The sequence below is a fragment of the Glycine soja genome, chromosome 17 (genome assembly GCF_004193775.1).
Source record: "Glycine soja cultivar W05 chromosome 17, ASM419377v2, whole genome shotgun sequence".
Taxonomy (NCBI): domain Eukaryota; kingdom Viridiplantae; phylum Streptophyta; class Magnoliopsida; order Fabales; family Fabaceae; genus Glycine; species Glycine soja.
The window spans coordinates 11,230,797-11,302,885 of NC_041018.1; the positions used below are offsets into that span (position 1 = coordinate 11,230,797).

General features: G+C 30.2%; 4 protein-coding genes and 1 pseudogene across 6 annotated transcripts in view; 2 read left to right on the plus strand and 3 right to left on the minus strand.

Moving 5' to 3' along the window:
- The window catches only part of LOC114394267 (transaldolase-like), a 4,568-nt gene extending 1,096 nt beyond the window's left edge, over positions 1-3,472 (minus strand). The window contains exons 1-10 of the mRNA XM_028355948.1: positions 3,263-3,472; positions 3,063-3,141; positions 2,894-2,969; positions 2,731-2,814; positions 2,496-2,600; positions 1,912-1,992; positions 1,743-1,807; positions 567-636; positions 407-484; positions 44-141 (exon numbers count right to left, since the gene is read on the minus strand). Coding sequence (XP_028211749.1) covers positions 44-141; positions 407-484; positions 567-636; positions 1,743-1,807; positions 1,912-1,992; positions 2,496-2,600; positions 2,731-2,814; positions 2,894-2,969; positions 3,063-3,141; positions 3,263-3,437 — 911 coding nt within the window. The 5' untranslated portion in view covers positions 3,438-3,472. The remainder of the gene's footprint in view (positions 1-43; positions 142-406; positions 485-566; positions 637-1,742; positions 1,808-1,911; positions 1,993-2,495; positions 2,601-2,730; positions 2,815-2,893; positions 2,970-3,062; positions 3,142-3,262) is intronic.
- An 8,884-nt stretch (positions 3,473-12,356) lies between these two features.
- LOC114393568 lies at positions 12,357-17,527 on the minus strand (annotated as a pseudogene).
- Positions 17,528-33,116: 15,589 nt separating this feature from the next.
- Positions 33,117-39,271, plus strand: LOC114392090 (adenine phosphoribosyltransferase 4-like). Of its 3 annotated transcripts, XM_028353127.1 has the most exons (6): positions 33,138-33,356; positions 33,725-33,835; positions 36,933-37,025; positions 37,119-37,268; positions 38,143-38,201; positions 38,847-39,271. In XM_028353127.1, exons 1-6 carry the CDS (start codon positions 33,275-33,277, stop codon positions 38,910-38,912), a joined length of 561 nt encoding a protein of 186 aa, XP_028208928.1. In that variant the 5' UTR covers positions 33,138-33,274; the 3' UTR covers positions 38,913-39,271. The 3 variants fall into 3 exon arrangements, with proteins under 3 accessions (XP_028208927.1, XP_028208929.1, XP_028208928.1); XM_028353126.1 differs by having other exon boundaries at positions 33,117-33,356; positions 36,933-37,268; XM_028353128.1 differs by lacking the exon at positions 33,725-33,835 and having other exon boundaries at positions 33,133-33,356.
- Positions 39,272-43,705: 4,434 nt separating this feature from the next.
- Positions 43,706-45,100, minus strand: LOC114392778. Its single transcript, XM_028354005.1, has one exon. The coding sequence runs from the start codon at positions 44,926-44,928 to the stop codon at positions 44,053-44,055; it is 876 nt and encodes a 291-aa protein (XP_028209806.1). The 5' UTR covers positions 44,929-45,100; the 3' UTR covers positions 43,706-44,052.
- An 8,455-nt stretch (positions 45,101-53,555) lies between these two features.
- On the plus strand, positions 53,556-57,153 carry LOC114392527 (probable lipid phosphate phosphatase beta). Its single transcript, XM_028353695.1, has 2 exons — positions 53,556-54,363; positions 56,785-57,153. The coding sequence occupies exon 1, from the start codon at positions 53,697-53,699 to the stop codon at positions 54,360-54,362; it is 666 nt and encodes a 221-aa protein (XP_028209496.1). The 5' UTR covers positions 53,556-53,696; the 3' UTR covers position 54,363; positions 56,785-57,153.
- Positions 57,154-72,089: the final 14,936 nt, after the last annotated feature.

The window sequence follows — 72,089 nt, forward strand, 5'->3', positions numbered from 1 at the left end:
CAGGTATTAAATTGGATATGACTGAAGGTAAGTCTTTGAATACCCCAGAAGACTAAATAGATCCTGTTTGTTGCGAACTGCTGCTGCCATCAACTTTGACTTATGTCCATATTTGTGAATATAATTGTAAGCTTTTGTCACCTGAAATAATAATAAAGATTTCAAGCATAGGCTTTGTTGGTGATCATCTTAACTATTTTTAGCAAAGATCTGATTCTTGTAAGAACCAAGCTGTTTTCCTCAAGTCATACCATTGTTGACTTAAACTGGGATCAGAGAAATGTATATCTCTATTTCTACATTTCCACCACAAGAGCTGTATAAGTTAATTTTCACAAAAATAAAAATAAAAAATTCTAATAATAGAGAAAAAGCATCAACAGTAGAGCAATATTCAAGAACGGACCAATGCCAGCCCTGGATCCTCTCCTCTTAGCTGGGCAGATTCTATCTCTGTGTCACCAGAATGATTACGTGCCCAATCCTGAAAAATTACAAAGTTTAAATAGGATACCCTAAAACTTGTTGTTCAACATTCTTATGACACAAATAAAGATAGAAATTACCCTTATGCGACCAACAAAAATTTGAATGACAGAAGCACCAGCTTGAGCTGCAGCAGCAGCTTGAGCAAAACTGAACAAATAGAACCAATCCATAGAAAGATTAAGAATAAATAAAACAAAATTGCTCAGATAAAATGGAATAACACAGCCACTAGATCCAAGGATACAAACTTACTTAGATGTTTGAATTTTGAAAAGGAAATGGAAAAAATTTAACATCAGCATTCAGTATCCAAAGTTACAAACATGTAATTTTCATCAAAGCATATAATTCCTTTTTCTTTTGTTGCAACAAAAAGCAGAACATTTCACAAAAACTTCTATTAAAAAGGCATGATGTCATGCTTCATAGCATGAGCCATCAGACATTCAAATTGGTGGTCCAAAGTCCAAAAAAAATTAAAGATTGTACTTCTATCAAACAATGACTTAAATGCAGCATTTTTTTTGGAACAGTTTTCCCCCACCCTAAGAAGATATTAAAAGATGAAGACAATGGTCATGATAAAATCATAACCAGACTTGCAATTCAAATTTAACAACAAAAAATTGTAGTAATGAAACTTTGGCATTTTTTTCCCAATACATAAAATTTCTGTCTTCAGAGAAAAGATGCCTTTTTATTTTTCCATTTATGGGAATATGATTAGAACTTTGTATTAATTATTTTTGTTGTAGAAGTTCTGTTATGGAGATTGCTTTTCATTTGTTGTTTGAAGATTAGGATTTACATATACTTCAAAGTCCAAGCTAATACGTAAAGCCTCAAACAATTGCAAACTAATTGAGAATTATCATTGCTATGGAATAAGATATCAGATAGAAGATTCTGCTGAACAAAAGAAACATCAGATCATTCAAGCTCAGATGACACCCTTTTGGGATTAATAAAAACAACAGTAAAACAGTCCTTGAGAATAGTGAACATATATGTCAGGTGAATAAAATTTGTTATGAACATAGCTACTAAAAAGTAATATCTGTGTGATTTTCTTTTTCTTATAATGGAACAATACAGAATATACCATCATATGATTCATGTGGTTTAGAGATAACATTTGCAATGTATTAAAAGCATTCAAGAATGAAAATTTTATGTACTACATATAATGAAATGACATCCTTCATGTATTAAGCTCAAGAGCTTGCTGCAAAATATTTTAAAAAAAAAACAACCTGTAGACAAAGGTCAAATGTGTCTGTATGCCTTCAGATTCCAGCAACCTTGCAGCCTCTATTCCCTAAATAAAATGCAAGCAACCCATAAGTACATAAAGTAAATCATCACTCATCAGTATTTCTGAATTCAGCTGGCACTACAATTCTATTTTTCAATATTACTCACTTGCCAAGTTGAAGGAATTTTAAACAACAGACGTTTCGGAGGTACATTGCTATCATTGTACAACTTCAACAGGTCATGTACCTATAAAATTTGATAACAATATTAGCATCAGATTTCAAAACGGCTAGGCACAATACATGTGTATTATGTAAGGGTAGGTGGATTTTATAACTGCACTGAGCACTAAGGATTCACAAAATTTGAAGCTTGTTTCTAAACAGATTAACAGCCATTCACAGTTTAGAATTTACAGAGAGAGGGGGAGAATGGGAAAGAGAAAGACAGACAGAAACACCTATCTCCTAAGTTTGGGCATTGCTCACTTGAGAATGATGTACAATCTGTTGTCAAAATCTTAACTGTTTCTTTAATAATAGGAGGTACTATGGCTTAGTCAAGACCAGAATAGACAACTTAATAAGAACTTTATAAATCTGAACAATTACATGGCTCAAGTTTTGGCATTCCCGAGAATAAAAGGCATTGAAACTACAAATGTATTCAACATCACAATCTCGCTTTCTAGATGCATAGCAATGAAATCTTAACATTATCAGTGGTCAATGAAGCATATAACCAAATACCTTCCTGATAATGGCAGGTGTGTCATAAGCAAACCGCGCATCCACTTCCGTCGAAACACGGCCAGGGACAAGCTTTGCCATGTCACTACCGACATTTGCAAAAGCCTACAAAATTCCAGGATCAAATCCACAAAACAACCACAGTTAGACTCAAATGAGCTTCATAAGTTATCATTAAATATTTAAATAAAAAATTAAACTTAAAAAGGAGCAAGATAGATAAATAAATAAATACCTTGTTGACAAAACAAGACAATCGCGCGTTAGGATTTTCAAGTCCATAACACTCAGAATCAGCTAAAGCCATTTCCACGGCATTCTACAGCAAAAATAAAAAATGTAACTCGGACTCAGACCAAAGTGCAGATGTTAGGTATATCAAAGACTGAAAATCTGACCCTAAAAATGGTGTCTGGAAGGCCACATATTCCCAAGAGGAGCGAGGAACTGACAGTAGCAGCAGTTGGAGGAAACCTGCAGCAGCGTAGGTGCGTTAAATCATTAACTAATCAATTAGATCAAAATTAATTCAAATTCCACAGTAGAACGAAGCAAAAACGACGTTACTTTTCGAAATCATCGAAAACGACGGTGTCGGGAACGATCTCGCTGAAGGAGGACACAGCGTCCAGCTCAGTGGTCGAAGCTGCAGGCGAATAACGGAAATTGGAAATTGCGAAATGAGAGGGGAAAAAAAGAAAGTAAAAGCGAGAAATGAAGGAATTAAGAGAGTAATAGAAATGGTTGATAATACAAATATTAATTACCGGTAGTGATAGAGGAAGCGGAAGCGCGAGTAAGAGAGAGGGAGCTGTGGGAATTGAAGCGAAGAGTTGGTGGGGAACAAAGCGAGAAGGAGAAGGTGGTGGATCTTGTTCTGTGAATGGAAGATGCAGCAGAAGAGAGAGTTGTAGAAGGCGGAGTTCGCAAGGTGATTGACATTTTTATAGAGAGATTAAGACGCCAAACTCAGTCACACTCTCTTATATTATAGTATCTTTTGAATTAAATAACAGTACTAGGCCACATCTAATCACCTTTCTAAATTTAGACACATAATTTTGTTTTCCATTTACAACACTGATTTCAAGAGAGAAAACAAATCCAATTACATTAATAATATGTGGATTTAATTTGTGCTTAATTTTATATTTTATTATTCAACTTTTATTATTTTTACAAATTTTAGCATTTAAATTTTTATTTCTTTTTGAAAGATTAATGATTTTAACTTTTGTAATTATAACCATATAAAAAGTGGTTTTTTAATTTGATTATAATCACAACTATTGTAAAAAGTGAATTTTTACACCATTATAACCACACAAAATTTTGGTAAAATTTGTGAAATTTTAAAAATTAAATGGTAAAATTTATGAAAAAAGAAAAAATTTAATAATAAAATTTGTAAAATTATGAAAATTAGGTGATAAAATTTGCAATTAAGTTTTTAATTTACTTAACTTATTTTAATACAATGATAACTTCATTTTATTGATTTTATGAGTGTGGGTTGAAATTCCTTTGATGCCACTTTTTTTGTTTGGTGGACAACCCTCCTTAAGAAAATTCCTGGACGTCCAGGGACTAATTGAGTAGCTGTAATTGAGTGGAAATATTTGTGTTCAGATTTGTACATTAGTCCTCTAGGTGAACCTATGTTGATAATCCTAACATGTCATTGACATTTTATTAGGTAGTATTGAGAGTGTCTTTTAAACTATTTTTATAAAAAATAAAATAAAATAACTCAGAGTTTTCAAAATAAATTATCATTATTTTTATATTAAAGTTAAGTTAAACATGTGGTTAATCTTATTTTTTTATTTATTTTCTGTTTTTATTGTTTCATTGTTAATTATAAAATTAAAATGAATCAAAGAATTGTACAATAATTTTTCTCACAATTTTTTTTCTGTTCTTCGAAAACTTAAATTATAACATGTATAAATGCGCAGAAATAATTTATTAAGATTTTTTTATATTTAATATATATATATATATATATATATATATATATATATATATATATATATTGCATCCATTACTAAAAATAGATTAAAAAAATGATGAATATGACAAATAAAAAAATATAAAAAAGATGTAAACGACTGAAAAAAATAATGAGAGAGAAAATTCTACTTAAATTATTATAAGAATACTATTTTTTGTATTACATAATGTATTTTATTTTATTAAATACAAATGTAAGTATCATTTCTCATTAGTGTCAAATTAATGTTTACATATAAAAAAAATGATAACTATAGGATTACAAGTCTAAGAGATTCTTTCACCTAATAGATTATTTTTGATGGGATGGACTCTCCCTTTGAGTTTATGCTCATAACATTAGTTCTATAATTGAAAGGATCGACTTCATAAATAAGATTCCTCAGAGAGAATTTTGAGTAATAAAAAAAGTTTAGTAAAGTATTATTGTGGAATGCAACGGAGTACATCAATTCTCAAATAAAAATATATTGGATAAGTTTGTTTAAACTTAAAATAAGTATTTTAATAAATAAATATGATTTACTTCTTTAAACAAATAAAAAAATATTTTTTAAGTAAAAATAACTTAGACAAACATAATAAATAAATAAAAGATTATTTATTTTCTTAAAATAAGCAACTGACCAATTGTTATGAGTTACAATTAAAAGTCTCACCTAATAACAAGCTCATAAGCTTAAGGGATTTTTCCACGTAAGAAAATAATCTTCGGAGATTGACTCTCCCTTTGAGCTTGAAGAAAAAGTTTTCTTCCTATAAGGCTATATCAGTCATTTGTGGTTGAAAATTAAAAATAAGAATTAATGATAGAATTATATATATATATATATATATATATATATATATATATATATATATATATATATATTCTATTTTAATTTGTATATACCACGACAAAACAATTGAGTATTAAAATAAAAATAAATTAGTTTATGCTTGATTAAATAGTATGCAAATAGAAATAGAAAGTTTTTCATTAATAACAAAATTGAAATTGTTAAACTATCATACAAAGTAGAATCCAATATAATATTTTGGGGAAACTATGAGTTATTTATCTTTACTATTAATTTAAAATCATGTTTCTGTTTTTTTTTATAAACAATTATTGTTTATCTACCTACAATATCTCCTTTGCTTTTCTTTTTTTTGGTGAATGTTAATGATCATCTTCACATCATCAAAGAGATGATTCGTTTGATAAATTAAATCCTAAGCTGTGATATCTAGAGTCATTTCCAACCTCCACTTCGTGATAGCCGCATAGCAACACTGCATTTGTCATACATAGTTACATTATTGAAGTCCTTAAAAGTGTTCTTCGAGACTCAATAAGTAGTGTAAAATAGGAGGAAAATTTGTTGAACTTATTTTTCACCGTCAAAACAACTTCATTATTATTCATGGTGCAACCAACACTTACATTCTCTTCTACATTATGGTAATGCACAGAAACACAAAACTTGTGATTTTGAACTTTTGCCCTTGTATATCTTTAGTAATCTCTACGAGGATTCTAAAAATCTGCATGGAATTGTGCCATCATTAGTTTCTTTTTAATTCTTGAAAAAAAAGTTGAATGTTTCTGGCTTAATATGAGACACAGAGAGAAATAGAGAGAGAATTTGCACCTCATCAATCATAGGCAGGAATTCTCTTGCAGGTTGAAAATCACAAGTCTTTAATTTGCAATTAAATTTTTAATTTACTTAACTTATTTTAATACAATGATAACTTCATATTATTGATTTTATGGGTGTGGGTTCAAATTCCTTTGATCACACTTTTTTGTTTGGTGGACAATCCTCCTTAAGAAAATCCTTTGGCATCTAAAGACTAATTGTCGGCATCTAGAGACTAATTGAGTAACTGTAATTGAGAGTGAAAATATTTGTGCAATCTATAGGCAAATGTATGTTGGTAATCCTAACATGTCATTGACATCCTATTAGGTAGTATTGGGAGTGTCTTTCCGTTCAACTATTTTCATAAAAAAAAACTGTCAGTTTTCAAAATAAATTATCATTATTTTTATATTAAAGCTAAGCTAAACATGTGGTTAATCTTATTTTGTATTTATTTTCTGTTTTTCTTATTTCATTGTTAATTGTAAAATTAAATTGGATAAAATAATTGTACAAATAAATTATCTCACAATTTTTTTTCTGTTCTTCGAAGACTTAAAATTATAACATGTATAAATACAAAGAAATAATTTATTAAGAATTTTTTTACATTTAATATATATATATATATTTTGCATGCACTACTGAAAATAGATAAAAAAAAATGATGAAAATGATAAAGAATATGACAAATAAAAAAATATGAAAAAGATGTGAACAACTGAAAAAAATAATGATGGGAGAAAATTCTACTTAAATTATTATAAAAGTATTTTTTTATTACATAATGTATTTTATATTATTAAATATAAATGTAAGTATCATTACTCATTAGTGTCAAATTAACAGTTACATATAAAAAAAATTATGATAACTAAAGGCTTACAAGTCTAAGATATTCTTTCTCCTAATTGATTGACTCTCCCTTTGAGTTTATGCTCATAATATTAGTGTTGTAATTGAAAGGATCGACTTCATGAATAAGATTAGTCAGAAAATTTTGACCAGTAAAAACAAATTAGTAAAATGTCATTGATGAAGTGTTTTGGAATGCAGCAATCGAGTACATCAATTCTCAAATAAGAATATATTAGGTGAGTTTGTTTAAATTTAAAATAATAATTTTAAAATAAGTACTTTTATAAGTAAATATGATTTAATTCTTAAAACAAATAAAAAAATTAATTTTTTTAAATAAAAATAATTTAGACAAACATAATAAAAAAATAAAGTTATTTATTTTCTTAAAACTAACCAATTGTTATGAGTTAAACAACAAAAAGTCTCACCTAATAACTAAAGCTCATAAGCTTAACAATGAGTTTGGATGGAGAAATTAAAACAGGTAAAAGTATTTCAACAAGAATATTAAAATGTTTTCCCATAATGTAATATGTTTGGATGAGATATTTAAAAGTAATTAAAATGTTGTCATTTTTTAACAGCATTTTAATGTACTACCCTAGCAGCATTTCAAATTTTCACCAAAAACAAAGGAATTAAAATTCCTCAGAGCATACCAGCTCTCTCCCTCTCTCAGCCACACTCTGTAACTCTCTTTCAGCGGCGTCACGAGCTACCATTTCTGACGTCGGAGTCCTCCTCCTCCACTGACACGCTTACGCCATTAGCCTCTGACGGCACCTTGCGAAACTCACCGTTTCTCCACTCGAAAACTCCTTGCCCAGGGAGGGCATGCAGCAAGCGCTCACGCGAGGTGTCGGGGGACTGGTCCACTCGCCTGCTCCACTTGGTCATGTCGGAGTAGGTGAAGCCGCCGCAAGCGAAGAAGAGAGAGGGAACGAATGTGGAGTGTTCTGGATGCAAATGCCTTCATTGTGGTGCGGAGAAGACGCCACAGTGGTGAACGGGACCGATGAGACCGAAAACTCTATGCAACGCGTGTGGCATGAGGTTCAAGTCCGGGAGGCTGATACCGGAATACCAGTCGGCGGCGAGTTCAACGTTCATGTCAACGAAGCATTCAAATTTGCATCGGAAGGTTTTGGAGCTCAGGCGACAAAAGGAGATGTAGCGATAACAGCATCATCAGTCGTTGATGAGTCAAAGTTCAATTTTCGGCATATCCAACAGTGGCGATGAATTCTCGATCCATCATCATCATCACCTCCATTTAAATTAAAAATTTGAGTTACATGTCATCATCATTATCTCTAAAAATTTGAATTATAACATTAAGAAATTATTTTGATTATTTAATTATTAAATATAAGTAATTTTAATAAATATTTAAAATTTTGAATTTCATTCAAATTGAATTACTTTATCCAAACAAGAAAATTAAAAGACAAAAGCAATTGAATTGTCTCATCCAAACAAAATATTTACAAAATGAAAAAAATTTAAATCAAGGCAATTAAAATGTTGTGTATTTGAATTTCTTAAAAATTTCTAAATCTCTCATCCAAACACATGGTAAGGGATTTTTCCACCTAAGAAAATAATCTTTAGAGATTGACTCTCCCTTTGAGCTTGAAGACAATGTTTTCTTCCTATGAGGCTATGTCAGTCATTTGTGGTTGAAAATTAAAAATAAGAATTAATGATAGAATTATATATATATATATATATATATATATATATTCTATTTTAATTTGTAGATGCAAGGACTAAACAATTGATTATTAAAATATAAATAGATTAGTTTACGCTTTATTAAATAGTATGCAAATAGAAATAGAAAGTTTTTCATTAATAATAAAATTGAAATTGTTAAGCTATCATACAAAGTACGAACTCAATATAATATTTTGGCAAAACTGTGAGCTATTTATCATTACTACTTAAAATCATGTTTCTATTTTTAATAAACAATTATTGTTTATCTTCCCTACAATCTCTCTTTTTCTTTCTTTTTTTCGTGAATGTTAATGGTCGTCTTCACATCATCAAAGAAATGATTCGTTTGATAAATTAAATCCTAAGTTGTGATATCCAGAGTCCTTTTCAACTTCCACTTCGTGATATCCACATAGCCATGCTGCATTTTCCATACATAGTTACATTATTGAGGTCCTTAAATGTGTTCTTCGAGACTCAATAAGTAGTGTAAGATTGAATAAATCAGGAAATAATTTTCAGTAGGACGTGAATTTTCAAAGCTATAAATATTATCTTCCACCTCAATATGAGATTTCTGACATACGCAATTCTAGCTACTTGATTTAATTGCATGTGTTTGTAAAATAGGAGGAAAATTTGTTGAACTTACTTTTCACTGTCAAAACAACTTCATTATTATTCCATTGCATGTACTGTCTGGGACTTCTTATTTTTATACATTTTTTTAATTTTCTATATATTTTTAATTATTTTAATTTTATGCAAATTAACTTTAGGACGAGTTGAGTTTTTCTTGACTTGTCAAAAAATGATCAGTCTAGTTGAGGTGATTCGTTTATTGTCAAACCTGTGGTAAACCAATTTACATTAATCAAGTTGGCACACTTTGACAACTCTATTTATAAAAATTAAAAAATTGACGGTAAAAAAAATCATTCAATAACATAAAGTAAGAGAATGCATTTATTGTCTTCTACAACAATTTGGTATCTGGTGTGGATAGCTTAAAGTTGTATATTTGAGAGTTGGAGTGGTGATTGGTGAACATACAAGACCTGAATCGAAAGTAAATTATACCTAAAATTATGAACAATGTAAAACTTTTATCAAATTCTAACAAGTCACTAATTTGATCATATCTAAAGTTGTAAACATTTGTTTCGAGTGATACCAAAGTTATTAGTTAACTAACATCTAAGATTACAACTTTCATGTAAATCATTTTTTTGAATTATTCCCATACTAAAATTGATTGTTGATTGATTTAATCAACTATATAGAAAAAATAATTTTTAATCGATTAAAACTAGCATAAATGAACTATGGTCATTCTCTGCTAAATTTAACTGATTAAATATTGTTTTAATCCATTAAAACATAACCAAAATCAATTAAACAACTCTAGTAACTCGAATAAATTGATTAAAATACTATTTAATCGATTAATACATAAGTTATAACAAGGAATCAATATCTGAGACTCACTTTAATCAACTATAGAGCATTTTAATAAATTAAATGATTCAATAGGAGCAGAAACATTGATTTTCGCTCAAAAACTCAACTTTTCTTATATCCAACACCATTCCACTTAACACAAATGTTACAACATTGAATGCGTTCATCATCAAATCAAAAGCTACCACAAAAAGCTCACTACACTGAATCAACATGTTCACATCAAGATTTTTGTATTTCCACATCAAACCATCAACATAATCCCTTCAACACATCACAAATCATTAAAAAAAACAAGAAAAATGTGAATTACCCTTACCTTATAGTTTCATGTTTTTGGGCAGATGAAAAAGGAAGATACTTTGACCCAAAGGAAGGAACTTCCTCCCAAACCGACATAAGCACAAATATTTACCCCAAAACAAAACAAGTCAAATTTTAGGAATTTAAAACTCAAGTTTGGTTGAACTCATCTATGAAAGTAAGAAATAGGAAGAGCTCACCAATCTTCAAGGAAGCTACCAACTTAAAAAGGAGAGGCAAGGAAATCTTATCTTGATGAGGGACTAGACTTCTTTAATCTTAGGAGATTGATGTGTCTTGATAGGAAGAGAGAAAGCAAGAGCATTTTAAGTGAGTGGGAAATGAGAAAAATGAGGGTGGATGTCTCTTAGGTTTAGGATTTGTTCACAAGGAGATGGACTAATCTCACTAAAATTAATTCCATAGTCCAAACAAAAGGCCCATAACAACTCAGCTCTCAACACTTAAACAATACAATATTATATGTATAAGGACATAGAAATTTAATATAATTTCTCTTCTAATTTAATTAAAATTACTTAATCACAAACTAAAAAAATTAGGGTGTCACAAGTGTGACCCTAATAATTTATTTTAACTAAATTTTAATATAATAAGGATGAAATTACATATTTATCCTTAGTTAACATAGTCTCCAATTAAGGCTTCAAAACTAGTCTTAAGCTCATTAATTCATTATTAATGACTTTTAATCTCTTTTATTAATTTAATTTTACTGTAATAAGACTTAATAATGAATTTTAGCTAATATGTCTTTTTGTTAAAGATCACATTTAAAAATAATTTTTTTCAAAAAAATTAACCTAACTTTCCATGAAACTTGATTAGATCCTTAATCCCGTTTTAAGGCTCAAATAACAAATTTTATGAACATTATATGGGTTGTGCAGGGGCACTAGTTGAGTCTCTTTTCGGATTGATCTTGACATTTTATAAACTTAAGGTGAAAAATCGATAAGAGCCTTTTATATATAAGTATTATAAAATATAAACATATGTTTCATAAAAGAATAGACATGTAATTTAATTAAAATGATATATTTTAATATACAAAAAATATTTTCAACTTCTTTCATTAAACATGCATGTATAATTTAGTTTATAATTTATGTCCTATAATATCTTGTTTCACTGGTGTTGTCCTTATTGTAAATTATATATGTACCTTTTTTCATTGAATTTTTTCTTTGAAAACAATAAATAGACAATTTCCTAATGACTTCCGTCGTGTCTTGTTTCCTGTTTTTTTTTTCTTCTAACGCCCTAATCATCCGACATTTACTTTTTTATCACAACTTAAAATTATAAAGCAGTTGCAAGTTTTTTTTTTACAAAAATAAGTATATATTGTCAAATACTGTATTTTTTCTGTATAAAAAATAGTATTTTTTTTATAAATCTCTCAATGATATTGATTCCTTAATGCACATACGATAGAAAGTATATTTTTATATAAAAAAAAAAGATAGAAAAAAACAGTAAATTGTGTGATAAAATAAATGGTGATAAAAAATATTGAATAAATTATTATTAAAACTAATTAATGTATAAATAATATTACTTTTTTTTCATAACTTTTGCTCATTAAGCAGTTAATAATACATGAATTGATACTAATTAATCTAGCTTTAGCTAGCTAACTGATATCTCAAACATTACAACTTGAGAAGAATAAAAAAAAAAAAAATACTATAATGGTATATAGAATAATAACCACTAATGCACATAATCCACTAGCTTCCATTCATAAAAACTTACTAGACATCAAACCGGAGGAAGAAATCAGTCCTAAAAAATCTATGTGATTGATATAATGAAACAAAATGCTATCAATATATATTATAATATCTTGCGTTTACTTCTTCCCATGCTATCTTTCTTGATTCTTCCAATTTACCAATAGTTGAAGAAATTTCATGACCTACACGTATTATAGAAATAATATTAATTCTAACCAAGAAGAATCAAACAAAATAATTGCATAGCCAAGAATGCATATATAACTATGTTGAGATTTGAACCTCATTGGGGTCTCGAAGAGAGTAGAAGGCATTGCTTTCTTTCCTAACTGATGAAACCAAAATTCCATAACCTCGATTGCTCTCTCGCAACATCTATATATAGTTAACATAGTTCAATGTATAATATATTTCTCTTGGATTCTAAAAAAAGTTCAATGCAATCGTCAAAGTTTGTAGCATAATAATTAACCTATCCGATTAAAGAAAAAACCGAAAATTCTATTTTACGCAGCTTAAATTGAATACCTTGAATGCATCTTCATCAGTTTTGTCATCTCCGATGTAAATGGGAAGTACATCATTCCTATCAGCTAACCCTGCACAAAACCATTTTGCATGTTCAGCAATATCATGATTAAACACCTTTGTCATACTTGGTATGTAATAAGAGACAGAAGAGAGGTTCTTACCTAGAGATTCAAGTAAAAATTCAACAGCTTTTCCTTTATTCCAATCAATCACAGGACGAACTTCTAAAACCTACCACACCAAAACATAGGGAAGAGATATTTATGATGTAGCTAATTGAATTACACAATGGAGTGCTTGAACAAACTTGAATATCGAGTTACTAAAGTTATAAATTAGTAACTATCATAAAATGTTTAAAAATTATGCTAAGAACAAAGTGTCTATTTTCCAATTAAGAATGCTCGTCATACATACCTTTCGTCCATGAGTTGAACGTAAAAGAGGGTAATCTTTCAAGACATCATGGACACGTTGTCCAATCGTTGTCCAATTCTGCAGTTCATTAAGTAAAAAAAAAAAAGATTATGAAATGATTGAGGTGAAAAAAAGATATCAACTCTTCATGGTTGATGCAACCAACACTTACATTCTCTTCTACATTACGGTAATGCACAGAAACACAAAACTTGTGATTTTCAACTTTTGCTCCTTGTATATCTTTAGTAATCTCTACGAGGATTCTAAAAATCTGCATGAAATCGTCCCATCATTAGTTTCTTTTTAATTATAGAGAAAAAGGTGAATGTTTCTCGCTTAATATGAGACAGAGATAGAGAGAGAATTTGCACCTCATCAATCATAGATAGAAATTCTCTTGCAGGTTGAAAGAGAGTTGTTTCCTTTCCCTAGACACATTTAAATTGAGTCATAGTGAACTTCTGAATTAGTTCTTTGATATTTATCGGTATGTAAAACAGTGACAAGAAATATAAAATTGATCTAAGGATGAAAAAAAAATGAAAGAGAGAGAGGTTGCTGATTTAAATCTCCTCGCTAATTAACAAAACTAACAACGAAACATTTGCTGATTAAAAAAGGTGGCAACTTGCTTCATTATTATTACACACCGGATGGTCATTAGACTTGACACAATTTGGGTGATTTTTGGACAAAGTCTCACTAACAGGGCCAATAATGTCCATCCCATGACTACCAGCGTAGTAGAGTTCTGTTAGTTTAACTAAATCAAAAACCTGAAAAATGAAGTAACCATGGCTTTATGACTTAGTAAATCTGATAAAAAAAAAATAATTAATATTTACTATTTAACTCAATAAATGATGTAAAACTAATGATCATCCTAGATACCTTGTCACGGCTTCTTCCACTGATGATTGCTGTGGGGAAATGTTTTGCCACACTTCTCACAGTTGAACGCATCTAAACATGTTTTGAGAAAGAACAAAAATAAAAATGGAAGATAGTATTTACACTATGAACTAAAGAAGAATTGACTAAATTTAACTAATATAAGATATATAATATGACAATCCAGTATGTATTACTTACAGATTCAGACATAAAGGCACAATTCGGATCATCTACTATTGGTGAAAGTGTGCCATCATAATCTAGAAACATTGCAATCTTCTTATCCATTGCAAGGTCAATGATTTCCTCAAAAGAGTCTAGTGCTGACGGATATTCAAGCTGGTAAAAAGAAACAAATAAATGACATTCTAGAAAGAAAAAAACTTTTAAGATGAGATGTGTCAATGCAAAGTTTTAAAAAATGATTTGGAACCATGATTTCGGTCACAACACCAAACTTTTTCCTTGTTTTTGACCGTACTGTAATAGTAACTGGATCAACCATATTTATCCACACTTTTCCATAATATCAAGTAATGCAACAAAACTACAACTACAATCACAAATAAATTAAGCAACCAACAAATATTGAATGATGAAATGAAATTAAATAGCAACTTTACCATCCATGAACAATAGTCTTCAAAGTCATCGTCAATTGAAGCAACCTGATTACTGAACCCTTTAATTAGCTTCTTCCTAGGAGGCGAAGAAGCCTTCATGGCATCTAACCAACCATTGGACCTTACATCATCCACATTCCCAGTACTTTTCCTTGAATTGCTTCTTGAGCCCTTCCCAGGTGAGGGTGGTGAATCTTGTTCAGAATAAGCTTGCAAACTTGAATGCATTCGAAGTCTTGATTTGTTGATAGGAATCAGATAAGTAAGAATAGTATAAATATGTGAGTTATTTGAGCTTATCTTCAAATGATAAAGAACTTTTTTTTCTCACTAATGAAAATATATATATATCAAATTTTTTATTGTTTATAAAAATATTCGGTAACAAAAGAAAATAAAATACTCCCTCCATTCTTATTTATAAGACATAATTTTAAATAAAAAAATATTTTTTTAATAAAACTGCATTGATTATTTTGTATTAATTTTTTTTCTAATTATTCTGAATTGACTTTTTCTCTCTCCTATAAAGATTTGAAAAGATGAATATGTTTAAGTTAAAGATAAATTTTAAAGATTATATAATTATAAATAAATTTAATTTTATATAATTAAAGACAAAAATAATATTATATTAACAATTGGCATAAAGGTCTGTAGCATAGTGCATTTTATGAGTAATATGTTTATATGTTTATGTGCAGTGTGTGGCATGTAATTCTAACTTAAAACTTAAACGATGGACCTACCCGAGCTTAGAATGGAGATAAAATAGTAATTTTCAGCCAATTTTGTAATTGCAGATCCAATGCAGACCTTTACATTCCAATATATATAAAACGATAAATTAATATTCATGATCATACAAAAAGAATCCTTCAATGACTAGATACTTCAATGGCCAACGTGAAAAAAATTAAGGACATAACCAAACTCCAATACCTCTCCTATAAAAAAAAATAAAACAAAGGAGAGTATAAAAAAGAGAAAGAAAGAGATAAATAGAAAATTTGTTAGGCCACCATCAAATTTGCCTGTTTTTTAGGGTACATATCAAATTTGCTTTACAGATGCTATTGTTACTACACAGTTGGCAGCCATCCGGCCTAGATTAAAGGTCAATTTTGACATAGTTTTGGGGTTGCAATAATTATTATCGTGTGAAAAACTTTGACCTAAATCTGGCATGAAAACCATCCATTAATAGCCTTGTGCTTTTCCTTTCCCACATTTATTTTAATAAACTAAATGCTTGTTTTCGAAAATTCAACATCTTTTATAATTATTAAAAAAAAACTAAACTGCAACATCTTTTTCTAACTTTTCTTAATAGACAGGCTAATATGGTAGATGAGAAATATTTCGCTATTAACACATGGGTCGTCAAATCATTGCCTAATTACTATGCAATATGAATTTTCAATCAAATGTAAAATTTTGATTCGTATATGTAAGGTTTGAATGTCATAAATGACCAAAATAATAATAAAAAAATGAAAAATGAATGGCCGGTAGCAAAAGAGAAAACAAATCAAAACAAGGCAAAATGCAAGAATTCTTGGCTGAATTTTTTCATGTCCTTTTGGCCCAAAATGCCCCACTATTTTATTTCATCCTGGCATTTTGCACATATAAGACAAAATGCAAATCAAAACAGTTTCAGATAGAGAAAAAAATGATAAAAGCTGATTGGAAACAGAAGAGGAAAAAAAATCATGGTTTGATCAATGATTCATCGGCATATAAGGCCATTATCAGAATACGCATCAGGTGAATTGAATTCATAATTGATTTCGGAACACGTTTCACACAATGACATCATGAATTTGGATCATTTCACGATAAGCGGGGAGAGAAGATCGAGAACATACCAGATTTTTCAGTTACAACTTTTTTTCAGCGGTGCATAAATCGCATATGGAGCTTGAAACACAACGAACATGAAGGGGATGAAATTTGAGAGACCCAGAAGGCTAGAATGAAATTACAAAATGTAAAAAAATCACCTTGAATGAAATTAGAAAACAAAGAAAACGAGAAATGGGAGGAGCTAATTAAGGACAAGAAACAAGGGGAGGCTTTAGCTATTTATAAGTTTGAGAATATAAGGAGGCTTTCCTATCAAGTTGGTTTCATTTACGTTATGATGTTACCATTATTCACGGCTTGCATAATATTTAATTCCTGATTTACTTTCGATCACACCTATTTTAAATTGAATATTTTTTTCTTCTAATTAATTGTAATTAAGTGTATAAATAAAATAAAAAGTTAATATAGTTTTTATTTAATTTAAATTATTATTTTAATCCATATATTATACAAGATAAATATTTTTTAGATAATTAAATTTATAATAAATTATTTTAAATATATATAGTATTAAAATTGAAATTTATAATTAATAAATATCTTTATATCTTTAATTTATATTAAACTTTAATAACTTTTTGAAAAGATTGTCAATAATTTAAAAATAAATTCATTTGATCATAAACTGTTTAAAAAGAATATATATTACTTTATTTTAAAAAACTATTACTTTAACATTAATTATTATATAACACGTGGAATTGTGTGCGAGTTATTTTAAATTTTTTGACATTCTATCATACATTTGAATATAAAAAGATGTGATATAAATAATGGGAGAAGTAGAATATTATAGTATCATAGTAATCAATTATAATTATATATAAAAAAGGAAATTAAGATTATTTTAGAATTTTTTAAAATTGTGATAACTATATATTATTTTGAATTTATTAGAATAATTATAATTAATATTTTTCCCTTTGACCATTATTTACATGCCTCATTGTTGATTGTTCTATAAATGTTCACAAATATTAATGACAAAAATAAATTATGAGTAAGTTTATACCTTAATTTTATTTTTCTTTTTTAATTACTTTTTCATCTCATTGATTATTTTCTTACCAGATACTTCTACTTTTCTTTTAAATTTCTTCTTCGACCACATATCGCAATATGCTTCATTGTTATACTATTTTCTAATCTCATGATTTTTCAGAGTTTGATAAAGATAAAACATCAATGGCAGAAACAAAGAAAAAGTGTGGATAAATCTATATTATTTACTAAATTTTGTAAACCTTTTGTTTTTTAAATGGTGTTATATTAGTTCAGTCTTTCATATGTAACTTAATTAGGATCTTTTAATTTTTTTACTTTTATTTTATAGAGAGTATTGATTTATTTCTTTTAAAACATTTGAAAAAGATACGATCTTATCATTTTTTTTTATTAGTTTGATTTGCTTTATATGTTTTTTGATTTGTTTCTTTTAATTATGAGTTAGTATAAAAGTGTTGATCATCATGTATTGATCGATGTTGTAGCTAAAAAATCTAATATATAAAGAAACTCGGTAATCATAATTAAATAATTAATCCCTAAATTTCAACATGTATAATACTAAAATTTTAGAATTACCTTAATAAGCATATGACATTTGATTCATTTAGTGTTTATGATTGAGGAGAGAAACTATTTATATTCCATGATACCTTAATTTCTGTGAGGTCTCAATGAGAAAACTATACATGCAAAAAAGAATAGAAATAAAGGTATGTCATAAGCTCACTTACAAATCATAGTAATTAGTCCACACAAGGTCTGGCACATCAACATTACAAAAAATTCTCTATTATAATAAAAAATATTAATGATCAAATTAAATAATTGAGACTAATAACGACACTATGTTCTAACTTTTTGACATCTAATTAATTTGAGTTTTTAGAGAAAACTAATAACATTAATTATGATTGTCCAATTGATAAAATAATCCAACAATTGTTTAATGTGAATGACAATGTGATGAAAGGTAAAGGTGAAACCTTTTTTTATATGTATCAAATGAAAAATAATGAAATATATAATGAGACTGAGTTTCAAATAAAAGTGATAATTTGAAAATTTATAAATTATAATAGATTGTTGAAATGATTTAATTAATTAGAGAAATTTGCTTGATGTCGTAATTTTTAAAATAACAAAGAATATTTATGTAAAGAGTAGCTAACAATACTTTCATTAAACTATGTAGATAAAATTATACTAAGTAATTTATTAAAGATTAAAAAAATGTTGATATAATGCGCTATTTGATATTTTGATATTACTAACAATAAAGGAACAATAATTTGAGAACAATTTTAGGCATTCAAGAGGTAAAGAAACTAAAATAAACAAATAACAAAATTGAAAAATAAATCAAAGAGAGAAAATTACATCACATAATTAAAGGAGTTTAATGAAGGTCATATTCTCATCAAATTGCCAACAAACTTTCCAAAATTAAGAAACCACAATTTAATATCAAATCATTATATCATGCTAATAGGGATAATCAAAATTGAAAATCACTTTAACCATGTCGCCAAATTTAATACACCAACTTTTGGAAGGAAAGGACAAGGATGAAAATAGAACAGAACCCATAAGGAAAAGAAAACAAATGAAAGAGAAGAGAAGAGAAAATGAATTGTGCAAATTATACACTAGAAGAAAACTGTCATATCCAAAAGAAATTTACTCAATATTTGAGAAAAGTTGAAACCCAAGTCTTTAATTGCAAAAGCTTAATCAAAACAGACGTGAAAGAGAAGAGAAAATGAATTGTGCAAATTATACCTTAAGTCGTTGACACTGAGGAGGAAAAGAAGAATAGAGGTCGCCGATGTTGCAATTAGGGCTTTGAACTTTCGAACCAGAGAAAAACAAACTTGCAATTAGGGTTTCGTAAAGAAATTGTGAGTAATCGAGTAAAAAGGAACATTTTATGCATACCAAAGAGAAGAAACGACAAAGTGTTTTAAGTTTTAAGCATTATTATCTGTTATCAAATATTTCTTTTATCATAACCGGTTATCAAATATACATCCAGGCATATCCAAAAATTAAATAACCAAACTTTAACTTAACCAATAAATTAGTTAACACTTATAAATATTTTTAATTAACCAATTATTATGAAATTGGTTATATACATCTATGGTTAATTTTTTTTATAACAAGTTAATTTGAACGCCCCTACTCTTGGACAACATGTGAGATGTGGGGGCTTGTCTTTTAGTAATACAGCATCGAGCATACACCATAGTAAAGTTGTCCCAATTATGGGTCAACCTTTGGGGGAGAGACTAAAAGCTTCCACCTTAAAGTCTTAGGGAAAATTCTGTAGACTATAACATCTAGAGCTCGAATAATATCTTAATTAGGAAAAAAGCATTCAAGTGCTATCTAGAATCTTTCCCTCCTGTACGTATGGCTCTACGGAAACAATGTGCTTAACAAAAGGATGTTGGAAGGGGATCCAGATTCAACGAGGCAGGTGTGGTATAAAGAACCACCTTTAGATTGGTAATGCAAGAAGAGGCTTAGACGTGTGTTACTGGGGAACTACAACATTGTATTAAGGTTCCTCGTAATGAGAAAATCTTGATAATAAGCACCTGATTTGAAGACAATGTATGTTCTAACTACCTTATACATTGCTCCAAATTGTTTATTTATGTGGGAGGAAATGGCTTACGATGTTGGCTCAACCTTGTTATATATGTTCCAAAAGCTAATAAATGAGTTCACCTTTAGCACCAGTTGTGACAACATCATTATTTACAATGTCCTCGAAAGACAGTTGCAGTACTAGTGATGAGAAGGGGATAGGAGAACATGAAGGTAGTGGGGGTGAGTACACTTCCTCCATCTGACCATTTGGAGTAGCCTTATCTCGGGTAGTTTGATGTCACATACTATCCATGTTGAAGGAGAGAAATGGATTAACCAAATTTCAACAAATGATGCCAATGTAGAATTTGATATAAGAATACTTTCTCAAAGTTCCTAAGTCACTGGAGTAGGAAAATCAAGACCAAGTTAAACCCTTCGTTGGCTTGTATTTATGAATATGTAACCATCCTTAAGTGTGAGTCGGCCTCTCTAAGGAGAGTATTTTCCACGTTATTATGGAATGCATTAGAGCTCTTAAAAAACTAACAGCTAACATTTTACTGATAAAAAAATACTCTAAGGAAGATTGATGTAAAATATTAAATAAGGAGAGATATCGTGTATAATTCAAAAAAAATATTAAAGAATATTAATATTTTTTTTTTGCAATCATGTTATCGGTATTAAATATTTATTAATTTTATTGATAATTAATTTTTATAAAAAAATCTAATTAATTATCTTTAATGAAATTTTTTTTCTTTCAATTATTATTTTTTTCATCCATAAAATTTAAATCTGACATCTAACTTAAAGAACTAAATCTACTACCACTTAACATCTTAATAGAAAATATCAATACAATTTGCTCTTATAAATATTACGTGACTCCAAAATTAGTTCTACTCACTATTTTTCTCAAATATCCCCTTGCGGGCCCTATATATCCAAACGTGGTTTATTCTCATCATTACCAAAATCATGCAAATCATAGGAATAAATTAGGGTCAAAAGCACTAAACTCATTCAATTACTTACCCTTAATAATTATGCATATCAGCCTTTAACATCACTTGATACTACATATCACACCTTTAAAAACTTGTAAATTGTAATCGTCATCATACTCTCGTTCTTCATGTTCGAAATCCTCATATCCTTATAACTACTGTCAGCATATATATGTGCAGCATTAGTCTCATGTAACTGTGAGGTGGGTCTTGATACTTTATGGCCCATCACAAAACAGGGCCTTTTTTACAAGCATGAGAAAATATATTCCATAAAAATATAGACACCCCAAATCACTTAAATTAAGTAATATATTTTATGAAAAAATAAGGTATCCACTTTAAAACAGTTTTATATTATTATTTAATTATAACTTATCATGTAGGGTAAGTTTGTTAATTTTTATGCATGATAATTATCATGTTATATCAAAGGTGATTCGTAATTAAATAATAGTGTAAAATTACAATATCAGTGAATAATCATTAAATTTCATATTTTATAACATACAAATATTTTCTCTACTCATAAGTACATACAAATATATAATAATACACGCGAATAAACATTTAATTTTTTTTGTAAAAATTGAAATTTTGTTTGCATTAATGCTTGAAAAAAAATTAAAATTTAAGAATTAAATGATTTTTAGAAAGCCAACAAAATAAAGTTGTTGTTAAAAAAATGAATTTGTTATACTCCTAACACTATAGTTATCTTTTTTTTTTTTACCCCTTTAATCATGGACACAGGACGGTCACACCAAAAGGGCCGGCCCGACTAATTATTGTTCAAGGGCAAGTTGTATAGCTTCAACAAAGAGATGTATGCTATCATCATCTTCAATCCATTTTTTTTTTAACTATTTGAATAGATCGATTGGTTTCATCTTCCATTAGCACAGTAACACCCTCTCGTTACCAAGTTACCTCCACTTCCATCTTCAACTTAATTAGACTCACAGTCTAGCCTCAACCTAACATGCACTTCTCTATCCATGTCCGTAATAAAAACATAAGTAATCAGTGTCAATTCTATCCATTTAAAATCCTCCCAGTGTTCCATGATATAGAATCTTTTGTTGAAATTTCCTCTGTCTATTATTTTGAAAAAGAAAAAAAAAATCACGGTGAATGTGTATGCCTAACAACCGCAAAAAGAAGAATCGCTTGTGAGCACAAAAAAATTCCCAACAAATCTGTTGACTTCTTCAATGATGCTCGATATAGAAAAGATAAATGCTTATGGTAGCTGTTTTCAAACAGCAAAAAGAAGACTAGCCATGGTCCTTACTGTCCCTATTTCATAACACTTAAATTGCAGAGATGCATGCTATCATTATTCCCTACGGTCCCAACTATATTACACCCGTGATAAAAAAAATCATCGTAAACTATAAAAAAATTATAAATTACAGAAAAATACTTTTTTTTATCTTTGAAAAACAAAAAAAAAATATTTTTTTTATAGAAACAAAGTTCAAACTTTTCTTATTTTATTATGATGAAAAACATATTTTTATCTTTTTTATAATTTTTGGAAATAAAATTCAGATACTAAGGATTTATAATAAGTTAATGCTCAACTAAGTATTAACTGAGCTAGAGTCTGGTAGAAATTAATTACATATTCTAAATGAGCAATTGATGCTCCTTTAAATTGTTTTGGAATCCAGAACTGCAATCTTGCATTGAATTTTTGGGAAGATCTTGCCTATGATTATTATATCCTGCATTAATTACATCATTAGGGTCCTTTGGGAAATAAGCAGGATAAGCTCTTTTATAATATGGTCCAACACTTGTCGAATGATGAGTTGAGATCAATGGATAGCATAGCCACGAGTGGGTGAGTAGTAGTAGAAGGTTTTGAGTAAGTAAAGCGTTTTAGCTGGGCACCAATATCATTTGCTATGTTATATTTTGTCAACAACCAGTGATGCTTTGCTTTGGTGGTAGGCCTAAACATCTCTTTCAAAATCTTGTGTCTGTGTTTGTACATGGACATTTATGCAGGCAAACATGGAATCAAAGTCTTGGGGCCAGCCACACCCACATTGAAATCTATCAAATTGTTGTAGATGAAGAAAATTCCCAAGCTAGGACAAGTTGCACAATTTTTTTTTCATTCATAATTATTCTCTGAAAGCTACATTTATATCCCCATCTTTTTTTTTCTTTTTTCTTTTAAAGGAGAATGCAATTAACTTACCTTGAATATTATAAGTTACACTTTTTATATATTTCTTTTTTTGATTTGGTTTTCGCATATTTCTTTCGATTTCACTTTTCACTCATCATCACATAACATATATTTCACCCAGACAATCATGTGAGATGCAAGTCACGATTTGTTGATTTTGGCTTCTTCAAGAGAAGACATTACAACTAACCTCATATAGTTGGATAATAATTGACGACAGAAAAATAGTTGGATAATAATTAAAACCTAACTTTAACTAATAAAAAGCTAGTGGAAGTCAAGAAAGAGAGTCGTTTTTTTTTTTGTGTTTTAATTTTTAAAATATGAAGAGAAGGGAAGAGAAATGGGGTCAGTACAAATCTTCGGTAGTTTGGTTGCAGTCAAATAGAAAAATTATAATAAAAAATGTGAGACTCATGTAAAAAAAAGTTTTTCATTGTTTTGTGAAGAAAGAAAGATGAAGAACTTTTGTTTTTTACTTCACTAATCAATTGTCTCGCACATAATCAATTTTGAAACATGATTTTGAATATTTTTCATTGATTTAATATATAAAATTTATCTCATTAGATTCACTTACATAAAAATTAATAAAATCTTACTTTCAAATAAAAAAGTGTAAAAAGTAAATTTCACATGCAAGTAAAAAATAATACAATATTATATATTTTTCAGTCTTTCAGTTATTTGTTAGACGTACTTTTGGCGTAATTTTTGTCATATTTATTACCCATTTTTTGTTTGAATATTATTTGGATTATATAGTTTCTGTACAGTTGAGTTTAATAAGAAAAGTTTCATATTTAAAAAAAAATAACACTGTTTTGAATTTAAAAGTTAGAGCACCTCAATAAAAAAATTTAAAGATGAAAGAACCAAAATAAGTTTTAGCAAAAAATGAAAGAAAAAAAAAACATATATTTTAGCCAAAATTTAGCGAGATAAAAAAATAAATTTTAAAAAAAAATCGTTGCTTTCAGAATCTGCCACTACATACTCCGCAGAGGCCAACACTGCCTTTGAATATTTGTTTGTTGGCTTATTTGTAGTGCAGGAAGGCCTCAATGGGGACTCACATATCAATCAACATTTAGTGTGTATTTGGATTTAAATTAGAAATGTGATATGCGTGATTTTATATAAATCTAACCGATAAAAATAAGTTGAAACTAATAAGAGTGATAATATTTGTATAAATATATGTTTGTCTTAAACATACAGTTTGTAACTTTCTTTTCAATCACACAATTTTATCACTTGAGCGCGCGGTTTTGAAATTTGAACCACTCCCAAATTGTGCCATCAGCTAATTCACCAAGTACTGGCTAGGTCACGTTCACTTTTAAGTTTTTGTTTGTTTTAAACTTGAAATTAATTTTTATATTATGACCTATTACTCTTAACAAAATTCGCAATTTAATTTATTTATTAGTAGAAATTAAATATAATATTTTTACGATTCAACGAACAAGTTAAGAATTGCAGCTTTAGTAAGAGCATCTCCAATGGAAGTGTTTTTATAATTTTTTAGACTAAGCAACGATTTCTTATGAATTCTTCTGCATTGGAGCACAGTGATGTAGCAAAGTGGGTTCTTTCATTTGCTAAGAATAGTTTCTTTTATAAAAAACTCTAATATTTGAATTTTTTGTGGTTTCTTACGATTTCTTGCATTAAAATAAAATTTTACATGAGTTTCTTAATATGACGTTACGAAAACCATAAAAACCATAAAAAATGATGCAGGAAAAAAAATGATTAAGAAACTCATATGCATGAGATACTCTAAGGTTTTTGACGTTATCAAACCATATTACTAACCTAAAACTTCAAACCAAACTAAAAAGCTGCGGAGTCGGCATGATGGGAATCTGAAAGTCTGATATTGACGTTGCGTGGAAGTAAATAGATGGGAAGAGAAAGGACCACAAACTATGTGGAAGGTCTTCCAAGAATATTCCCCAAATTTACTTACCATGAGAACTATTAGTTCCACAGTTCACACACACACAAAAAAAACCTAGATTTGTTTCTGCTCTGCCCTCTATTTTTTTCTATCAGCCAAATTTGATTTGGGGAGGTCGTCCCATGTCTTAGGTTGAACAAGATTTTAAATTCGTGATTTGATTAAATTATATATTTTTTATATTTATATTTTGTATTATAAAAAATATGTACATTGGTAAAATTATTTTTTAAAATATTTAGTAGCATATTCAATATAATTGTATTAAGAAAGATAATTAATTATATTCTTAATTGAAGAGATATTGTCTTAAAAAATATTAAGGCTAATGAAATTTATTTTGATTTGTTTTCTTTTATCAATAATAGTTATGTGATATATATATATATATATATATATATATATATATATATATATATATATGTGTGTGTGTGTAAAATGTATAAACTAATAAATATATCATACATATAATTATTTATTGTAATTGAATTTTGTTATTATGAATATTATGTTTATATGTAATTGAATTTTGGGTTTATAATTAATAATTTTAAATATTTTTATTGTAAAAACTAAAATTTAATTTTTAAATAATATTTTAATTATTTTAAAGATATTGATTTTAATTAAGTAATATTGTTAAAGTTTTGAATTCGTTAACCATTGCATTAGGAGCTGTGACAGTTGTCCAGGATTGAAGTGATGAGTGACGAGAAGATCTGAATCCTACAAAAAATGGATGCAAACCAAGTAATCAGCTTGCCGCCACTCTGCCCCGAAACTACTCTAACCGTGCCACGTGAGAACCTGACACTGAGTGAAGGACGACAGTTGAATCAAAATTTCAAGAAATTCTTATGTATTTCAATTGTCAATATTTTGGTCTTTGAATTTGTAATAATCTATGTAATTAGAGAGTTAATTTCTGTCATTTGTTATCAATTAACTCTCACGACCTCAATAAGATCATGAGGAATCAGAGTGAAGAACAAATAGAAGTATATATTTGAGCAAGCTATATATAATCTCACCATTTTAGATGATCTCATACAAATTATGTAACTTTCATATTCTTTGTATTAATAGAATTTTGTATCTGTGCTTGAATTCTACTGTTGCTCAGCCACTTCATCTTAGACACCTCTATTTTGAATTCTACTGCAATATCCATGTTTAGTTCTACTATTTTCCCTCTGGCTCCTCCTCATCTCCCTTCCTTAATTTCTCTTTTGATATGTTCATCCTCCCAAACTTAGGGTATGTTGAAATGTAGCTTCACAGTTCCTATATAGATTATTAGATTTGATCCAGTTGTTTTTCCAACGTTGCTGGATTATGCACCCCTCCGAACTTTACAAACCTATACCTCTGTCTCCATTTGTTTTCCGTTTATGGTGCTATAAAAACCTCTCATACTCTCAATACTTTCCATAAGTCTAGCAAACCATAACTCTCCAAGAAGTTTGTGAAGAAGAAGCTAGTTATGTCTTCCCAAAATCATTGAGAAAAATTAGTTAAAATTAATTTATATTTTTAGTTCTTTATACACAGAATTTTTTCTCTCTCTCTTATATTCCAGTCCAGAGATAATACCTAATTCATGAAGATTAAGAAAATTAATTAATTTAATTAATACCATCATAAATTTAAAATATTATTTTTTTTATTAATATACAAAATAGATATTTATTTTGTACCACTCAAATTTATAATTTCATAATAAATAAATATTTTAAATATATAAATAATTTCATAATTAAAATTCGTAATACATAAATATTTTTAAACAAAAATTATGTTTTAGATTTATGATAAATAACTTATATTGTAATATATTGTTATTATTAATTATTGATATTTTTTTAAAAAAATATTCAAATTAAAGTAAGAAATAAAGATTTTGAAAATGATAGATTAAAACAAATAAGAAGTTAGGTTAAATCGTTTAGTTGATATTAAAATCATAAGATCATAATTGAAATGTTTGTATAGGCGGAAAAAAATTATTTAATACTTTATTAAGTAAATTAAATTTAATATATAATTAAATAAAATATATTTAATATATATTTTAAAAATATAAGTTAATACTGACTATAAAATTACTTAATTACAAAATGTCTAATTTATCTAAAATATGGTGCACGTACTCATTCAATAATACTTAAATATTCAATAGCTATAATAATTTGTTTCAAGAATGAATATAGAATCAACCAACATAAAAAGTGTGCTCCTTAAAAAAACATAAAAGTGTGTATCTAAATCGGTTGTGAGTAGAACTGATGAATGCAGAAAGAATCAATATAAAAACTAGGTTGATTTTAGTTACAAACTTACAATTGATCTAGGAAATAATTTTTTAAGTCACTCATAGTCACAATCAATCTATAAAATATGTTTTTTCTTTCTTTTAAATACTGAAACATACACCTTCCTTGATATGTACTACACTCTAGTCAATTCGGGAAAAAAAAAAAATTTGAACCAACAAAGACATTGCAATCAATATATACAAACATTAAAATAAACCTTTATAATACCCACGAGACATAGAGTATATAACAATAGTTAGTACATGTAATAATAATTTATGTCCCTTAATTAAAGGTTCATGGTTCAAATTTTGATATTAAGTATAAAATAGATCATGTTAAAAGAAAAATATATAACTTTATATTCACACGATCATTGATAAAAATTAATCATTATTTTCAAGAAGATTACTTAATAAGTACTAATATCATAATAAAAAATAATATATTATATGAGAATAACTTTCTTATATAAAAATAAAAATGATTAATCTCAACTCAATTCAACTCTTAAATTAAAATAAAAACAATTCATTAAAACCCACCACCACCCTTCATTAACACCATCACTATCAATCCTACTACCATTATAACTATTACAATCATAATCAATAATGTTCATACCTCCATTATGATCATTATTATTATTGGTCTCATCGTTATAATTGTTGTCATTATTATTGTAATCATCACATCTATGATCGTCACCACTACCATTTCCATCATCTTCATCACATTATTATAATTACAATCAATATCATTGTCATTATCATCATCATTATCATAGTGTCCATAGTGATTTTGATTAAGTGCATCTTTTAATCTCAACTTGAGGCACATAATTTAGTTATATGTACATGCAGCATGCAGCTATAAGTATATATATTGCTGACCACCAAATATTTACCATAAATTTCAGAAAACGACACTTATGTACTAGAAATACAGTTCCTTTTTTTTCTAGCTTTTCTTATCAAATTCACAAATTAGGTACTGGCATTCAATTGTTGCTACAGATATGTACACTAAAAAAAAGGTTATGTACCAAAAGAAAATGTTGCTACAAATAATAACTCCTATTAATCATATTTGCATTGATATTTGATTTTAATAATTAATTTCATTTCAGATTTTCAGGTTATTAATTAATTATTTCTTCATAATAAATATCTGTCAATATCTATATATTTTCTCCCCAACATGCATTTTACGTATTATTTACCTATAATACTTCGAAAACGTGCAATTTAGGACTAATACAAGAACATACCAAAGTCCTGTCAATGTTGTACACACGTATGAAATATTAAAACACTAATAAGAAAACTCAAATACATATGTGTCTAACATGCACCTTCCCTTGTTACATCTGGATGAGCTGATAGATGAGAGGGATATTTAAATTTCTAATTAAGCATACATGGTTCGTAATCAATGACGGTAAAAGCTGGCGCATCCATATGTTTTACATCTAGAACTATGTACGGTAGAAGTCACCCTTAAATCCTCACACATGTACAATCTAAACATATTTATAGACAAGTTAACCAATTGTGTTGAGTGAGTGAAATGTTAGATAAATGTCCAAAAATCTCCAAGGTGTCTCTCCCCATTCTGCACAAACCCTTGGATTTAAGGATATTTTTGCCCTGCTTTCAATGACATGCCATATCCGGTAAAGGATATTTTTGCCCTGTTTTATTTTCTACTATTGCTACTTAATGTCAAAGAGGTTTAAATTATTTTTATGTAAGCATTTTACTGCTGAACTTCTTGAAATAAATATTAGGTCTTTGATATTGTACTCGTATTTAAGTCCCCATGTGTTTGGAGAAAATTGTCGGAAACTTAAATTGTGCATGACGTGTAACTACTTCACCGCATGAAGCATACAATTTAAAAGTTGGATGAATAGAAAAAGAGAGAGAAAACAAAGAATGAATGTTTTTCAATACGGATTTCTAGCATGGAATATTTGAATGAAATATTCATAGATTCTTGTAAGCCAAAATTTGGTGATGGATTTCTAAGAATTTTGATGACTAAGTCAGTGTATGCAAGATATAAATTGGAATGAAAGTTAGAAAAAAGTACTCCAATCCGTCTTCGGTCATTTTATAATATTTTTTAGACTTAATATCACTTTTAATTTATCATATTTGATAGTTATTTCATTTTGTTATATTAAATTTTAAAAAATTTATTTTAATTTTTTATAATTTTTAAATATATTATTTTGATATTTTTTAATTTTTTTAGAAATTGTAATGTTTGGTTAATTTTTAAATTTTAAAATAATTAATTTAAGATAAGATGAAAAAATCGTCACTGTTTTTTAATATAGTAAAAATTAGATTGTGCATAAAATTCGATTTAAATTTAGAATAAAACCAAACCAGCAAGTTCTTAGGGGTGGGAATAAGTCAGGTCAGGCTTTAAAAGGTTTGAGTCTAACCTATGATGAATTTTTTAGGTCTAAGTCTGGCCTATAGCCTATCATAGACTTTTATTTTGACTCAGTCTGAACTTTTTAAAAGCCTAGTGTGACCTGATAACCTTTTTAAAAGTATTCTTCACATTAAATCTTTAATATTCCTTTGTGGAAAAGGAGGAGAAGAGCTAGTAGGCTTTTACCAGGAAGAAAGAATATATGTATGGAAAAGAGAAGGTAAAAAGAAGATGAAATAAAAAATGTTAAAGGAATAAGAAGATGCAAGAAAAAATGGCAGGGTTTTGAAGTTTTACCTCTATCAAAGCTTGAAATGAAAAGGATATGATTTTTGTTTACTCTGGAATAATAGGAACGTAATAAGAAAGTTAAAAGGAAAAGAAAACATTAACTGGAATAGGAAAACCAATAAAAATAATGAGGAATATAAAAGGGCACATGACTCACACCTAAATTGTAATTAAAGTCTTATTTGACTATATGAATGGAAGTTATGGAGCAGTAATGTGTAATCAAAGTCTGCTAGTTTAAAAAAAAAGTATTAATTGTACCCAAAAAATAATATAAGTATATATAAATATATATATATATATATATATATATATATTTGCCGGCATATCAAGCTTACAAGACTTTTTAATAAGCCTAAGCTTATTTATTTAATTTAATAGGCTTTTAAAAAAGTTTGAGTCTAACCTTTTAATTAAATAGGTCAGTTCAGGTCAGGTTTTATGTAGGCTAGGTCGTAAGTCCGCCGACCTGGCCTATTCTCACCCCTACAAGTCCCTCTCCCCTTCCCAGCCCTCAGCAAAGAGAAGATTTGAGAAAAAAAAAGAAAAAGACATCACACTGTGCCTATAGATTTGTCGTCATCATTTTGTTTACTGTTAGAGCATGAAGATTCAACGCATTGAAGGAAGATCCAACGTTGTAGATCTAAAGCTTGATGTCATGCATAACTTTTCGAGGCGGTTGGTTCGCACTGTGTCTTGTTGTTGGATCAACCACTGTAGCCAATCGACTTTGGAGTTGACAACGACAATTTTGTAGTAGAGGGCCCGAATAGGGAATTGGTGTGATCATTGTGGTGGGTGTAGGTGATGGTGGTGAAAGTTGAATTGGAAGAGGGTTTCATGGGAAAAAAAATTTGTTGCTAGGTTGCATTGAGTGAGAAAAGAATGACCATGAATGGTGTTGACATGTACATGTTGTGAAATGTGATGTACATGTTGTGTTCATGGTTTGATAATCACACATTGCACATAATTTGTGTATTGTGTGATTGTAATTTGAACTTGTAATTGGTTTTTGAAATTGGATTTCAATATTAGGGATTTTTTAGAATGAGTTGGATATTTTATAAATTAAAATTATTATAGCCACAATGTTTTAATTATTTTTTAGTGAGATTGTTATTTGTGAATTTTATTACATAGATGGATGATTTTTATTCGTCATAATATTAAATTAATTATTTTAAAATTTAAAAGTTAATAGAAAACTAATATTTCTAACGAAAAATTAAAAAAAAATAATGCATTTAAAAAACATAAAAGAAAATTTATATTAAACTTATTTTTTAAAGACAAAATGAAATTTTATCAATAAAAATTGGCAGAATTGAAGCATAAGATCTGCCCCTCAGCTGGTCCTCCAATTACAAAAACCATTCTTAATTTGGCTTTGTTCACACAATCATCAAAAACTCATGAGTTAGTGAGTGAGAGGAATCTCTCCCATGTTGTTGCCTTAATGTGACTTGAGGGAAAGAGTCATACTCTTCCCTCTATTTATAATGGGCGTTCCTTGAGGCCAAGGGTGGTTTCCCCTTTCCTTAAGGTGTTAGGTGATCATAATTTATCGATGAAGTATCTATCACTGTGTAATAGGATTGACCTGTCACTCTGAGATGTTAGGATGCAATGCCCCATGTCTTATCACCACATTTTCACGCTGCAACGTCATTTTGCCTACAAACTTTGTGTATCCTAATATAAATTTTTTACTTTAAATTCCTTAATCAGGTTAGCATTTGGTTACAAACTATTTGTACAACAAACATTCTCAATATTTTTATGATAACTAAATAAGAAGTCAATCCAAAATGGTTATCATTAATAACTCAATTTTGAGAAAATATTTAATTTTAATAAAATAATAATTAAATTTTTTTACAAAAATTAAATTTAAGAATATTTAAGTTTCTATATATTTTATTTTCATTTCTTATGTCAATTATTTAAATTTCAATATTACTTAAATGACTCACATAGACAATATATAAAAACAAATGTTTAAATAAAAATATTTGTAAATAATTTATTATAACATTTTCTTGTTTGTAAAATAAGAAATTTTTAACAATTAATTCAATCAAATTATACATTTGGATACGTTTTTCCTATAATTCTTTTATAAATTTTAAAATTATAAAATAAGTTAGATATAATTTTTAATATTTTCATCTAAAAATATTAATATTTTTGTTCTTAGTTTTCAACATTACAAAATTTTCTACTTTCTCTATTTTGATTTTATTTTTATATTGTTTTTGAAGTGAAATTGAGTGAAAGGAACATAGAATTGAAATAGAAAATAAATAGAGAGATAAAATAATAAATGAGAAAATGATGTAAGAGGAAAATAATTGAAAGACTATAGTAGATATTATCAATAAATAAATAAATAAAGTGTTACATATGAAATGAGACTATGAGAGGTAGAAAAGTAGGGGAATGATAATGATTTTCCTACTCTTTCCTAAAACTTCCTATAAAAGAAGAAAAAAAAATATTTTGACAATGTTAAGTGATACCTTTAAGGAGAAAAAGGGGGAAGAGATAAAAATATATGTACAATATGATTTGATAAAAATAAATTGATTAAAAGAAAATAAGATTATATATAGGTATTTGAAATTTGTGGGCGTAAAAAAAACACTCATTAAAGAATTTCATCTCTTTGACGTTTGAACCCCTCCCTTGGCTAGTTTTCTCTCACACACTCTATAAATACCCCTTTGGATAAACGTCCCTTGTTTTTATTTGTTTCTACTACCACTTTGCCTTCATACTCAACTCAATTCTAGTTTTGTAGAAAGAAGAAAGGAACCAACCACTCTTTTCTTTCACCGATCATACATACAATGTCGACTTACAGAGACGAGGATCCCCGTCTTCATGACATCAAAACTAAGATTCGTGTTGTCCCTAATTTCCCCAAACCTGGTTTGTTACTGTGCTTTCTTCCCTTCTTATTTTTCTCATCCACTTTGTCCTCTTTTTTGGTCTGAACATATACTGGTTGGAACTTATAACACCAGAAAAGTAATGTTTTTTTTTTTGTGTGTGTGTGTGTGGCAATTCTATGGTTTCTTTTTTTCTTCTTTTTTTTTCTTTGTTGTTGGAGTAAGAAGCTCTGTTGAGCACATGGGGCTTTGAATTCTTTTTTTTTTTTTTTGTAAATTTCTTAACTTTCATATCTTCTAGGAAAAAGGGCATATCGGTTAGATTTCTTGGTTGTGTGATTTTTTTTCTTTTTCTCTTTTTTTTTTTTGAGTTTGTTTGATATGGTAATTGTTTTGTTGCAATTGAAGGTATTATGTTCCAAGACATTACTACTCTGTTGCTCGACCCCAAAGCCTTTAAAGACACGATAGATTTGTTCGTTGAGCGATACAAAGGCAAAAACATTTCTGTTGTTGCAGGTAAAAGGGAGAAAAACGTTGTTACTTTGAGTGGTGAAACCTAAATATATATATGAACACATGATGTGAAGCTTTTTTTTTTAAAAAAAAAAACTGAAAATAATAGGCCCCCCAGGACTGGAGTTATGAATTGTCTTATCACCGAGGTTAGTTTCTAAGTGGCGGGGTCCACACTTATGAGAAAGATGGCCAGTATATGCAGATGCCCTATGTAGCACTAGTTTCTGGCTGTCTTTTTTGAATGCATATATAAGAGACATTGTAGAATGGAAGTCACTGAGGGTTTTGGGAGTGATTTTTAGTTTGACTATGAGTTTTGGTTAGTGGGAGTGTCATTGATTGCTTTCTGAAATCTCAATGAATAAATGAACCTTTCTTTTTTCTATTTTTATTTTCTCAAGTTTTATTGGGTTACCTTCTTTCCTCGTGAACATGTGCTTGGATCCAATTTGCATGGATGACCATTGGTGAAATTTTTCCAACTTGAGGAAAGTGGGCCCACATGATGCGAGTTTTGATTGGGTCATTTTTGTTCGGCTCCAATGTATTTGTGGGTGGGTTTTCCATGTCACTGTTGGGTGACTTGGAGCTCTAATTCTTCATTCGTTCTTTCCCTTGTCTTTTTCTTTTGTTCCAAATTCTTTTGGTTTTGGATCAACTTGGGTGCCAAATTCTTAAATCTTGATCAAATCTTGATCAAATTCGGATATCACTAGCACCTGAAAATGACGAACTATCAGTACCAGTTCTATAGCAGTTTACCTTTTTTTAAAAGAAAACAAAATTGTCTACATATAAAATTTTGTTTCGGCTTTTACTTTTTTTATTATTTATTTTGGGTCCAACATGGGGGGATGATGTGCTCGAAATTGGTATTTTATTTGCAGATTTCATGTGTAGTGATTAGTGAAATACTTTAAATGTTTAGGAAAAAATAAAATAAAATACTTTTGATGTTGATGCTCTTCGTGCCCCGGAAAACATGAGTACTTCATTTTGTGAACTGTACTCGAATTGCGCTTTAACCAGGTATAAGGTACATGTTGTGTATTTTTTATTTTCTTTTTCTATAGGACTGGAACTCATAGGTACCAAGACCTTCGTCAATCATGTTGTGTAAAAAAAAAAAAAAAGATACATGCAGAGCTTAAGATTGGCTTGGGTGTACGATTAGGTCGTCTCGTGTATCATTTTTCTCTAAAAAAAACTGAAGACAGTTATTTCGTTAATATTAGGAAGCTTTCCCTTTTTCTTTCAATTTTATATTTTTGTTTTTATTTTCCTATTCAATCAAATTCATTTATCTTTACTTGTGAGATATGAGTTTATTATTTTACAAAAACCTACGGGTATTTTATTTTATATATGTTATGTTACAAAATTGATGTTTTAAAAATTATATTAGTATATTCGTAGTTGGTACCTTTAATTTTTTAGGTAAAATTGTATTTTTGATCTTTCATTTTGTTTTCAATTTCGAATTTTGTCCTCCGCTCAAATTATTAACGAATTTTATCTTTGTATTTCATCAAATCACGCAATGTTGGTCCTTCAACCCACAATTGGACTTGTTACAAATGAATGTGTCACGTTTTTATTAGATGATGATTGTCACGTGTTATGTTCTGATTAGTTGGATGTCACAACATGACACGTGACCGTCAACATTATTTTGTAACAGTCCACATGGACAACATTGCGTGATTTGATTAAATACGAGAACAAAATTCGTAAATAATTTTATCGGAGGAACAAAATCTGAAATTGAAAATAAAATGAGGGACCAAATTTACAATTTTACCAATTTTTTAAGATTGTCATGCTTCGTACTCGTATCCATGTCTATGCAACACAGCTGCCTGCTTGCAGTTTTAAAGATGAGCTTTCACCTATATTGTTGGTAGGGCCTTGGTTCCCATCACTGATTTATATTCCAGATTAGAAAACGAAGCAGATCACCGAATTGGTAGGAATTTTTTTTTTTTTTTGTTTTTGATTTTATGTGTGTCTATTTTGGTCTCTTTGTTTATGTTAGTTTTTGCCGTCATATTGCTTTTGTGAGACCATAAGGAAGCTTTTGTTCAATTAGTCTATGCAGGATTCCTCTTTTATGTAGAATAATTTGTAGTATATATTACCAATTGACATTTTAGCCACACACTGATTCTGTGGCTCGTTCGTTGGAATTGCTTGTTAATAAAACACAATCCATTAACCATTAAACACATGGATCAACTAGCTTGAGGTTGTTGGAACTTAACCAATGATCTTGGATTTGAGTCCTATCCTATTTGCAATTGCTTTAAATACTTGAAAAAAGAATTTTTTTTTTCGTCCATAATGATCTTATCCGATTTGAAATTGATTATCTCCACTGAAACTTTAAGAAAAAAAACAAAAAACACAATCCATTAGTTGTAATAGGAACCTAATGTTTCTCTCGCCATTGAATAATTGATTCGTCTTTCTTTTTTTTGGCAACTTGAGGTTTGCTATGCATTAGTGTTACTTTTTGAGTTGTTAATGAGTCACACTACTTGACACCGACAGTATTCAATGCCAACATAGTTTGGTGTCATGGTCGATCATTGCTAGTTTTCTTTCCTTTACCGGATCCTCCATTCTTCTCATTTCCACATCTACTTAATGCATCTTAATGGCAATGTAGGTTTTGCATTGACTATTTTTGGTGAGTGCCTTATTTTCCTGTTGATGACAAATTGGAAGACTTGCTTGCAATCTGATGGCATCATGCCACTGATATTTGAACTTTCCTTTTACCAAAACTTGTTACATGTTGTGTCATTCTACAATGACATGGGACGGCCAATGGTCAACATAACTTTCTATAATGCATTTATTGAAACAAAAAAGAAAAGAAAAGACAAGAAAAGAATAATCATCGAATACTATTGGTCATATCTCATATGTTTTGTTGATTGAAAAGATTGGTAGTAGCTCCGAATCTGATAGTAATTGACAGTTTCTTGATGGAATGATGGTGTTGAACTAGAGTCACCTGCAATAACACATAATATTAATATTTGTCCACATTCTTGTATTCTGAAAAAATGCATTCCTTCTTTTTGTTTTGTAGGAATTGAAGCTCGGGGTTTCATTTTTGGTTCTCCCATTGCTCTGGCAATAGGAGCAAAGTTTGTACCATTGAGGAAACCAAAAAAATTGCCTGGTGTGTTTTTTATTCTTAATTTTTCCTCTAGTAACTATGTTGTCTACTTTCTCTCATTTTCTGTTAACAAAAGATTGTTTTGGTACGTGGCAGGCAAAGTTATTTCTCAAGAGTATATTCTGGAATATGGAAGAGACTGTCTTGAGATTCATGTTGGAGCCGTTGAACCTGGTGAGCGTGCTTTAGTGGTTGATGATTTGATTGCCACTGGTGGAACTCTCTGTGCAGCCATGGACTTACTAGGCAAGTACTTGTACAAATTCTAATATAAATTCAGAATGGTTTATGTTAAGATCAGCTAGGGATATGCAAAGTACTCCCCTTGAGCTAGTTTATATTTTATAGGTTAATTTAGGCTCAATCCATTTCTAATAAGTTACTATATTACAATATGCCATTGTTCTGGTTCTCTGTTAGGGTTACTGAATAGTTCTATTCAAGGGTAGCTTAGCCAGAGATCTTTTCCTCTCTAATTCCAGATTTTGACGTGAAAAATACTAAACACATTGGCCTAAGTGCTTACATATTAGGATTATCAGGCCAATTTCCGAGGTCCTTTGACATGCATTTTGAGTCCGTTTGAATAAACTTTTCTATAAACAGAGAAATTTATACGAGGAGAAAATAAAAAATATATATTTTATATGCTAAAATTAACTTTGCAAAGTTAATAAGTTTTTGGAAAAATTAATATTAGATAACTTCTACAAATTATACATTTAAATGTGCATAAGAATAAGACTCATGCTTTAGTCCAGATATTAGTGAATAAGATCAAATGTGGTTTCTCATTTCCTTCTTTGGGATTGTTAAGGTAAACTGCATTTTGCCAATTCTACCCAACCATAAACAAATATAATTTTCGTAAATTAGTAGTAATCAATAGCAATGTTTTATTTATTGAATATGATTTATGAATTAACATGCTTAAGGGGTCCTCCTTCCCCCATAATAAAGTGTCTCTTTTAATTAAGCTAATAAACGCATTTTCCACTTTATATGCCATTTTAGTTTTTTGCAAGTCAACTAATATTTTTTGTTTTGATATCTTGTTGTTTTTCTCTGCTAATGTCATATTGGGATTTGATTACGTTGATAATTTTTTGTTGCCTTTCAGAGCGAGTGGGAGCAGAGGTAGTGGAGTGCGGATGTGTAATTGAATTGCCAGAATTAAAAGTATGTTTATTCCGGATTTCTTTCAATATTATTTTATTTTATTTTTCAATTTTTCATTTAGAACTATTCCTATTAGCTCCAAGCCTACTTTCAATTTTGGAATGAAATAAACAGTGTAGCAGCTTTGAATATTTGTTTTGTCCTTTATAAAAGTTCTTAATGGATGTGCATGGCCATTGGCAGAGGAAGGTTCAATTTTTTTTCCCTTGCATTTCTTGTCTGGGCCTTTTTTTTTGTTATAGGACCTGTTAATAATTATGCTATTTTTATATCACTAAAGGTGTCTAGCTTAGTATGGTGTATGAGTTGTTTGTAAAATTCTGATATTTTTTTTTATTTCTATGGATAATATAGGTGTTCTAGATTTTAAGTGGGAAAGAAATACTTTATTGTCTAAACAGCAGAACATTGATGTGTTTTATTTTTTATTTTTTTTAATCTGACTTTTCTTTGTTCTAAGAGGGCATTTTCTCAAATTGTTTTATCACGGGAGCAACTTCTTGTTCTGATTTTCTTGCATTTAATGAGGGGCCTTGAAATAATTATTTTATCAACTAGTTTTGTATGTACTATATATATGGGCTAATTGCTTTATTTAAAGCTAGGAAGTGGTGATAGTGATTTTTGTGAATAATAATGTGACAGGGCCGTGAACGGTTGAACGGGAAGGCCTTGTATGTGTTAGTGGAATGTTTTGAGTGCTGTCAGTAGATGAAGATGTAGATGGGGGGAATGCGTCACCACCAAGTGGATACTTTCCTATATGGAAATCCCATTTTTTTTCTGCTTCCTCCTTTATTAACGACTATTGAATTAGAAAGGCTTCCCCTGTTGAGACTCAATGAATGCCTTTGCCCAAAGATTTTGATGTATGGAAAGAATGCTTTTTTGGGGCAAATGATTGTAACTAGGAACAATCACATAAAATTAATGACTCTGTATGACCCTTTTGGTGTATCCTCTCTTTGCTTACCCACCCCTTCTATTTCAAATAAAACCATTACTTTGACTACAGTAGATTTCCATGACCAAAAATGAAAATGAAAATATGGAATTTGTATTGTTGGATTTGGAGTAGTGTTTTGGTGTCCTTCATTTGCTAGTTCTAAACTTTATAAAAGTAATAATTAATTGTGTTTTAGTTCATTTATTATTGTATTTATAATTTTGATCTCTCTATTTTTTATATAAATTTGATATTCTACTATTTTAATGTGTGCAATTTTGATCTACTCATCAACTTAAATTTTTAAATTTAATAAAAATGCTAACGTAATAATATAGTAGAATATCACGTTAGTATGAATGGACTGGAGTGGCAATATAATAAATAAAGTGGTATACCAATATTTTTATTTATTAAATATTGAATGTTAAATTAATGGATAAACTAAAAATGCACAATTAAAATTGTGAGAAAACAATTCAGCCGAGAACCAAATTTATAAAATAATGATAATAGAAGAATCAAACGGAAATTAAATATATAACAGTTAGAATAATGAGAATTTTTAAAAAAAAGTGCTATACATACTCACATTTATTATATTTATTTATTTATTTTATTATTTTTATTACATCAATTTAGCTACATAACACTCTTTTTGTTATAAAATACTATGTTGTAGCCTTGTAGGTTATTTGAACATGAATAGCATTTATAGTAAAGCATAATGTTATTTATACATTATTTTTTTATGTCTTTTGTTTACATCATTTATTTATTATATACTTCTCTCTCTTCTTTTTTAATATTTTATTGTGTATAATTTGTTATAAAAATGTATAAAAAAGATTATTGCTTGGTAAAATCCAGCCTATACAGAAGGCTTCACATCTACCGAGAATGAGAGTAAGGTCTCAAAACGAAGAAGAAAGGATGTTTCTTTCTGCACTTCCTTTTGAAATGGTCATTCCATAAACAATACGGGAAGTGCAAGAAGCAATTCCCAAAAAAGAGGAAATTGTTACGGCCCAAGATTTAATGCTAGGCCCAAAGGAAGTAATAAGAGGGCTTTTATCAAATATTTTTAAAAGGAATTTTATTAAATAATAGGTAATATAGATAATAATTCAGCAAAAAAAAAAAGATAATATAGATAATATGAGTCAGCTGGGTTCTAAAATTGAGTTGTTAGGATTCTGTTTTCGGTGCGCTAGTGCACATTGCATCAGTAGCAGACTTGCATCGTGCAGTTATATATATCCATTGTATTGCTCTTCAAGATCAAAGAAGAATTAATGCAATTTTCGTTTTTATTTCACTTCCTCTTCTTAATTTTTTGTGTAGCTTTTCCTTACTCTAAAAGGGTTGACAACAGAAATTAACTCTAGTATAATGTATAATCCAAAAAAAAAAAATAGAAATTAAAGAGAACAAACACAAGGAAAGTAACGCAGCAAATTAGCATGTGGCAGTGCTGGCAGAGGTGCATTCCCGTCAAAGGCAAACGCTCATTTTGTAGTTAGTTAATTTTTCATTTTCAATGTCACATAGTTCATTATCAGACAAGTAAAGGTTAAGACTTGGTTTGGAACTTATTGCGTGACTTGCGCTACACTTCAATCAGAGAGGGATCTTTTCTCCTAATCAAATTTTAAATCCTAACTTTAATTTTTAATAAATACTTGGCTGCTATTTTTTGGCTAAACCCAAAAGGTAACTTTTATTTTGGACAAAATTTAAATACAGTATAATAGATATTCTTAATTGCACTGCTCTAGATAGGGGGAAAAAAGATTGGAGTTCTTCTCTAGAAATGTCTTATCTTTCGATCAGAAGTGAGATAAGTGACGCTTTGGGCCTTCAAAGAACGAAAAAGTTGGGGAAATAGCTAGGGGTAACCTTTTATCATAAGGGTCAACAAGTGAACATTCAGACGCATTTTGGACAAGGCTTGTCATACCTCACCCAATCGGTCATAGTTTTGCTAAATTACACGATATAGACAACTTCCTTACACTGTCACGTTTGTGCAGGGGAGCTAAGCAATCAAGATCTAGTGTTTGAGGAGGGTGATCATAGTTAAGGAGAAAAGATCAAGTACGAAAACCAAAAAATTTAGGTGCATTTAGAGAACTTGGGCTATACATAGTAGAGTTGTTAGCACAGCTTTTATGATGAAAATAGGGTGAAAATTATGTCTGAAGATTAATAATTAATAATGTGTTAGTGTGGTTCATGACTTCATGTAAAGTACAAATGTGGGTTTGACATGATGATGGGAAATCATAAAAAAGGTAACATATGGAGAACAATGTTACAAGAAATATTTGGGTAAAGAATAAACTTAGATTTCACTGAAGGTGGATGAACCCTTTTATACATGACAAGTAATGTTAGTTGTTTATGTTATAACATAAAACCAAAAAATAACTGTGTAACTGAATTAACAGTAAAATAACACTAGTTGAATAAAAACTAGTCATCTAACACCCATGTATATCTAGCATCTTCAGCTTAGAAACATTAGAATGGAGAGATGAATGCAAGGCTTTGGTGTGGACAACAACAGAAGGTGAAAGAGAAAGTCGGATTTTAAGCTATCTGTAAAACAGATTGGTTATCACAGTATAAGGTTTATTGGTTCTGAGATAGGCTAGATTGGTTATCACAGTATAAGGTTACTGATTCTGAGATAGGCTGTTAAACATCATTAAGTACTGAGTAAGTACAAAAGCCACTGGATTTTGCATAGGGTGTTGGTGGATTTACACTATTAGAGATCAAGTTTAGGTCTAATTTAACTCTAAAAGCTAAATGTAAGGGTTGTCCCCAACTTACATATATTATTTAGGCACTACCTCTGCTCAATATGAAATTTGAGTTTTCTTTTTATTACACCCCCTCACACCAAACACTATTGAACTTAATGTATAGATGATATGATAGGTGGTTCAATAATGAATTTAGGATAAATTCTGATCCCATATTAAAAGAAATATTTTGGTGAAGAATGAACTTAGATTTCATTGAAGGTGGGTGAATCCTTCTATACATGACAAGAAGCAATGTTAGTTGCTTCTGTTATACAAGATAACCGGAAAATAACTATGTAAATGTATTAACAGGAAATTAACACCAATTAACAATAAACTAACACACTTCTCAAAAAAAAAAAAAAACAATAAACTAACACCAATCCAATTGATAAAAATTAAGTATCTAACAAACAAGTCGAACAAATTCCAAAGAGTTAGATGTCTAACATTTTATGCTTTCAGCAGAGCTTTACTTCTCTCATGTGATGATCTTGTGAAGGTGTTTGATTTTGTTACTCCGAAAGAAACCTGAATATTATTAATCTCAATTCTCACATATTTGTTGTTTAATGGCTTTTGCAATAGAAAATTGGCTCTTCAACCCCCTCGGTTGACGTCTAACTATATATCCGTATAGAATGGAAATCCCTAAATGATGGATGGTAAACTATCCAATCTGCTTGTAACTTAGCCACGGGAAAAGAAAAATATTAGATACTCCTAGGGCATCACAACACCATTTGACCATTATTCTACTAATTTTTATGTGACACGTATTTAAGTTTTTAAAAACTTAAGAGAAAACAATTAATAACTTTTTACATATCATATAGAGATGAATTGAGACTATAAATAAATAATAGTTTGGAATTATCTAATAATTTCTCCCACATAGAAAAAATAGTTTTCCTCTCACAAGCAACCTAATTAAGATACACTTCTGGATGAGAATAGGGAAAGAATGCAATGATTCAAGTTTTGTACTATTAGGCATGGTGTGAAGCTTAGAGGTGTTTGTAATGCGATTTATTTCAATTTAGAAGAAAAGTTGTTTAAACCAAACACATGTAATTTCATTTGATTCCGTTTAAAAGTAACATTAAATCAAAATCAAACCAAAGCACATTAATTTGATTATTTTTTATTTTTTATTTTTAATTTATTAATAGAATGTAAAATTTAACAACTAACTTTAAAAAACTATTATATTGTTGATCTAAAAATAATTTTTTTATTATTATTTTTATCTCTATTTAAAACATTTTAGATGAAAAACAATACTACTTTTACCTATTATTGAACATTACTCCTTAATCATATTGACATGTTTGTTTTGCAACATAAACGTAAATTCTTTATTATTTGATATTTATCACTATTTGGTACACTCTTTTTGTAACATAAAAAAAAAATTATACATCTCAATTACAAAGCAAAGAACATAATAAATTAATTTAATACAAAATTATTTGAAATAGTTCTAAAATTATTAAAAATCATCCAAGTAAATTAGTTTCCTAAAATATTAAAAAAAAGAAAACTTTAAATAAGACTTTAGACTTTACTGAAATAAATCAACTTAGAAATATAAATGATGAGTATTTACTGAAAAATGACCATGCATGATAAATATTCAGATTGCCAATACATTGTTCACTGAATGTCCTCAGTCAGTCAGTCAGGCACATTAATATATAAAGATTAAAGATTGTATTTGGTAAGGTACAAATTATAATAACAACTTTAAAACACAACGCATAAATCATTTGGATTCACACTCAATAATATCATTATCCTCTCATAAAAGATGGAGGCAACCATACAAACAAATGAAACATTCAAATTCCGAGCGAGCATTTATCAACCCAATTTCCTCGTAATTACAGAAAACAAGTTTTAAGTATATTATAATTTTGACCAAAACAGAAAAAAATTGCGTCGATAAATGGCCGCTGTGAACTGTGATCCTACAACTCTATGCTCTCAGTCTCAACACTCAAAATACTGTAGATACATAAACATACATACATCTCCATTTTTTTTTAAAAAAAAAAAACAAATTAGGTAAATAAATTTTCTTTTCATTTTTTTACAACCTGTAAATAATAAGAAAGCAGGGCAATACCGCACGCGAGTCAAACACTAACAACGCGCCGTTATCCCCACTCACCGAGTCGAACCCGACTCGCTTGTCCAACAACGAGTCAAGAAACCCGAGTTGCTTCGAGACCCGACCCGCCACGACCCGACAAACCAGCATGGCCCTTCTCCCCTTTCCTCCGCCGGCTGTCTCATGCGCGCCGCCGCTTCCGGAGAAAGTACAAATCGCCGCCCCCTTCTTCTCCGGAAATGACCATGCACAGCCACCACCGTCGTAGGGTACACCGTCCTCGGCAAAACCCAAGCAATGAAACCGCATGACCTCGTTCCCGTCGGCGATGCACCGCGCGTTCTCCTCGCCGTCGTTGCCCTCGGCGAGCCCCGCCGCGGCGCGTGCCTTCACCGCCTCGCGAAACTCCTCGAACCGCGCCACGGTGCGCGGCGCGTTCTGCACCTTGAAAATCAGTTCGACCCGACCCGGGAAGGGCTTGGGGCCCCAGCTTGTGTGGAAGATGATTTCGACAACGTTGCGCGAAGGGTGGCCTTCGGGTAGTTCAATGATGCCACGCGACGAGGTTGTCGTTGTCGTAGTGCTGCTTCGAGAACGTGTCATGGTGGTTCGTGCTTCGAATTCAGGTTTGGTTGTTGATGATGGGTATTTCGAGCTTGGATGTTTCTCCAAAGGTGGCTTGGGCTTGGGCTTGGGCTTTCTGGGCCTCGGCTTGGGCTTGGGTATATCCACCAGTTCTTTGATGCTCTCCACGCTCTTTCTGCAACCTGCACTCAGGATTTTGGGGTGTGGATGGTAAACGTCTTCGAAAGCTCTTGACTTGCACTGCCATGACTTCACCCATGCACTCGCCATTGCATGTAAAATGCAATGTTTGAGTTTGGGTTTGTTCAAAATAGGGTTTGGGTTTTGATGTTGTGGGAGAACGAGAAGAGAAAGAGAGACAATGGTAGAAGAGAGTCAAGAGACATTGTAATGGTGCGATAATAAATGGGATTCTTTTTTATTTTATTCTAACTTCCTATGCGTTAAGAAATCATGGTTTTGTTTTTGTTCTGCCCTTCTGAAGATTGCCGAATTGCCCACGTGGATTCTGTCTCGTCCTTTCACTGTTCTGATGACAAACAATTTTATTTATTAGGAAAACAAAAACTCATGAAGCAAGACAAATTCAATTTGGTCCGCACGATTGGGGGTTGTTTGTTTTTTCCCTCGGTCAGATATCTATGTCTTCTATTTCATTTATTGGGTGGGAGATTAATATGGTTTGAGGTGTGTGGTTATTTATTACTGATTTTTAAAAAAATTATGAAAATGAAATATAATTTTTCTACTAAATAGATGGTATTTTCTCTTATGTAAATGCAAACCAACCTTATCTCATATGTCAATCCTATGGGTTATTGGATTGTTTTAACTCGGTTTGAATTCCTTTCAAATTCCCAAGTAGTAATTAAAGGATTTAATTATCGTGTCAGTTTTAACGCTCATAAATGGCTTTCATTAGCGTTTTAAAAATACTATTCAATGTAGCTTCTTACCAACCGCATCCCTATCTATTCTGGCGTTAGGACTTTTAGATAGATGGAAGAAACTCCAATTTAGTTTCAATTTCAAATAGTAGTATGAATAGTCCGTCACAATCATAAAATTTGAAAAAATTTAAAAAGAAAAAGAGCGTTGGGGTTATTGGTTGAAAATTTGGATGTTACAAATTAATGTTGCTTAGTAGACTGAGACTGGGTCATGTGAAACCTCTTGTGGTCAATGTGTTTGTTGTTGGTCACATTGTGAGAACTGAGGAACTCAAAAAATACAGACCGGCGTGGGTAAAATTCTTCATTTTCTTGCTCCTTTACGTATTTGTGTTTGTAGTAATAATAATAAGTACTAGTAGAGTTTGCCGTCCTGGCTGAAATTATATTTCTCTTTTTGTGGGATGAAATTGAGTAATTTCTACTTCTCCAAGCCAAGATTATGGCTCCCCCACTCCCAAAAGTGATTTTTATGTGATATCATTATAGACTCTTAGAAGCTAACAAGTGCTTTAATTACGAGTTGGAACGATATACATGATTGCATTTTAGTAATTTTGTTGGTAAGCGTATCTTGATACGTAGTTGTTTCAATTTCATTAGTCTTGGCGCGGATTGAGGTGATTTGTTGTGATGAGATGAGGAAGTAAAAAACTACACCACCATATGGCTTTTGTTGGTGTTAACCCTTTTTTTAAAAAAAATAAATAAAGAAGGGATATTTACTTCATTACTTGTACTTTTCTTTTAAAAAAACATGACAAGTTGAGTTGGTGAGTTGCTGCTAATCACGTCAAGTCATTTTCTAATAAAGGCTTTTGCCCTGCCATCTAACTATGAATGCTTGGTGGCATTGTCGCTCCTTGAAATCAAAGCAACCATTACTCAGCTGCAGGATTGCCTCGTCAGGTTGAAGTTTCAATGAAACAGTAGAAGCAGGGACCCTTCAACAGTGCTAGTATGTGCTATTTTTCAACACAAAGGAAGAAATGCAAAAGAAGCCCTTTCCTTTATTAATATGATACTTGTCATTTCAAATCAATTCTGTATGTCACAATGAAAAATTGACCTTCAATTGTCAGTTTTGGCACGCAGGTACTTTTGTTAATACAATTTACTTTTACTGTTTTTTTCTATTTACCTATATCAATAATAGGTTTTTGTTAGTAAATTTCTTTTGTTTACCGAGAAAGATAAAAATAAACAAACAGTAAAATAAAGTAATGATTCATGTTTTCACATTTAATTTTAATTAAAAAATTATTTTATTATATTTTAATTCAAATATTTCTTTAACACTTTCATTTCTTTCATTTTCCTTCTACTCTATCAAACAATATCTCACCATCAAGCCTCACTAAACATAAATTGGGAGTAGTGCAACAGGTAATTTGCAGATAAAAATTTAAAATCGGTCATGAAAAATTTGAAGTAAAAGCATATTGAAGAATAATAGAAAGTCAGAAACACAGAGCAAACTGACATTGACTAGGATAATGCAAACAAAAAGCGTTGAAATTCAAGAGTTATTATACACACTCAGGTTTTCTCATTTTCAACTTTTGTTTTATTTTCTTAATTTATATTACATCACTTGTCATCTTTTCTATCTTTCTCTCGTCTTTCTACTTGCACACCCCAAGATTAGGGTATATATTTAACTTTTGCCATAATTTAAAATAATGAAATGACAGGTTTTCTTCCACTTCGGTTTTGTTTTTACCTCCTTTACAAAACAAATAGCTGATGAGAGAACTTCAAGGGATGATAAGGTAGATAATTTTTTTAGAAAGAATCTATCATGAGAGTTTGAAGTGGAGCAGCATGGGGTGTGGAATAGAAGAATAGAAACTGGCACTGACTAGGGATGATGCAAATGAAAAAAGCACTGAAATTCAAAGTAGAAAAACGACAAGTTTTCTTCCACTTTCCTTTCCTTTTGCTTAATTATTTTATTGCAGTGTATGGAACGCCTCCTTGGTGAGACTCCTATTGTTTAATACCTTCAGCGGCTACTCTAGCTGCACTAGCTGTCGCCGTTCATAAAGTTTGGAACTCTTATAGGGACAATGACCTCTAGTTTTTTTTTTTTTATCTTAGACCAAAAATCATGATGTCTCTTAACCTAAGGTTAAATAGATCCTAATGTTGCTCATATTATATAATTATTGTTGAAGTAACAGAATTTTGTGTAGAAAATTAAAAACAAATTATTTTTTAAAATAAATCATTCTCGTACATATAAATACAACATATCATTATACTGTAATGTCAATTAGACAATGATGTCTAATAATTCCATTAGAAGCAGACAATCACATTGAAATAATCAAAACTTATCTATAATGGAATATTGTTATATATGGGCTCCATTATAGCATGTACCAAATAGTCCAAACCTAGCTAGAATTTGTGCCTATTAAAGGTAAATTAGGCAGTAGCCAAAGTAGACAAATATTTTTCAAATTGAATAGCATCAACACACAAGTGGCGTGGTGTGAGTGATATACATGTTGGAAGAGAAGGTGGGAATTTAGGCCAGCCTTTGCTCTCACGCCTGCAGGATCTAGTCGATCGAGATGAGTCCCCCACCCACCCCAATGTGTACCTGTTTGTTGTTTAGGCGTACGTGGTTCCTAGTCAATAGTATTATTCAACATCAGAAAAACACCTTCAGGTTTTTCAATTGGTTTGTTAACTTTTGTTGCAAGTGTTTCACAAATAAGTGTTTTCTTATAGTAGCATGTCTCACATTGCTTAAGATTAGAGCTCACAAAAATTGTGTGTGTATGTTACTTGACGTAGTTTAATTCTTAATTTCTCATATATATATATATATATATATATATATATATATATATATATTGCTTCTTTTTTATAATTTTTCTTTTTCTCTCGAAATGAATGAATGATGTGCATTACTCAAAGCTTGTAAGAGCAAACACAAAAATTACTGATAATGAAAAACACAGTTTTGACATTGGATGGTATAACAGGAGAGGGACAAAATATTGTTTCCTTTGCTTTTGAAGGTTTTTCAACGATCAGTGTTTTTTCCTTATTTGAAAATGGTAAGAATGAGATGTTTCATTATTATAGGACAAGAGAACCAACGAGGCAACCACAACACGTACGAGATTTTGGACCACTTAAAGGATTATGTTGTGGTACTTGTGTAAATAATTTCTTCACATAAAGACTGCATGCGTATGTTAGTGTTAAGGATATCTCTATTCAGATAAAAATGGACTTACAGTGGTTTTGGTTTCATATTAGTGTCTACTGTATTAAATTTGAGTCTTGGTTAAACGTGATTATTCTTGTGGTAATGCACAATTCCCCAAGTTTTCACGTCCAAAACATAAACTTGAGTCTTATTTACCGTGATCACCTCCAAATTATAAGTTTGATTTTGTGTTTTTTCATTCATATTTACTTAAAATTAATTTTATAAAATTTCGTTGATCCAAAATTAATTCTAGAAACATATAATACAAACACATACTAAATAGTACTCCAGTTAACTTACACATTAAATTGGCAATTCAATATACAAGATTTAACTTAAAATTATTGGTTAAATTAGAATAATACACACACGTTTTACGATTCAATATTTAAGTGTTGAATGACATTTCATGATAAATAAATAAAAAATAGAGAATATTTCCTCCCGTCCTATATATTTATTGATCTCTTTCTTGAAGGAATACTTAGTTCTATTTATAAGTCATCAACTAATTTATTAATAATAAATTTTCAATTCTTTCATTTATACTATTCAAAACACTTCATTATTAGGGAAGAGAAATATTAAGATTGAATGTTGTTATTAGTTCATATTCATTGATGAAGATGATAAAGTAATAGGTGAATATTTATAATGACATGGAAAAGAGAATGTAAAATGATAATTTAGATTAAATATTTATTTAGTTATTAGTGAAATTAATTGAATATATAATTATATTAGAATATAATTGAAAATTTATTTTATTTTCAGACATATTTAATGATTTAATTTTCTTTTTTGATCTTGAATATATAAAACGGAGGAAGTATAGAGTGAGAGTTGCAATAGCAAGTGTAATGAATTTGTGAAAGGGGCCCGGAACCAAATCTAGCATGGCTTTTGTTGAAAGGAACGGAGAATCATGACCTTCCTTAAAAATCATGTTGTCTTATTGGAAAAAAGATTTTGCAAAAACATTTAACTGCAGGAGTTAATGATGACAAACCCTTTTTCTCTCCTCATATTTCTCACTGTTTGACCAACAATGGTAACATATGGAACCGATCGCGTGAAAGCCCAATAAGCTTGCTGAAACCCAAGAGTCATAATTAGAGGTCACTGCCTACCTGTATCACTCTGTTTGTTCATTTACTCACTTCGTTCCTATATATTTTTTCCTCTTTTAATTATTTGTTAATATATTTTTTTAATAAAGAATATTTACAATCTAAAATTAATTAATACAACAAATATTATAAATCAAGTCTTATAAAAATAAGTAAATACTGTTTAAAATTTGGGTCTTGTAACATAAAAACAGAGGAAATAATATTTTGATATAACTATTTTTCAAAATTTTACTCAAATTATATACGAATGGCATAATGTAATGGCTGCATTTTTTAGATATTCAGAAATTAAATCAGAATTTTTCTTTTTTAATGGACTAAATTATCATCAGTTTATGCATTTAGACAAAATAATTATTTTAAAAATAAAAAAACACTAGCCGAGAAAGAGAGGGGAGTGTAGGAAATTAAAATAGGGATAAGGGTGATTTTTCACTCTTTTTTGAAAAAGTATGGGGTGAAAAAATAAACTAGGTGGGAATAGCAAGGCCATGTTAAAAAATAAGCTGCATTTCCCGCTGATCAGTAGAACATTGCATGTTGTTTGGATCCAAAATACTTGTAGGCTTAGCCCACGTACCAATTATGACCCGAAATTGATTGATAAAAATATCAGCCCAAACTGTTGCGCATAAAGGGGCAAGAAATAAAGCCTTCCGGATAAATCACTTGGTTAAGGCAATTGCTATATACTCTTCCCTTTTATACTAATATGCTCTCCATTCTCGTTTTTTCCAAATTACCCCAACAAAACATATTAGGAGTGAAAATAGGTCAAACAATCCCTCTCAAGGGCCCACAACGTAACCCACCAAAGGTCTGACTTGACTTATTTTTAGAAAGATTAAGTTAGGCTTTAAAAAATGAGTTTAATGTTTATGCACTGATAATGTAAAATAGTTTTACATTATTATTCAATCATAAATTATTGTTTGAATTTTTTTTAATAATTATTTGAAAAGTCAACAAATTTATCATACATGATTGATTGTGATTGAATGAATATGTAAAACTTTTTATACTATCAGTATATAACCATTCTTCTCTTAAAAATATATATTAAACCTAATAGTCTAGTTTACTTATATAATAGATTAATGTGCCTAAAGAGACAACCAAACCTATAGGCTTATTAACCTATTTATGGGCCTTCTATAAAACATGTCATATAAATAGTCTTTTAGATTAGGTTACACTTTTAAACAGGTTAAACCAAGCCTAAAAAATAAATAGGTTAGACTTAAACTTAGTAATTATAACGTAGGTCAAGCTCAAACCCACCAAAGCCTAGCATGTTTCTACCCCTACTTGATATGAAGATATGTTTATTGGTCAATCCACTACCTAATAAAGACTCTATTTAGTTCATTGAACACACCTTTTACATCAAGATAATATGTTTATCGGCTGAATCGGGATCAATGATCCTACCATAATTTAATGTAGTGTGTATAGAATTTGAAAGTTACATGTGTGATTTAGAACCTTGGAATGTGAACTTCTTCCATTCATAGTTCATAAAAAACTATGAGTGGCCCAACAAGAAAGTGCCTTGTTACACAAACTTTATCCAGTGCCATATGGTACTAATTGTCCAGTGGCAGGAGTCCATCATCTGAGGGTAGTTTGGTTGGTGAAGTGTCAAAGCCTCAATGCAATCCTACCTTTGATTACAATGATATCCTTAAAAAAGATGAGGGGTAAAGAGAGGGGGGAGGGAGAAATGGATTGACGGGGGAAATGACAGGCATAGTGGTGATGGGAATGGTAACATCTCAACTTTCTTCTTCTCTTAGTTCCCAGACAAGTATCCACGGATGGATCTTTGGTGGACAATATTTCAAAGATGGGCTAGAGTTTGGGATGAGTTTGTAGCAAACAAAAGAGACAAGTAGGGGCATCAATATGGGTTAGTCCGGTTCTTAGGAGTTCAAAAAATGTGGGCACATATTTGCATAGTTGGAGGGTAGATGCAGGTAAATATACCTAAATATCGAAAAAGGTGTTATAGGAGGGAAAGAGCACAAAGGTGGAGTTAATGTCAAATATTTAGATAGCTAACAACATCAAGCACACAATCATGATAATAATAACAGATATTAGGATCCACAAATGAAAACAAAGGTTAGAGGACAAAGTGGAAGGGAAGGGTGTGGAAAGTGAAAACAAATCAAAGTACAATCCCTATAACTGAAACATGGAAAAGTCAAATTATAGAGGTGGAGGAACATAAGAAGGAATGGTTACAAAACTGCCTGGTGGGAAACCTGAGAGACCTATCCATGTATGACAAACTCCAGGATATGGTGTTCTTAGGCAAGGAAGGTAGTGTTAAACCATCTTACCTAGGCGACAATCTTTGTCCTCATCATTGGGCTGAGAAAAGAAGAGGCGAAGGAAATGATCAACAATGGTGGAGAGATCCAGTTGTCCATCTTCCATTCAATCAAAAGGAGGAGCCTCCAAATATCCATGAATAATAGATTGACAGAGTATATTATTTTGGAATCCCACTTAGCACTTGGGATAATGAGTGTTTCTCTAAAGTGATAGTTGCACTGGGGTCAGTTGTAAAGGTAGATGTGGAGATGGAGTCAATGCATAGATTGGAGTTTACTATCCATTTCTTAGGCCATCAATTTATGCACAAATGGAATACTATCCAAACTTCCAGAGCTAAAACTCCTGTGAATGCTCAATATTTTCCAGATAATTGGTTGTCTCCTCCTTTTGGTTTAATAAAATGCAGTGTCAATGTCACTTTTTTTTTCGACAACACTTCTTTTTTTGTTGGCATGTGCATTCGAGATAACAATGGTAAGTTCCTTTCAACAAAATCTTTTGTTATCTATGGTCTTGTTCGTTGACCAGAAGTTGAAGCATTGGCACTCTATCAAGCTATATCTTGGGCAATTAACCTTAGATACCAAAATATTATTTTTGAAACAGACTTTAAGTCCATAGTGGAATCACCTTTTAAACAATAAACCTGGTTAATCTTATCTCAATGTCATACCCAAAAATTGCAGAACCAAAATATCTAGTTTTCCAAACTCAATAGTAAGTTTTTATTGGAGGCAAGCTAATCTTATAGTCCATAAGTTAGTAAGGGAAACAAGATGTTATGCTAACAATAAAGTGTTTAATTATGCGTCTTCTTGTATTTCTCCCTTGTTGATAAATGACATGTCATAAGTTTCTTTCTTTCAAAAAAAAATTGTCTAATTAAAAAAAATAAAAAATCAAATTGAAATTAGAAAATAACATAAGAGATAGAGTAATTAAATTGAACTTAGAAAATAACATGAAACTAAAATAATAATTTTTTCATATAGGGTGTGTGGTCTCTCACTCTCAATAAGATAGTATTTGATAAAATAGAATAAAATAAAATATAAAAATAAGAATTTCACTTCATTTTAATAAATATTTTACTTATTTTTTTTTCCTTTTCACCTTTACTAAACATAGGATAAGGAAAGAAGGGTAAAAACCATGAAAATACCTGATAGCAAATTACAATAGACAATAAAAGTCCGAGATTTTATCTTCTTTTTTTTTTCTTCTCTATTTTGCCTCTTCCAAACGTAGGGTAAGTAAAAAACGGCAGAAACCCTGAAAACGGCGTCGCTTGAAATCCTAACTAACCGTTTTCGTTTGAATTTAGAAGTTAGAACCTTCCGTAACACCCAACAACTGTCTCGGATAGCGTCCTGAGCAACTCCGATGGGCCATGGACCCAAACCCCCACCGGCCGCGCCACCGTTGCTCCGCCGCATCCACAACCTCGACCACACAATATCCCTTTACATCCACAACCTGACACGCCCCATCGCTCCACGTCCCCTCCTCCGCTTCCTAGAGCTATTAGCAGACTTCCGCTTCTTCTTCCCCGTCTCCCTCGCTCTATACCTCGCCGCCCCCTCCTCCTCCACTCTCCGGTCCCACCTCCTCCTTCCCCTCCTCCTCTGCTCCCTCCTTGACCTCCTCTTTGTCGCTCTCCTCAAATTCCTCGTCCGCCGATCCCGCCCCTCCTACGCAAATCACTCCCAATACAACGCCGTCGTTTCTGTCGACAACTTTTCCTTCCCTAGCGGCCACTCCTCCCGCGTCTGCTTCGTCGCCTCCGTCTTCTCCCTCTCCCGAAACTCACTCCTCGCGGATCTCAGCCGTCCACGTGTCGCAATCCTCGTTCGTCGCTGGTTTGCAAGAGACGACGCTCTCGCCGTTGATCTGCTCCTCGCCGCCGCTTGGGCCTGGGCCGTGATCACCGTCATTTCCAGAGTCGCTCTCGGGAGGCATTACGTCATTGATGTCTTCTTCGGCGCGTGCTTCGGTGTCCTCGAGGCGATGTTCACCTTTCGTGTTCTCGAATTCCAAGGTTTGATTTGAGGTAAAATAAGAACCGATAATTGGAGTTTTCAACCTTACCTGCTGGTGAATGTGGAGTTTTGTAATGCAGTTTATCAAATCAATATCCGATTTTTTTTAGCTCTCCAGTGGTGAATGTACTTGCTGATAATTATTTTTTATGATATTCTATTGTGATGAAGTTGATGTTGATGTTGAGTTTTAGTGATTATGTTTGATGTTTGATGACTGTAACCGAATTATGGACAAAGAGTTAGTCTTTGAATGTGTCGCTGAAAGAAGAATTTGCAAACTGAGAACATATTGACTATTCAGAGAGTGAGTTCCTTAGTTTGACCTCTGCTAATGGTACATGGCTTCTCCAAAAGTTATAAAATTCTTTTAAAACCTCCAAATTCAAAAGGAAAATGATTAGAAGACACACTGGATGCATGGCGCGCCATAAGTAGGAGATGAAATTGAAACAATTGAATCATGTATATATACTGAAGGGAAGTTAAACATTTGGTATTTAGGTTGAGTCTACTGTATGCTTAGATGGGTTGATTGATAGTTCAATAGGTTCAGATCTGTTCTTGTTGGAACCTAAAGCATGTAGCGATGATTGTGGTTAATGATTTGAGAGAATGTAACGATGATCGGTTAAGGATTTGGAGATTTTGTAAAGGATTTTCATATTACTCATCATAAACTTTATTTAGTCAAGGTCTCTCAAAATTAAATTCATCAGGATCGGCAGAGAATGTTCATTATGTTTTTAACATTTGTTTGAGAATTTAGTTCAAGCACCACCACTGATCTCTGCTAAAGTGACCAAAGTCCACATTACTCCCATCCCCCTTCCAAAGGCCCAATTCAGATAACATAAAAAATGCTTTAGAGTTATGTCCATCTCGATCCGCATCAACCTGCAGTAACTTGGGCTTGTTTCTGCGTTATTTGCTTGCTTTTGACTTTGCAGGTTTTCTTGCATCTTAGATGCACATACTAAGTATGGTTGGAGTCAAGAATTTCTCATGAAATTTGATTACCGAAAAAATGCTAGTAGGTTGTCAAGAAGATAGAACCGAGAAACTGCCGGTGATAGATATTAAGTGTGAAATTAATTGGTAAGTAGTATAAAATTGTTGAGAAAACAGCTTTTAAAACTCCTCTGTATGTGACAAACGAATAATTTATTTGAAACAATATGAATATAAAATGTTTTTTTTATGTGTATATATAGTTTGTTATGAGGTGTCATCACTAATTAACCCTTTCACAAACTCTTTTTCCCTGTTTCAACTAAACAACATTTGTCTGTTTTTGCTGTATTCATCCAAATTCACTTTTAATTTGTTATCATTAAATTTTTACCATTTATAATCTAGAGAGTCGTAATTGTGAATCTTTATAGAGTTGAGTTTCCACCTCATCAGGCTGTTACAAATATGCCTGTTGGTTCAAATGGTAAAGAAATTGTTTCACCTTAAGCAAGATCTTGGATTGAAGCCTTATGAATGGAAATAATTACTTGTTGAAAGAACTTTGTCTCCTTAAGTTGGTTTACTTGACTTGACTCTTTGGAGTTTGGATTGTTAGAGTGTCAATTTCAAATGTCTTGGCTCTAGCATCTAGGACCTTTTTAGACTTCTCATTAATGGGAATGACTTGGCCAAAGAAAAATCAAAGGAAAACAAGTGATGGGGGAAAAGGACTATTTTAGTATTATTGTCTTAGTCAAGTATAGTGTGGTCCTCGGTCTGATTATGAGGCAGTGAAGATGAGAGACAATCAGAGTATCTTCAGAAAGAGTGAGAAACATTAACTGGGAGCAAGAATTAAAGTGAAGCATTATAATGCATGCTAATGGTATGAAATAAAAAAGCGAACATCTTCCTCAAAAGAGTGAAAATTAGATAATAAGAAGTTTTATCACATTTGACTCAATGTAGCATACTGAATATCCATTATATGGATAATGAATCTGGTGGCTGTTCTTTTTCCTTCCAAATATTTAGGTTCTCATGGAGCACATTGAACATATGCTTCCCAAGGGTAAATAATCCTTTTAATTGGGTTTCCAAACCGATAATGAAGTCATGAATGTTTTAGTGCATTGGCTGCTTGGTTCTCACCAGATAATTTTGGAGACCTTTATGACCATCTTGAAAATATTGCTTTGTCTCAACTCTGAACTCTAATTCAATTGTTAAAAATGCTTTGGAGCTGCATTGCTGTCAGTAATTTATTCCTTGGCATTTAACTATCTGTCTCTCTTTACTCCCCCTACATAAATGTAGACATGTGATATAGCATACATGGTACAGCAGACCTGTATATCATTTATTTGCAGCTTTTTGTCTTATGTTCTATTCAGAACTATAAGATGCATGATTTACATCGAGTTCTTTATGCCTTGAGCAAATTTGCTACTGCTGTCAGATGTTTCTAACTTTTGCAGAGGTACTGATGCAAAGACAGTTTGTTCTGTATCGTCTGAAGACTTGAAATGCATTATCTTTTCTGACAATTGCTGCCAGAATATGGAGTTGGTTTGTGTCTAGTCCATCTCCAATTCCCACTTTTCCCGTTCAGGTGGATTGAGCATTAGTGTTTGAAATCTGGAGTAGTAATCATCAAGAAACATTATTATATTATGATAATTACATGTAAGTGTATGCTCAATGACACTCTGTTATCTGTTGTTAAGTTTGAGCAAAGGGTTTTGTAGGATTTCGTTCGGGGGACCCTGTGTGTTTGTCTGATATGTCTGAAATTTTGACCATTATGAACTGAAGGATAAAAAGTTGTTAGGTCAGTTACTTCTTTTGCATGTGCCTTCTTTACCGCGTGAGATGCTTTATCTGATGAGATGTTTTTGATTGACTGATTGATTGCTCTTTGCTTTTCTTTCAATTTTTGGAAAAGTTCATAAGCATACCAAATTAGTGCAGACGGTGGTTATGTTGTGCTGGCAGCATCATTGCCATAGTTAGGATGTGGTTATTATGGAAAACACCAAAAGACGAGTGTGAATCAAGTCGTTTTTTGTTTTATTGACTTGACATGTGGGGCTGATTGCTCAAGAGAAATTCTAAGCACATGAATTTGAAGGAACCACTCATCCTCTTTCATATATATTAGTCCGCTGAACATTGACAATTTCGCTCTTTTCATGCCTGTTTCTTCGTGCATTTGCTGACAAATAGTTTCATTCACATTAAAGTTCTGGATTTATTACCATGTATTAAGAAAATTCGGTATCTTGGATACTGTTCAAACAGTTTATTGGTGGAATCCACTACAGCTTGAGGGACCTACGAAGTACACATGCACTGCGTGTCCGGTATTTTGCCAAGTGAATACTTACTGCTCAAGATTTGGAGTGACTGGAAATTTGCATTTTGTGGGACACCTTGCTTTGATATTCTCCTTCCATGATTGTTTTCTTAGTAATGAGAAACTGGCTCTCTGCAGAACCTTAACTTTTTTAACGTTTTCTTGAATGAGCTCCGCGATTGGAACGTTATTAATGCTATATTTGCAGTAAAATCTAAACAAATGCAATGAAGTTATTTAATTCCATTATATTTTTTTGAGTAATTTTGTTCAAGTCAGATAAAACTATTATAAGTATTATTTTTTTTTGTATTTAATAAAGTTACATACTCAAAGCTTGAACTTGATGTGGGTATAATATCAATGCATTAGTGTGTTTGAAAACTTGTTTGCATGAGGGTTAACACTTTTCAAAGCATGAAATTAAGCAAGATTTTGTATCTTTTATATTGAACTGTCAAATTTACATGATTGTAACTTGTAACCAAACACATACTTAGAATCTAACTAAATATTAGAACGTGCACTTTGATGTGTCTTAGTAGGATAATGTAGAATAGGAAAATAAGAATTGAATAGGCTGATGAATTTATATTTACTTATTTACCACCCATTTTATAGCTACACATTTGCTTTGAATTTATGACCGTACCTGTTTTTCATCATTCACTTTTCATATATATTGATTGCTGTTTGCTTTTACTGACTTTTTGAACCCTATGAGTGATCCTCGTTGGTCAAACATTGTGTATTGATTTTGATGATTTAACAGAGGGCAATGCTGTGCTGGTGAGTACATCTTTGTCGGTGTCGGTGTCTTGGTAGAGATTTGATATTGCATGAAAGAAGCAACCCTGAAACCCCAGTTCTTGAAAACGGGTATTGTTTAAACAGGGTGAAGCCCCCGTATATATAACCAAATATAGGGGGTGACACGGCCATAGGTTTGGTCATCAATAGTCATAGTAGTATATGGTGGCAGTCTCATTCATTATTCATTCATTCGTACAGCACCAATTTTGGTCTTTGTGTTAGCTTTTTACCACGCAAACTTGAGCTTTTCAAATGTTGTGTTGGACCATTCACGGAGGATGACCATGACCGTGTTCAAACTAGTTATTACTTATTACAAGCTGTGAAACCTGCAACAACAACATGCATGCATGCATGCATGATGATGGACAATGATGAACAAAACTTATGGCCAGTCTAATCAGTCAACTTGTGAAATATTGCTTATTGTGAGTCCAAGAAAGTCATGTGAGTGAGGCTCTTTAGTTTTTACCAGGGTCGTACGATTTTGTTTTGGGAGGTTGTGGAAACAATAAAACGATTTTTGGACTCATGTTCATGACCTTTGCATCGAAAAAAAAAAAAAATCTAAAGAGAGAGGACCACTCATCCGAATTGGATATTGGATGCAGAGACTGCTGAGCTTTACATGTCTTTCTATATTTGCCATGTATCCAATTTTATCACACTTCTGCTACAAACTGAAGAACTGGGCAGAGGGATTCAGGGGGGAGAAAAGTTACTGACACCATGTGGAAATAAAAAAAACGGTAGAAGAGTTTCAAGAGATGAAGACAGTGTGGCATCATTTCAAAACCTGCCCTCCCCTTACCCCACTGGCTATCATATCTGATCTTGAGCTGTGAGGTTTCTTTTTACCTTTTGCTTTTTGTGATCTGTTTGCAATCTCATCAGCGACAAAATTTGTGGTTCCCTAAAGTTTCTCCAAATTATTCAGATGGAATCTGCAATAATGTATCAAGATGATGTGAGCTGATTTAGAATAGATCATTGACTTGTTTATTTTGTGACAAATTAATCATTTACCATAGATTATGGTAATGAGAAAAACTGTCGCCTAGGCCAAAAGGAGATAATGAAAAAAAAATGCATGAATACCTACATGATGTGGTATGATTAGCAGAGATCTTACTTTTTAAGCATATGATCAAAGAGTTCGATCTTCTTTATGTCTGTGTGCTTACATTTTAAGCATGTGATCAAAGAGTTCGATCTTTATGTCTGTGTGCTTGAAGGGTTTAGTTCTTGACTTTTAACTAGGAAATATCCTAATTCATGCAGACACAAAAAAAAAAGGGACTAATGCATGAATCCTTGTCTCTGTCTAAACTCTCAACTCAAGGCTTTGTTTGGTATGTTTGAAGGGAAAAGAAAGAAATGATATGATAGTAAAGAAAATAAAATAAAGGGAAAGAGTGCAAGAAGAATCATTTCTTATCTTGTTTGATATGGGAAAGGAAAGACTTCCTTTTTCTTCTTTTGTTTGGTTTCATGTAAAAAAAGAACCAAAGTGCTTATAAATGAAAGAAAATGTATGTAAATATATAAATTAAATTGATCACAAAATTAAATTATGTTCTTCTCTTTTTCTTCAAAAAGGAAGAGGATATATTTAATCACTTCAAATAATTTATTTTCCTTTTGCTAATTTGCTGCCAAACAAGGAATAATTTCTTCCTCCCATTTTTCACCCTTTTTTTCATTTTCAAAATGTATATCAAACAAAGCATCAAACAAGGAAGAGATCGTAGGCACAGAGAGAGATGTAAGGCTCCTCTTAATAGCTGGCAAGGTACAAATTTACTAGATGCTGCATTAGATCGATATTTTACTTAAATTCGGGGGTGACAAGTTAAATTGTGGCTCATATATTGTTCCTTTTAGAGGGTTTTCTTCATCATGATTGTACAATGTGTATTACTATTTATCGTTTACTATTACTGTTTGAGTGTTTGGCTGTTTGCTTGCTGGGAAACTTATTAAATAAATAAATCAACTTTTGAAAAGGGAAAAAAGGGATGGCCCCAACGACCACTGCACAAATTTGTCCCTAGTAGCTAGCTACATTGTGGGCAAGGCTATATGTCTCTGCACAGAACGGCCATCATAAAAGGCCACATGCAAAGTTGTACCACCGACCCCTCCTTGTATGATACAACTTGCCAAATACACGGACACAAATTGCAATCATAAATCTCCCCATGCACTCATGCAATGCAACCATTTCAGTGTGCTTCCTTGCTTTTGCATGCACCCCCACTTCAATTATATGCTTGTGTTGCAATATTGGTCAACGTAATCACCATATCATACCTTACTTTTCTTTTATTCACGCTTTAAAGATTCAAATCAATTGATGAACAAAGTTGTTGTGACTTTAACAAGGTAATTAATTAATCAACCAAGACAATGGACTTACCAAGAAAAATGTTTTATTTTTTTATGGGTAAATACTGGATTTGGTGATAGTGTGTATAAAGTATATAATTAATATATGTATATCTAGATTTAAATTAAGAGAGGTTGCGAGTGGCTTAGATCCATTTGGTTGAAAAATAAGATCTATTTTTCTTCCAAAGATTATTGGCAGTATGGGCTGGAACATGCCATGCTGGCAAAATTGAAGTTAGATGAAATGATAAACAAATTTTGAAATGATAGTGTGGGGAAGCAAAGAAATGTTGCTCCATTCATAGAAGACATGAGGAGCTGTGGGAGGGGCCAACCGGTTGTTACTACTTGTTTAGTGCTTCAATGAGTTGTTTCACAACTGATCAGAATCTCCCATGGAGGGGAAGGTTTTTTTTTTTTTTTTATGATTGTTCTTTAGGTATTATAGTACTATATACTTTTATAAACATGGATTTGATGTTTGGTTGTTGTTTTCTTTGGTAAGCCCTGCCTTTCTCTGTCTTAATGTAATTCATTAGGATGGTGTTTGTGTTACTCGCACAAAGCTATAAAAACAATCTTTGAACGTAGACAACAAGCTAAGGGAACCCTCAATAGTTGAAAGAAAAAGGAAAAAAAGTATAATGCAAGGTGGGAATTAAATCTCTGTGAACACTTCAATTCATTATTCTTAACATTATTATATATACGTATATATATCTATATTCTATAGGGTACTGATGGGTTTTGGGGCCATACTGCACGTACTGAACTTGAACCATGCCCCACCTCACCCTTTGAAAATCTTTCCAAACGGATATCAAATCTTTGAAATTCTCCAGGCAGTTGATTAAGAAACCCCGTTGCATGACTACTTCATCATATATACAAAAAGAGGATATTTATTTATTGACTTTTTATTTGTAACTAATTTCGGGGTAATTTAATTTACTGTGTGCATATCTGTTTCACCATGCCAAAATCGTTATGCTTAATTGGGGTCATTATCTGCATTAGGTGCTAGTAAGGTAGAACGTGAAAAGGACATATGTTTAAATTACAAGCAAGAATATTAACGTTTCAGTTTTCCTAAGGGGCACAAGGAATAATAAGCAGGGTGGATCAGTGGATCACGGCGATCAAGTTAGCAAGTTGCCATCACTACAACCAATGTTTATGGTGGTACTTTTCTTCCTTTTTTTTCTTTTTTCTTTTCTAGAGCACGAGTATTCATTCTTATTTAAATCACATCGGATCATTATAGATGAAAAAAATTTCATCAAAGTATCTAAAAGCATATTTAATGGAATTTTTGAGTTCAAGAATCTTTTTCCATCATATTTATCATTATTTTTATTCAAGAGTTTTCCATGCTAAATGTTGGTTTCTTGAAAAAGAATTTTTAAGAATTTTTTTTTTTATAAAAATATTATTTTTTAATATAAGTGAGAGAAAAGAAAGGTTCTATTTTACCATGGAAGTAAATTCAAGAACTCAAATTAAATTTTACTATTTAAGTAAAAGATAACAATTTATTTTACATTTTATGTGATATCATCGGACTAACAAAAAGTAATCAAAAGAGTCCAAACTACTAAAGATGGTCTAATATAATAATCCCTAGTTAAAGTGAAATAATTTCAAATTTCATGATAATTGATCCCGCAGTTAATAGTTTATGGTGATACTTTTATATATGCACATAAAGTGAGAGATTTACTTTTGTATAAAGACACAATTAAAGATTGCTTAAAGTTGCAAAATTACTTAAAAAGAAGGAATTTAGCTTTTTAAAAACTGTACATAATTTTTGCAATTTGAAAAATGCACACAATCGGCATTCACTAGTATCTATGAGAAATTGTGAATTGAAGGTGAAAATTTTGATGAAAAGAAAAACGAAAAGTTGAACTGGATCGAGTACGTTTAAGGTCAATGGAAGTGTGTGCGTGGCCCTTGTATCTTTTTTTCTTTTCTTTTTTCTATTTGTTTTTGTTTCCTTCTATGAATATGTGGGATCGATACATCACATACTGCTAGCATCATTAGCTCACCCAACACATACGAGCATAAAGCTATCAGTGATTATGTACAAAATAATAATAAAAATATGAGAATTGCACCATCCCATATAACTTGGAAATGATGCTCCCACACACTGCTGCTTCCTAATACACATACAAAAGCTTATTCGAATATTCATGAGGATTTCGCAAACAGCAAACAGCAAACAAATAAGACACTCGTCCCTAATTAAACTACATAAATGTAAAGACGTCATATGCAATCCCATTCAATTACAGTCAAATTATATTATATATAAAAACATTTAAGATTCTTATATATAATAACATTCAAGTACAGTCAAAGTATAGTATTTCAAGGGAAATTAATTATATTTGCACATCTATTTTGTACAATTGTCTCAACAGATTAAAGAGAGATAGGATGATAAAAAGAGATGGGTGAGATACGTGCATGATGTAATAGCTAGGGAGTAAAAAAAAGGAAAGATGACATGATTTTATATAAATTTTTTTTATAATCTAAAATTTAGGAGAGAAAATTGAGTTTGAAAGGATATAGTGTCTCATACTCATCATATTCATCATTCAATAGGCATCTTCACTAAAAAATAGTGAAGAGATAAAAAAATCTACACCTAGAAAAATAAAGAGATAAAAAAAGAAAAATATAATTTTGATAGATAATAAATTAAAACGTGATAAAAGATAAAAGATAGAAACAAATAAAAAGTATCAATTAGATGTAAGTATTGTATAAGTGTGTGTTAAACAACCAAATATCACCATAAAAAAATGGAAGCATGATCAGAGTTGTTTTACTTTTATCATAAAAAATAACTCAATATTTTATTGTGCTGCAACTTCAAATATATATATATATATATATATATATATATATATATATATATATATATATATATATATATATATATATATATATATATATATATATATATATATTGAGTGCTTATGTATTATTACTGGAACCTATAAATTTAGGTATAATAATCACACTCAAGGTATCAAACATAAATATTTTTTTTTTATACCACAAGATAATATTTTATAAAATCTAGATGTCAGGACTCTATGCCCGCGCACCAAACATCTTTCGAATATTATATACTTCTAAATTTATGCCTTAATCAGTTACTGCTACTGAACATATGTAGTGATTTAGTTACTCTTTACTTTACATTAGTTTTCTTTAATTAGCTAAAATTAATATTTGATTTGGTCTTTTAACATAATTTTTTTATTCAAATGAATTGAAGATATGTATTAAGAATTTACAACAATTCAGATATTCTGTTCAAACGATTAAATTGAATTTCATTGATTTATAACTTTAGTTTAAGTTTTAATTCATTTTTTTAAATTTAATCCTTTATTTATGTTTTCATATCTCATTTATCCTTATGTTATAACAATATTATTGCCTTTATGACACGGGTTAGAATAGTTTGTATGAGGTTTTAGATTCAAATTTCATTATAATATTCATTGGAGACAAAAAAGCTCACTGAAAACTCATCTTAAACTTAATTATTTTTTTTATTGCGGAAACATTTGATAGCCCATTTGATTTTCTATGTCTAAGCTAGAATAAAGGTTTCACATTAATGCTGAGAAGGAGAAAAAAAAACCGAATTCAATCAATCATAATCATAATATGTGGATCTCGTGTTTAACACAAATTGAAGGGATAAGTTGTGAAAAATAATCAAATTCAACTCTCATATTAGCTAATGAAATCACTTAATGTTTTAATATGTTGGTCATGATCTAACCTTTAGAGGGACCTTTTCTTATGAGTCAAGGTTGGAAAATTTACTTTGACCGAACTCTAAGTTGCTATGACAAGTGTGTTATTTTGAGATCGAGGTCTAAGATATTTTGAAGATGATGTTTCTCTCTAACACGATTGAGACACCATGGATATTGGATAGGGATGAATATCTACAAAAAATACTTTGATTGACACTCAAGTTATTAACAATTTTACCAGATTAACGATGTATATTTAACGTTTACCTATTATATTCATGTTAGTTGTATTTATAGGGATTTGATATCTGGACTTCCTAAATGAGGACTAAGGAATCTTAGAGGTCGTATATGTTATTTTGTTGATATGGTAATCTTACTTCTAGTCAAAACTTAATTCATTATTCACGTATGTAGTGTGTATCTGGATTCAATTCATGATTGTGTGTCTTTCAATTTACGTTTATCCAAATATACTAATGTTATAGGAGCCGTAGTGGGTGTTGACCTTGGTCAATACTTTGGTACATGAGTTGGCTATGCCTTTTTTGAACTCAGGTGTTCTATAATACAAATTGAACCTTAACTCTAGTTTAAAACACTTTCAATTTCAATAATGATGGAAAGGGAGGAAAAGATATTTGAATTTGGGATTTTATACACCATACCTTTCATCCTCTTTCTTTTAGATAACTTTGTTTTTAGTTTTTACAAATGGGAAGAAAAGGAAAAAGATAATAAAAGGTAAAGCAACTAAATATTTAGTGGGAGTATTCAAAAAAAATTATGAGATCGATTCTATCAAATAAATAATGAAATTTAATAGTATTTCAATGGCAAGACAATTGAGATATATAAGTCTAAGTTAGAAAATTAAATTAAAATAAATAAATTATCAAATTAAAACTTAAAATCATTAACTTTTCTCTTGGCAATTAAAATATGAACTTTAATTGATTTGTGTTTCTGGGTAATGAGTCAATTTACATCACAATCATACGTAGTTAAGGATTTGCTGTCATAAGACCAATCTATGGCTGGAACGACAGTTTGTCATGCATAACAGCCAAGTGCCAAAGACTTTTCGCACAGAAGTCTCTTGGGATGATGCGATCCATTTTGCGTCTTCGTGAAATCAATTAAAGTTGGACACTTGTCATAGACATCTAGAGATCAAAAGGAGACAAGAGAAAAAAGAAGTCGAAAATGAAATAAGAACATACAGGGGAAACGATCAAAAATATAATAATCCTAACATTAGTAAAAAAATTATAAAAAATATTAAATAAAACAATATACAATATTAAGTAAAACTAAAAATGAAAACTAATTTAAATTCATTAATAATTATTTTAAATAAAAAATTTACAATTTTAAAATCGTAAATAATTTATGACACTTAATAAAAAAAATTAAAAATTATATACTTATGACTTCAAAGTTATAATTAAAAAAAATAAAAATAATAAATTTGTTAACAACTTCAAAGTCTTAATTAAAAAAATTATGACTTCAAAATTATAATTTTTTTTACGATTTCACTAAAAAAAATAAGTCATAAATTAAGACTTTGTACTCAAAAGTGGTGGGTACCCTACCTTTTATTTTTTTATATTAATTTAAAATTTACCGCATTTGGTAATTTAGAAAAAAAAATTATCCCAATTTAATCATTTATCTGAATATACATTTTATTATACGAATATTATAAATATTTTGATATTATTTTTAATTGTTATGGATTAAAAAAAAACATATCTTACGGTCAATGTTTACTTCTTAATATATAGCTATTTACGAACACAATCTATCCCTTTACTATTAAGCCTAGAAGCAGTCGCTATTTCACATACCATCAATACCCCCCAATTTTAGTTGATAAGTTGATAAAGAAAGAATTAGATTAGATTAGATAAGATAAGATAGATTGCTCCTTTTTCATCTAACGTCTTAGCTTGATATGATATGATTTGCTTAAAATGTGTCACATTTGATGTAATTCATTGTTAGTGGAATAATTAAAGTGAGATTAAAAGGTGAATGAATTTTACGAGACATAGTTTTTTTTGGTTTGAAAAATAATGCCTTAATAGTTAATAAACATCAGTTAATTAATTAACCTTATGTCAAGGCGTTCTCTACTCCTTTTAGACACATGAACATGTGGGATCCCGGATCCCCAATCCCAATCCTCTAAAAAAACACTTTTCCAAAGCTTGATAACAAAAATAAATAAGCAAACAAACAAACTAAAAAAAGAAAAGAAAAAAGAGGGTTAGCGCCAAATCTAAATCATATAGACTGTATAAAACAAAACAACCAAAACTGTTCCCATATCAATCAGTGCAACGAAGAAAAAGACTAATTTTTATAAAGTTTATGCACACACATACGGAAAATTGGGATATTTAATTATTATAAGGTCGCAAAGCAAGATTAAAGTCTTTCTTACGTGACACTTGCAGCTAACTGGATCTGCCTTTTTCGTTTTATAGAGCATCCTTATGGGTATATATATATATAGTGCAAAGACTAGACTTGTGATTGGGACTAACTATCCTACTTGCTTTGGTGTTGTAAGTGGGGCCAAACACATGGAATGGCATGGGCCAGTTAGATACCCTTAATACAGACACCTGGCTTATAGATAATTAGATAATTTTGGTCTCACAAAGATGTAGCACTATTATTTTTGGGTAAGTGTTTTTGATTTGATTTGTTCTCTCCCAAATTGACATTTGAAATTCAATCCGGACCCGGGATTGGTTTTGTCCCTGTCTAATTCCTAACCTTATGTAACATTTGGATTTTAGAATATGTACTACAACAAGTTTGTATAACAGAGAAAGAACTAATTTATAAAAGGATATGTTTTTGTTCTCTTCAAAATCCATTCAATTCTTATCTCCTTGCTCTACCAACTTGGCAACTTTATGTTTTTCTTTATCCACCACTATACTAAAAAAAATATCATTTCTGATTAGCTTTCAAAACCATATCTATCCTCCTTCCTATTAATTTGCAACAGTACGCATGTGCACATGGCAAGATATATATGAATGCCAGTTTGGCCACTTAATGAAATTTGGAGCAGCTTATTGGAAAAACATTCGGGCCTAAAAGAAGAATTTTAGGTCACCCTATATGGTGAAAGGGACTTGGGGATGTATATAGTTAACGATGAGGTCTAGCTATAGTTGGGGAATATTAATTTGCAAAATACTAATAATAGTAAGGGGAACTTCATTGATAATTTGTTTGAAGATGTAGATTGGATTGTTTTAGTAGTGTAGAATATAAATAACAGAACTTATGCAAACTAATCCCAACAAGTAATAAGAACATATGCGCATTATTAATATTTGCACTTTTGACAATCTTGATGTAGCTACTAGCTAAGTTTACCATGATATATCATTAGCTTGAAAATCAACGTGGCGACTAGTGATAGTACCATAATTTACATTTGGAACAACATTGCATGCAAATTAAACTAAGCGTACTGATGACGTAAAATTATACTACTATTCATATGAAAAAATTACAATAATTTTACATCATTACCTATTTTTACCACATTAATTATTTCTTTTATCTTTCTTTTTATTATATAATTTTTTGTGCAGTAAAATTATACAAATAGAATTTATTTTCTATTTTCTAATGCATGCAGTCCGCGCTGGCCTTTCTGGAATTGCATGTACACTTTACTTGAACCCTACGGTACCATTTTATTTTAATTTACTGTTAAGTAGCGATCGAGATTTAGTAAATAATTTCGTGCTTAGGCAAAAGAACTAAAGAAGCCTTGGATTTGAATATTTGAAAAGGCATTCAAGTCAAGTGACGATTTATAAATTATAAGAAGACTTCGTATATTGTAGAATAATAGACGATATCAAATTAACATTTTACATAAACTAAGTTAATTCTCTAGTATTATAGGTTTATAACTTGATTATTCGTTTTTTTACGATAAAATAAATTATAGTTTTCTATGAAGGAAAAAAAAATCAAACATTGGAGATGTCATTTATAAATTAAAACTGTCTAATCGTATTGTTTCATGATCTTTGAAAAAAAAAAATACTTTTACACTATTAAAATATTGCGATAAATACTAGCTAGTAAAAAAAAAAAAGGTTTTAAAACTTACACAATAAAACGAAATGAAAAACCTCCCATGTGCGAAACTTACTTGGTTAAGTGAACAATTAGTGTTTTCCTTTCCACAATGCACACACACACGACTATGCCCATTGCAAAATCTGAAGGGCTTAAAGGTAGACCTCGAATAGAGGGAAGGGAAGGAAGGAATAAAAAGGAAATCCAAAGATCAAGTGGGGAAGCGTGGGAAGTGGAAGAACGAGTCACGTGTGAATGTGCCCATAAAAGAAAAAAATCCACAAGACAGACAAAAGATGGAGTGTGAAGTAGATAAATGTTATTCTTAATCTTATGGCACTCCCACATACTATATGTTTATTTATTTTGTTAACGTATACATAGTAAGTTTGAATTTTTTTTATTAGGCTTAAATAATTTTTCCCTTCCGGTGTGTTTGTGTGGTTTAAATATTTTTGTTCTTGTAATTTTTTATTTATTTAAATTCTTATAAAATATTTTTATTTTATTTTTTATCTTTAAAGTATTTTAAATATTATTTTGAAGAATAAAAAAAATATTTAAATAGTAAAATAAAAAGTCATGGAAAAAAATTTAAGGACAAAAAATAAAGTAAATATATTTTATAATAATTAAAACAAAAATAATTACAAAAATAAAAATGAAAAAATATTTAAATATTTTTACTACTATTGGTTAATTTTATGAGATGTTAAGAATTGCAGTCATTGCGAGAGACCTGGACTCACCCGCACCAGCTAGACCCAATAGTTCCCATTCGCCATTTTCGCTCTGCTTCTTCTCTTTCACCGCGTAGAATCGAACTTGTGTTCTGTACATTACCACGTGCCTAATTCATTCTTGGTGAACAAGCAGGCTCTTAATTATTTAGTGCTATGAGAAACAATTTTTTTCATCAACACAGACAAGAACGCAACTAAACTTGAAACTTGATTATTGTGTATGCAAGCAAGTATGTCACCTTTTGATAATTTTTTATTTGAATTTTGAAAGGTGTTAAGTCATAAATGGGTTTTCAGCTTTTTGGCTTCGGCTTATAACATTCTTTACATATATATTAGGTAAATAATCAATTTTTCAACAAAAATGTGATGAATTGATAATGTGATGCAAGATAAAAATTATAAATTTAATATTTACATGTGTAAAAAGTACGATAAATTAATTCTATTGTTATATTTGTAAAATCATATTGTTATTAAATTGTAATGTTTAAAAATCAATTTGACAATAAAATATATTTTTTAATGGTCAATTTGATAATAAGTTATATTTTTGGATGATCAATTTGGTATTAAATTATCTGTAAGAATAATTCGTCGTATTTTTTACACATTCATTAATTAAAATTGATTTTTATTTTATTTTTGATGGATTAATTTATCAATGTCTCACACTTTAATAAGAAAATTTAACTATTTACTTATATATTAACATGTTATATAAACAAAGAAATTTAGGGGAAAAGAAAAACATCTTAGATTTATATATCTACATACGTTAACACAAGTTTTAGTCTTTTGACTGATTATAAACTTAATTATTAGTTTAAAATTTAATCACATTTAAAAAAATTTACTTCTCCCTAAAGATGTATTTTATGAAAATCAAACTCAAATTATTTCTCACTAAATTAAATTAATGTGTGCTACCAAATGAGTTATACCATTAGATATGTAAAAGATATTTTGATGATAACTTATTTTTAACGATAGTCAATGAAAAAATTAAAAATAAAATAAAATATCTTAAGTGATATAATCAAATTTGTCTTTTATCTTTTTACATAAAAGAGAGGAAATAATATAATGCCTGCATCTCTTAATAGAAGCAAGTAAGTGTAATTTACTATAATTTAATTTTTTTATTGTAATTTAAAATAATTTATATATTTAAAGAAATATATTTATTATAAGTTTTATCAACAATAATAATCCAGTTTAAATAATATATTTATTTAATTATATAATATAATATCTATTTTGTACAAGCATAATAACTATATAATCTTTGTTTTTTTAATATATTTTTGAAGTGTATAATGAAATTCATATATGATGTCTTATCTTATCTCTAGTACTTGTGAACATTTTAATTAAGAAAATAAAAAAGTGAATGAAAATTATTTACTATAAAAAATACAGAAAATATACAATATTTATTTTAAGTAATTAAAAAGTATTGAATATAATGTGTTAAATCATCTTTAGTTAATATCTTCCGAAAAGATAAATTAACTAATAATAGCGTAACAAATAGATAAGATAAAAAGCATCTGAAAGCTAAAGTACTTTTGAAATATGGGAGACTTTTAGTTGAATTTTACAATACTTACTAGGTATAAAGTTTCCTTTTCTGAATAAAAAAATTGAGTATAAAGTTCATTTTAAAATTTTGATGGGGACATTTATTCTAGAAATTATTTATCTTTTTTAAAAAGTGGGAGTATTTTAGTAGCGAAAATAACCTATCAATGTTTTATGGGCCATTTATTCTAGAAATTAAATGTGAAAATTTTATTAGAGAGTATCACATTTATGGGCATCATGATTTAAAACAAATCTATTTGTTGATTTTAATTAATGTCTTTATAATATTTAATTGTTAGTGAGACTGTTCCATTGGTTTAAGATCGTCTCCATTTCTTTGATGATAAAGTTTTAGAACAATAAATGAAATAAGTATATTATACATTAAATGGAGGATATAATTTATTTTATCAAAAATATAGAAATGAAAGAAATGGAGAGGATCTCTTCGCGGTTATCGTTCTGTTGGCCATTAGCAAGTTGTAATTTGAATTTATTAAAAAAAATGTTGAAACATACTTTGTGGCGAATTTTATATAATTGATTTAAATTTATTAAAATTTGTAAAATAACACGTGTGTCGTTACCTATTTAAAAAGTTTCATTCAAAATTTTATGAATCCTAGTTTAAGACAACGTAATAAATAGTATCAGAAAATATATTTTCTTATTAAAATACTCTTAAAGATCTCTACCAAACGAAAAATAGTCTTACTAGTATAAATTGACAACTTAATTAAATACGACATATTTATATATACGGGATAAGTAGAAGATGCTTGATTCTCAAATATCAGAACAGATGTTTCTTGCACTAAAATATGATGGGAAAATAGGTGCCAACCTCGAAATTTAGGTGGCTTTTTCGCTAACTAACGTGTTAAAAAACAAAAAAAAAAAATCCATAAAAAATAAATAATAAAAATGCAACTTTATAAATAAATAAAAAAACACAATGCATGGATGTTCTTAAA

Excerpts from the sequence above, each read along its gene's own strand:
- LOC114392090 (XM_028353126.1), top strand. The coding sequence starts at position 33,275 with ATGTCGACTTACAGAGACGAGGATCCCCGTCTTCATGACATCAAAACT. Across the intron at positions 33,357-33,724 it reads CCCTAATTTCCCCAAACCTG|GTATTATGTTCCAAGACATT; the intron begins GTTTGTTACTGT and ends TTGCAATTGAAG. Across the intron at positions 38,202-38,846 it reads TTGAATTGCCAGAATTAAAA|GGCCGTGAACGGTTGAACGG; the intron begins GTATGTTTATTC and ends ATAATGTGACAG.
- LOC114392778 (XM_028354005.1), bottom strand. The coding sequence starts at position 44,928 with ATGGCGAGTGCATGGGTGAAGTCATGGCAGTGCAAGTCAAGAGCTTTC.
- LOC114392527 (XM_028353695.1), top strand. The coding sequence starts at position 53,697 with ATGGGCCATGGACCCAAACCCCCACCGGCCGCGCCACCGTTGCTCCGC.